The sequence below is a fragment of the Megascapheus bottae genome, chromosome 5, assembly GCF_031878675.1.
Source record: "Megascapheus bottae isolate mThoBot1 chromosome 5, mThoBot2.hap1, whole genome shotgun sequence".
NCBI lineage: Eukaryota > Metazoa > Chordata > Mammalia > Rodentia > Geomyidae > Megascapheus > Megascapheus bottae.
The window spans coordinates 64,895,076-64,967,164 of record NC_143513.1 but is presented as its reverse complement, the minus strand read 5'-3'; the positions used below and the strand labels follow the sequence as shown (position 1 = coordinate 64,967,164).

The 72,089-nt window shown below is 35.3% G+C and overlaps 1 protein-coding gene and 1 non-coding gene across 8 annotated transcripts; both read left to right on the top strand.

Moving 5' to 3' along the window:
- Positions 1-12,970: 12,970 nt before the first annotated feature.
- Pot1 (protection of telomeres 1) lies at positions 12,971-71,359 on the top strand. 7 transcript variants are annotated; one of them, XM_090333239.1, is made up of 20 exons: positions 13,007-13,039; positions 13,986-14,081; positions 18,068-18,155; positions 21,799-21,911; positions 27,010-27,122; positions 27,567-27,614; positions 30,997-31,111; positions 43,220-43,350; positions 44,755-45,045; positions 46,447-46,602; positions 48,523-48,692; positions 49,663-49,751; positions 54,936-54,992; positions 57,167-57,323; positions 59,201-59,406; positions 62,239-62,374; positions 63,104-63,192; positions 66,877-66,968; positions 67,854-67,959; positions 70,101-71,358. In XM_090333239.1, the coding sequence occupies exons 6-20, from the start codon at positions 27,606-27,608 to the stop codon at positions 70,211-70,213; spliced, it is 1,917 nt and encodes a 638-aa protein (XP_090189365.1). In that variant the 5' UTR covers positions 13,007-13,039; positions 13,986-14,081; positions 18,068-18,155; positions 21,799-21,911; positions 27,010-27,122; positions 27,567-27,605; the 3' UTR covers positions 70,214-71,358. The 7 variants fall into 7 exon arrangements, with proteins under 7 accessions (XP_090189367.1, XP_090189368.1, XP_090189363.1 ...); XM_090333238.1 differs by having other exon boundaries at positions 13,022-13,061; XM_090333240.1 differs by lacking the exons at positions 13,007-13,039; positions 13,986-14,081 and adding exons at positions 13,041-13,061; positions 15,883-15,955.
- LOC150063524 (signal recognition particle RNA) lies at positions 20,275-20,564 on the top strand. Its single transcript, XR_016535748.1, has one exon.
- Positions 71,360-72,089: the final 730 nt, after the last annotated feature.

Here is a 72,089-nt window from a genome sequence, read left to right as displayed (position 1 = left end):
GCATCACTGGGAAAATGTCATTAAAAAAACTCCTCTGATACATTAATGATTTTGGTGAGCCACATGACAGTTCCACTTCTGATTTTTGAAAATGTCTATACTCTTTTTCATAATAGCTTTACCAATTAGCACCTCACCAAAAATAGAAGAGTTCTGCTATATTTGTTTTCAATTTTGCAGTGTCTGATCCTAAGATAAAAAATTCTATTTGTATTTTCTCATTTTCGTTCTCAAAAGAGGGAAGTGGTTTTCTCTCTTATGTATGTTTCTATGTTGTAAATATTTATCATTTTGCCACCACCAGGGCTTGAATTCAAGATCTCACACTTGGCTGTCTTGCTCAAGGCTAGTGTTTGACATTTTGTTGCTTATTTTATAACTGATGTCAGTCACATGAACTTTTCAACCTCATCTGACTTTGAACTATAATCATCTTCTTGAATGGTTAGGAGGAGAGATGTGACCACTCACTCTCAGCCCATGGTTTTTTTTGTTGATGTTGGTGTGTTTGTTTGCTTGTTTTTGTCAGTCATGGGGCTTCAACTATGGGCCTGGGAGCTATCCCTTAGCAATTCATCTCAAGGCTAGCACTCTACCACTTGAGCCACAGTGATGCTTCCAGTTTTCTGGTGGTTAATTGGAGATAGGAGTCTCATAGACTTTAGTGCTAGGGCTGGCTTGGAACTGCAATCCTCAGATCTCAGCCTCCTGAGTAGCTAGGATTAGAGGTGAGCCACAGGTGCCTGGCTTTATGTTTCATTTTTAAGAGTAGATGTTTCATGCATTGCACCTCATTATATATATATATACATATATATAACTTCTCATGCTTTCTGATAAATTCATATTTCTATCACATTGGAGCCAATGAGTAATTCATATATCTCTCAAAAGCTTCTATTTTATTTCCCCATTACATTTTACGATCATAAATTAAACAGAAAATTACTTAATAGTTTAATATTCTAAATCTGAAATAGACTCATTAATTCCTTTCACTATTTCCTAAATATTTTGTTACTCTCAAAATGTTCCTTATATTCCTTTTGAAGGCTTTCTTCATTGCTCTCTAAAATCTTGAAATTAGTTTCTTGTCAAATCTTCGGTTAATAAAAAAAAAAGTTACCTTTCCCAATGTTTTGCTCGCGTCTCATAATTTTGATTGATGATTTCTGTTTGCCCTGTTGTGTATTAGGTTGTGACAGCAGAGCCAGCCTCAGGAGGAGGAGGACATGGGAGCAAAAAGCTGGTAAATTATGCCAGAATTTTTTGTTTTCTATAATTATGTCTAGCTTCAGTGATCCAAGCACTTACCATCACTACTTTTCTCCGAGGGCACATGCAGCTGATGCCCAGGCAAAGAAAAGGCTCTGTCCCATTATGTCATGTGCACTCTTCCAAATAATCCTTGCTCTGGGGGCTTCCCTAACTGATTGTGTGCATTGGCTCTGGCCTTCAAGCATGCCTTGGCCCCTTTCCACATCTGTCTCTGTGGTCCACCTGTGCATGTCTTTGGGGCTGTGATTTATATGAACTTCTTTCTTGTTCTCTGCTTTTTTCCCCCTCAAATTATATGCTTAGCTAATAAAAATTCCAGTTTTCCAGCTATACTTTAGATCTATTATTTTATTGGTCATTTCACTGGTTATTTGATTTGGAAAATGTTTATATATTTGGGTCAGGAATCTTTATCCAATATTCTTGCTCAGAATGTTCCATGACTTCTGGTTTGAAACCTATTATTTTTCTCTGACCTACATTAAATATTTCTAAGAAGGCAATGCATGATTTATGTGCATTTGAGTCTTCTAGGTGATCAGGACTTGTTTCAGTGACATTTTATATTTTATTGTTATTGTAAAGGTGAGGTACAGAGAGATTACAGTTACAAAAGTCAGGTAATGAGTACTATTTTTTTTTTGATGGGGCTTGAAATCTGGGCCTGGGTGTTATCTTTGAACTTTCAACTTCAGGCTAATGCGCCACCACTTGAGTCACAGTGCTACTTCCAGTATACTTCTTGAACAGAGTCACCTCTTCCCTTCTTTTCTCTCAGCTTATTTTCCCTCCAGGTTCCCCTCCCCTACAAGTTCTAATAGTTCATTTTCAACACAATGTCTAGTGATTATCACTGCTGCATTTGACACCCATTGTCTCACCATTTCTGAGCTCCTCCTTACCCTCCCCCAAACAGATAAACTTACATGAAGGATAAAAATAAAAAGTAAAAAAGAGCAACAAAGGAGGGCAACAACAACAAAAATTAAAAACTCTCTTGCTTCCATTTCTTGGATTTCAATAAACATATGATCATATGCATATAGCTACTGAACATCTATGATTCTCTCCTAAGAATGCCTTCATTTAGTCTCACTCTGTGAATGTCTACAGTCTTGTATAATTTATCATGCCCAAATGTACTTTTTTATTACCATCCAGTATGCTTATTTATGGATTCACAGGCACATTCTAGACACAACAAATGAGTAAAGCTATGCAATCTATGTTTCTTTGGGTCTGGGTGACTTGGCTTGATATCATTTTTCCAAGACTTTCCATTTCCTTATGAATAGTGCAATATCATTCTTCCTGATGGAATCATAAAATTTCATTAAGTCTTTATGCCATTCATCTACTGGGGGGCCATCTGGGTTTATTTCATATCTTGGCAATGGTAAACAATGCAACAATGAACATGGTGTGCTCGGGCTCCTAGGTGTGGGGAAATTCCTAAGTAAAGATCCAGAATCATAACAAAAAATACAACTGGATAAATAGGATTGCACCAAACTGAACAGGTTCTGCATGGCAAAGGACATACATAGCAAGATAAATAGAAAGCCCATAGAATGGGAGATTTTTTATTAGCAGACAAGGGCCTCATATTTAAAATATACTGAGAGGTCAAAAGATTAACTCCCTCCCCTAAATAACTCCTCCAAGAAACAACAACCCAATTAATAAATGAGTTAAAGACCTGAAGAGAGATCTCTCAGAAGAAGAAAGAATGGTCAATAGACACATGAAGAAATGTTCAACATCTCTGGCCATAATATATATATATATATATATATATATAAAACAACATTGAGATTTTACCTCACCCCAGTTAGAGCGTCATTATCAAGAAAACTAACAGTAATAGATGCTGGCAGGGAGTGGCTAAAAGGGAACTCTACGATGCTGTTGGTGGAGATAGATACTTGTTCAACCACGGTGGAAAGCCATATGGAGGTTCCTCAAACTAACCTAGTGCTTTCCTGTTTCCCAGCAATCCCATTCCTAGACATTTATCCACTAGATCACAAAAAAGACCTCATTAAGGCTGACATTTTATTTTATTTTTATTTTTATTGCCAGCCTTGGGCTAGAGCTCAGGGCCTGAGCACTGTCCTTGGACTTTGTCAAGGCTAGAGCTCTCCCACTTGAGCCTCAGCACCACTTCCAGCTTTTTTCTATGTATGTAGTACCAAGGAATCGAACTGAGTCTTCATGCATGCTAGGCAAGCACTCTACCTCTAGGCCAAACTGCCGGCCCCGTGACATTTATTTTTGCCCCAGGACTGGCAAAAAAATGAATGAATGTGTTTCTGCTAAATGTTCATCACTTCCCTCTGCTCCCTAATAATAGAGGAGCCAGCTATTACTGTGTACACAAACTATGTCGCCCCTAAATTATTGTAACTACAAGATACACTGATTATTTTTTTTCTGCATGTACCTGCACTAACCTCCCCTGTATATACCTCTCTCTATATCCCTTTCTCTCTCTTTCTTCCTCCTTCTCCCCCATCCCCACCTTCTCATTTTTTCAGCTCTGTTATGCCATTGTGCTGTTCCAGGTTGCGGGTAACAACATAATCTCCATCATATGAAGACCTGAGTTATGTATGATATAATGTTTTATGTCTAATGAACCTAAGTGAAATGTTCGATAACTTGAGAATTACATTATGTAAAGACTTTTAAATACTTACTTGTCCTACTTTAAATATATATATTTAGAGCCTACATCACAAATATTGAGCTACATTATCTCTCTTCCAAAGTACTTCTAACCATCTGTAAGGTTTGTGTTTGTCTTTAATTGAGAAGTAATACATCAGTGAGAAATTTTTACAGGAAACCATAGAGCTATTTGAACATAATTATGCAATTGAAATTTGAATGAACTTAAATAATTCACTTATGAAATAACTCCAGCTGTATTTGTAGTAGTCCACCATTTTAGCCTTTGAATCTTGGGAACTAATGAAGTCATAACTTTCTACATTCCTAAAGATAGTGACCTCATATAAAAATTTTGGGAAGAATCTTTTAATTTGACTGTTTTGTCTTTTATACACAGAACTCATCATTTAGCAAGTTTTCTGGAAGTTACAGTAGATTTCATCAAGAATAATAAATGTAGTTACCAAAGGGCTTTTGAGAAGCTAGAATCACATTAATAATTTATCATAGGTCCTAGTAGGTCCTAGAAAGTGGGTTTTTAAAAATTGCTTTGTCTAGGGTTATTTATTTATGCTCAAAAACCAAACAGTTTGAGTGAGGTTTGAATTACCTTTGGGTTGTTTTCTATTTTAATACTTCTTAAGGGATTAGTGTTTTATTTCCTGTTCTTGGGCTCTGAAGGTACGTCATTACCATATGCTATTGTTTTACTAGTTATACTTTTTCACTATTCAGATGTTATAGCTTTACTTTTCAGAGGAAATAGACATATATCGAACTTTTGGAAGACACTGACCAAATATATGAAGAAGCATTTCTCTGAGGGAGGGTTGATGGCTACATCACTAATGGTTTTATTTTGAGTTTGGTTGGTCTCGTTTTGGTCATGGTATTCCTGCCAGTAGTAAATAGTGCACTTTTTTCATTAGCTACTAGGAATGGGGAAGCTTGACTTCCCCTGACATCACTACAGATATCTACAGAAAGGAGAAGATACTCCATCCTAAAAGGGCCAACAGACATTGCCTCACCTTTCTAGATGTGCAAGGTCACATGCTCATTCCTAAATCTGTAACTATGAAAACAGCATTGGAATATTCTTCTGGCAGATAGATGGCTTGATACAAATGACATCTGGTAGAAATGCAATGGGAAAAAAGCATTTTTTGCATATTTTATCATCTTTAAGTAATTATACAAAGGAGTTGCCATTCACCAAAGCTGTTTATGCATACAGTATATCTTTGTATACACTATAATTATTGTAATGGTGATGTACAAAGTTGCAGTTATGGTAAGTTGCCATTACATAATAAAGGTAAGTACATTTCTATTTGAACAATGTTAATCCTTCCCTTGCTCTTTTCCTAGTTTTAGCCTCCTGTTCCCACTCAGGAGTTTCAGGGTTCATTTTGAACATTGTGTCTCAGGAATATCACTGCTGCATTTGTTCACATTTTGTTCCACCCTTTCTGTGCCCCACCTTACACCCCTCCAATGACAGAAAAATGAACAAAAAAGACAAAAAGAAAAGAAAAGAAAACAGCAACAAAGAAAAAAATCTCCTTTCCATCCCATTTGCTGGAGTTTATTTTAACCAGTATTATTTCATATGATCAGAAACACATAGACATTGAGTCTTTGTGTTGTCTCCCAGGAATTCCCTCCTTTGGTCTCATTGTATGTGATAGAACCTGTATAATTTTTCATATCCCTGTGTTTTTTACATCGTATTACAAATGTCATGTTTAACAAACAAGTATTCAAGAAGGGAATCTCTATATACAATCACTGGCACTTAAAAACATCATCCAGTGTTTTGCTTCTGCAAACAAATATTCTAGCTACCACAAATGAGGGAATCCATGCAACTTGTGCTTTTATGGGTTTGGCTTAAGGTATGTATCCAATAAAGGACAAACAAGGCCACTCTAAAGCTACCAGCACAACCATGTTTCATTGCAACTTATTTATCATAGCCAAGATATGGAATCAGCCCAGATACCCTTCAATAGATGGATGGATCAAGAAAATGTGGTTTATCTACATGATGGAATTCTACTTCTTCCTCAGAAAGAATGACATTGCACCATTCATAAAGAAATGGAAAAACAAGGGAAAAGCATAATAATTTAAATATAGTGTATTTTGATCAGTGTAATCTCTTTCAACATTCTCACCCATCCGTCCTAACCCATACATTCTTTTACTTGTTTTAATTTCAGGTTATATACTGATTTTTTCCCACAAATTAACAAAACAATATAAATGTTGAAAGAAGCACTTCTAATGTAAGTAAAATAAAGGAGAATGATCAAATTACTTTTATTATTTGCACATTGAGTATGAAATTATTAGCATATTTGTTTGATTAATGAGATAATTCTTGATGGCTAGATACAAACAATAATAGAATCAATCATTTTATCTTTTCATCATTTTCTTTCAGACAAATAGACTTAGTCTCTGTTGAGTAAACATGCCTCTAAATTTGGATTTTTTTTACCCCATCTTAATATTGAAATTAGTACAAATGACAAAGTGATTGCTCTTATCCATCTATTATGTTTATTTTACTGTACTAAATGCTGACACCAAACTATAGGCTGAATATATCCTAATTACCCTGACATTTCTAAAGTTACTAAATGGCAATAATTTCTGTTCTTCTCTAACTATGAGAAAGATATCTGCAAATAATATTTGACTGTTGAGGATCAAATAATTGAAGGAGAATATTGCTATTTAATTCTTTAATTTAAACAGGGTCCATAACCACATCATTCTATCAGTACACAATCTTTGATGAGCAAGTGTTAGGAAGGAACAATTTACATTTGCCTTCATAAACTCTCATTGTTATTGCACATAGATATGAAAGGAATAAACCATCCTCAACTTTCATTAAAATTACTACATATTTTCTTTTCCATTTCCTATCAAAATATTACAACATAATGAACAGAGGTAGATGCAATTTAAACTAATAGGTAAACGTTCTGAAAAAGTTACAAAATGCCATTTTGTGTTTTAAAATGCATTTGGAACCTAACACAAATAGTTTCCAATTACTTCAAGTAATTGTTGTAACCTTTAAAAACATGAAAGCTAGCAATCATATTTCCATTATCCCAAAGAATTCATTATAAAGGTTCTAAAATTGTGCCAATTCTGATCACTTAAAAAATAGGAGAAAAGAAAAGAAAGCCTTGAGGCTAACTTTTAGAGTGGGACAAATTTTTTTATTAACAAATGGTGCTTTTCAATTTTTTTTACAAAGTAAAAAAAAGTTGAATACATTCATGATCTTCTAGGACTTTAATGATGTAAAATATATGCTATGCAGATGAAGAAGCCACTAAATTCAAGATATCACACCTACTTCCTACAGTTTTTAGAAGTTGGGAAGATCCTCTGAATAACAGGCCTTTGATATTTGTTAATTTGTGCCAAATGTTTTCCTTCTGACTTTTTCTCACTTTCCTTCTTTGTGTGTTGTTTCAATTATGCATGCATTAAAATGGTCATAAACCACGCTTCTCATTGATTTTTCTCAAAAACATCATTTGTTTCCAGTAGCTTTGCTAATGGTCCCTTTTTCTAGTGTGTGATTTGGAATATGGCATAGGAAGCAAAGTTTGGACTTATTTTTGGTAATCATGGGAAATCCTCCTGACTTCTGTCTGGTTACCTTTCAATTTCCCATCTTTCTTTTTATGCCATGTCTTCACAGAGAAATCTACATGGCTAGTCATTCTTTCAAACACATGTTTCTTTACATACACACACATGTAGTTCCTTAGGCAATTCATTTTCTGAATAAACATACAGAAGAATTTTCATGAATGCAATTCTTTTTCCCTCCATATGCAACATTGGTGTAATTTAACAGTATCTCTATTGGGACATATGTTTCAAATTCTGTGCCTCTTACTCAATGAGTTGTGTGTCTGATTTCTGGAATGCTTCAAAGACAATAAAATGGGCCATTCCTTGCATCGATGATGAAATTTTTGAGTGCTTTTTTTTTCTGCCAACAATACTTTGCTCTACAAATTTACGTCCACTGTTGTGATGACTTGGTTTTCAGGTCTTTGTTTACTATTTTGTTGTTTGCCTTTCCTTTACTGCATGTTTTCCTGGTTAGCATTCCATGTAGAAAATAATTTTCATTGGATTTACCTATATCCACTCTAACTTATTTCCCAACCAGAGGTAGTGATAAAAATATGAGCCGGGAGTTTAGCCTAGTGATAGAGTGCTTGCCTAGCATTCACGAAGACCCTAGTTCCATTCCTTGGTACCACACACATAGGAAAAAAAAAGCCAGAAATGGTGCTGTGGCTCAAGTGGTAAAGAGCTAGCCTTGAGAAAGCCCAAGGACATGCCTAGGCCCTGAGTTCAAGGCCCAGAACTGGCAAAAAACAAAACAAAGAATATAAGAGAAGGACCTTACATGATGAAAATGAACTCTCTGTGACTAGTAAAGAAGAAAGGAGAATCCTCAACTCTAAATAGTATTGGATACGAATATTTAAGCAGAAATACCACGATATGAATTATGTGAGCTGCCATAAGACTGTAGGTCCAGCTACTCAGATGTTGAGGAAAGAGAAATTTGAGTCCTGAATAAATTACATAGAATCTTGGAGAGGGAAGACACTGAGAGGAACAGACACAGACACAGTAACAGAAAGGCAGTGATAGAGAAAGAGAGAAAGAAGAAGCAGGATGAAGAAAAGGAAGAAAAGAAACATTTAAGAGATTACTTAGCTGTATTGAACCTTTATTACTATATGGTTTTAATCACTCTAAAAGTTTTTCTCATAATTCATAGTTCAGAAAATGGTCCATAATTTATTTATATGATGATATATTCATGTTTGGTAGGTAGCTTCCCTACTTTCTTGTCATAAGTAGATTATCTGTTTTCCATAGTTACCCATAACTTCATACCAGTACTTACTCAAAAATCAATGTCTTTCTTTTTACCTAGTCTCCTAAAGCATTTCAGGTATTTATACATTAGAGATAATGAAATATATTGCCAACAGGATCTGTGGATCATTGGAAAGAAAATTATTATATCATTAGGCATAATATCTTACTGCTCATTTCTCATGTATTTATTGACTCAAGTGAACAGCCTGAGTCAGTCACCTGCATTGGTGAAGTTGGATTCTACTATAAGGAGTCAATTTCACACAATGTTAACAGCTTGATAGATCTCTGGGGGAAAAAAGAAAATGTAGGAAAAAAATTGGATGTGTGCATAATTAAAACCCCAAAAGCTTATTTGGGTTATCTGAGAAGGTTTATCTTTGAAAGTGTGTGTATGACTCTAAGCTTTACACAACCAGCAAGGAAGACAATTTATCTGGACCATGTAAACATGAAGTAGTTCAATAAGAGGCATAGTAGAGGAGTTTGATCCTATGTAGCCTTTTAGACAATTCAAAGGACGTTGATGTTTCCCCCCTATGTCATATGGCACAGAGTCCTTTGTGCCGTGATGAGCAAAAAAGTGAGTGTTGCATCAAGCCCACTGGTTGAGAATGGAACATGGGCTATGGATGTGAAGGAGAATGGAAAATGAAGACCCAAGGGATTGTCAGGGATCATATTGCAGAAATGCAATCCAGAGAATATGGTGCCTTGGATCACAGTAGTGTGAGAGAGGTGATATTCGGGGAGCCAATTCTGTGGATAGTTTAGTGGGTGGCCCACTAAATAGGAATTTCTCAGTGCTCTTTATCATGGCCTTATAAGTAGCAAATAATACCAATTTAACAAATTAAAATCAATAAATTGTGGTAGAATTCACAACAAACACAAAACATCTTATTAAAAGCTCAGCAATTATTGTGAAATGTTATCTAGGGTTTCATAGTATTTGTTTTAATTTCTTTGTATGGAATTACCCATGCTTCACCTGTCCTTACTGGTTGTCTGTGACGTTCTTTTACTTCTTTGTATAATGATTACCCTCATCTCCTTCACCTTTTATTTGTACTTGTAAATTTTGAAAGGAAACTTATTAATACACAAATGCCTATCCCTACTTCTATTTCTTTTCTTTTTTTGATTGGTCATGGGCTTAGATTTGGGGCTCTCCCTGAGCTCTTTTGCTCAATGCTAGTGCCCTACCACTTTAAGCCACAACTCTACTTCCTGTTTTTTTCCCCCCAGTGGTTAAACTGGAGATAAGAATCTCATAGACTTTCCTGCCCAAGTTAGTTTTGAATTGTGATCCTCATATCTTATCCTCCTCAATAGCTAGGATTATAGGCATAAGCCATCAGTGCCCAGCTCTCTATCCCAACTTCTTAGGAAAGAATCTGACTTACTCAGCTGAACTAATAGATTGATTGACTGCCTTTCCAGTCATAGTTAGAACACTTTTGCTCTTCTTAGATTAGGCAAGGGTTTGCAATCCTGGACCCATAATGGGACAAGCTGACACATCTTAGCTCTAGGTCTTGAGAACCAGAAGTAAATATCTCTAGAATCTAGAGACAGACTTAAGGATTCACTTGCTCAGATTGGAGGCTTACTGCTCTATTCTTTGACTATCAGGGTCCCAGCACACACCAGCTCATATAATCTTCACCCCTTAGCAGTGGCTAGTGGTAACAGCAGCAGCTTACATCAGCTTGTGTTACAGCTGCCAAGTCTTGGGTATTGGATTCTATGACCCTTGACATCAGTTTTCCGCACATATTAGACCCTTGCCTAGGGTCACTTACCAAAACTCTTCTAGTATTCAGGGTCCAAAATACCCCGCCATTGCTCTTCACAGGCTTCTATCTTTTCTGTATTTCTTCTTCCCTTTCTTTCCTCTGATGCCCCAGTCCTGCACTTTTCCACTCCTGGGTACTTTCTGCAACTCTTCAGTCACTTTCTTGTCACTACAGTTGCCTCTTCTGCCGTTTGCTGCTGCTGCTTCCCTGGTTGTTGTGGTTGCTGCCATCTTCCCTTTAGCAGTTTAGCCAGTTCCATCCACAATAAAGACCATCAACAGGCAAGGGGAAGGGGGGTGAGGAACCCTTGGAAGTCTTTTCTTGTGACTCCTGATGCAACAACAGAGAGAACAGTAGGAGTGTGTCACTTGGCTGATTGGAAAAGTGAGCTGAAGAGCCTGATCTAGGAGCCAAAAAGCTTTCGAGCATGGGTATGGCATGCATACATAGGGCTGGAATTTTTGCCAAAGCACAGCACATCTTTCAGTTCCTCTAATTTCCAGCCTTACATCACAACCAATCACAGGCCTCCAATTTCATTCATCATTTGCTTTCTGCTGGGGCATGCTCTCTGGCCTGTGTGAAAATAGATGCAAGATTCAGAGATAAGAGGTTCACTAATGCTCACCTTGCAATGATGTCTTCCAAGGAAGTTCAGAAGCTTGTTCCTAATGGTTCAATTTTTTCAAAGGAAAACAAAATAAAAAACTAACAGAAAATTAACATTCATTACATAGTACTTATTCCAGTAATGACTTTCAGATATGAGTCTCAGAATTCATATTCCTGAGTGGCTAGGATGATGGGCATGAGTCAGTATTATCTTTCTGTATAAATACCATTTGACTACATTTGTCTGTCTTTGTACTTAGATCTAGCTTTAAAATGAAGGAATTGTGATGCTTCGGAAGGAATTTGATGATTCTGCCTAAAAGTATTGACCTAAATTTTGTTTGAATTAACTAAAAAGAGAGCCATTTAAGTAGAAATAAAGGGACACATAGAGTTAAGAAAAATGATGTTTCCTCAAAAGACAAAACATAAACTCTAATAAAAATGCTCTGAGCTGAGAAAAGAACATCTGGAATGGGGAAGAAGGAAGCATCCATTCTGGTTCTAGTACTGAGATAAGCCTTGGTTTCACTTGTTTTCTAGGAAGGAGCCAGCTCTAAGTCCTCAGGGACATATACAGGTTTTGAAGTGGCAGGCAATTAGATTCACTGACAGACATGGAAAGCTGTCTCTGTGATGTGAAAGAGGTAGACATATACCTAGGAAAAATAGATACGTTTACATTAAAAAATTTACAAAAGATATTCCTTAAATATTGTAATATTCCTTAAAAATATTTTAATGAGCATATAGTTTCGAATTTTATAAAATTTTAGAAAATGAGCCAAAAGACATAATAGAATGGAATTGGAAGCCAGCCCAGCCGAGAAAGACTGCGAGACTCTTACTCCCAATTAATCGCCAGAACACTGGAAATGGTGCTGTGACACAAAGTGATAGAGCACTTTGAATGAAAAGGCCAGAGACAGGGCCCCCCACGACTGACAAAAAAATCAAAAAGCAAAACAAAACAAGAACACTTCTAAATGTTACAGGGGCCATAGTTATATTTCTAACTCCAATGAACACACAGAAAAGAGAATACCTAAGAAAATAGAGTATTCATTGAAGTCTGATGAACTGCTTAGAGCAAAGTACCTTTTGAGAGGAGATTGTTGCGGGAACTGCTCTTACTTGTCAGTCCTGGCTTATGCCCCATATGAACCAGTGGGACCACAACAGGGGAGCCAGGCTGAAAAAGAAAGCTTCCTAATGAACACATAGGTGCTTCACAGATAGCGATTTCTTCCTGAAAAATATATCAAGGAGACATTAGCACAAAGCAGACATAAAAATTGGTGTGTGGTTCCTTTTGCACTGAGGTGGCTTCGTCTACAGAAAGCGATGGAAAATATATTAGACATTAGAAGAGGATTTACTAACAAAGTCATCAACCACCAACATCTGTTATCTTTGTATAAATATTTCCTTATGGAAAGTGCACTTGGGTGCTTAATTCAGAGGGAGGGAACTTACTCTTCTATCCCAAGCCAAGAAATGGAATGGAATCGGAACTCCAGTCCTGGTTTTTCGCTTTGCATCTCAGCGCCCTGGAAGGCTGGAAACTGCAAGGGGCGGGGCCTTGATCCTGAGCCCGCCCCCTTCCGGAGCTAACCAGGAGGGGATTCTAAGCACGCATGCGCTAGAGCTGGCGGGAGAGGGACGGAAGCTGGCGTGCGTGTGACGTCACGCGCGCGCCGGTCCAAACACTTCCTAGTCTTCCTTCCAGCGTGCGGGTGAGTGCGGGGTTTCGTTCAGGTAAGAGGGAAGGTGTCGTTGTGGCACGGCAACCTGGCAGGGGGCCGCCGTGCAGCCTGCGGCTGGCTGCCTCCCGCCGTCCTCCTGCCTGGCCTTGGAGGAGGAGGAGGCTTTCGCTCAGCCCCGGGCCACCCCCTCCCCTCCCCCCCCCCCCCCCCCCCCCCCCCCGCCTCTGGGAACCCAGGAGCTGACACTTCAGAATGAGATGCTGTTTTCCGAGTTAAGGTGGTACCCGCACCAGTGAACTCCAGTTCCCTTGTCAGGTGGTGGTGGTGGTGGAAGGCTACACATAGGCCCTGGAAACACCTGCTTTGGATACAATCTGACTGCAGTATTTTGAAGAGTTCCCCAAAGAAAAACATTTCATCCCCCTCCCCAGTTTCAGTTTTAACTCATAGTGATAAAAATTCATTAGGGAAGTGTTTACACATCTTTAAAACTTAACCGACAGGGGTACTTTTACACACAGAGCTTAAATAGAAAAGAGCCAAGCTTCCATTTCCTTTGGCCTTGCCGCCTACCCCATCCCAACAATGGTAACTGGCTTAATTTTTTTTTTTTTTTTAAAAAGAAAGATGCAAGACAAAGTCAAAGAGGCTTAAAGAAACTTGGTTGTTTCTTTTTTTGGAACAAATATTGGTATTTATATCTGCCTTAGTTGAATTGACTTTGGGCATCACTGTGAAGCAGAACCGATATGCCAGTTGATTATTAAAAGAAGTTAATGGAGTTACTGAAGTTCAGCCACTAAGTAATTTACACAAAGTAGATTTCATTTGCCTACAGCCAGATTGTAATTATAGCCAGGGATATATTCAGGTAAGAAGTCCCTTTAGTGAGAAAGCATTTACCTTTCTCAAAGGAATACTTAGTTCCTTTATGAGAGCTGTTTTAAGAATAGATTTTATCTTTTTTTAATTACAGGTCAGACTGAATAGTTCAATAAATCCCTTTTACTTTGCAACATTCATTTAGTGAACATTTCCAGAGTTCCGTGATTCACTGGGATACATTTCACAGGTACAAAGGTGCATGATTATGGTCACTATACTAAAGATGCCAACATTTTTGTGAAGTCTGACATGTTACAGCATTGTGATTCCTGAGCATGAGGGTCCTTTTGTTTCTGATATGTTGGATCAAGAAAATTGAACTAAATGGCCAGGAGTTTGGCCTAGTGCTACTAGAGTGCTTGCCTAGCATGCACGAAGACTGTGGTTCGATTCTACTATGGTACCACATACAAACACAAAAGCTGGAAGTGGTGCTGTGGCTCACATGGTAGAGCTCTAGCCTTGAGAAAACCCAAGGACAGTGCTCAGGCTCTGAGTTCATGGACCAGGACTGGCAAAAAAAAAAAAAAAAAAGAAAAGAAAAAAATTGAACTAAAATTTCCAGAATTACAGATTGCACTTCACTTTTCTCTGAGGTAGAAGCAGTTATGTGAATGTTGAATTTGGACGCTACCCTTAAAGGTGCGCAGGCCTCTTAACAGATATCAGTAGAAGAAATACATGATTCACTTTGAGTTCAAACTAATCTGCCTCCAATAAAAGAATACATCTTACATAGCAAATTTAGAGGAAACATACTTAGTTTCAAAATAGTGAAATAATCTAGGTAAGCAATGACATTAAACCAGTGGAAAAAGAATGGTGGAAGGGATGTAGATAGAAAAATAATTGAATGTAAAGGTAATAGAGAAGGGAAGTATTCATTGAACTCTTTCCTGAAATTTGCAAATTGTTCACTTTTTATTTGTTGAACTTTGTCCTTTTTAAGTGAATCTGTATTTTTTGTGCATTTCTGACAGCCATATTTTATTGATGATTATTATCTTATTTAAAAAAGATAATTTGGGGCCAGGAGTTTGGCCTAGTGGTTAAAGTGCTTGCCTAGCATGCACGAAGACCCTGGTTCGATTCCTTGGTACCACATATATAGAAAAAGCTGGAAGTGGTGCTGAGGCTCAAGTGGTAGAGTTCTAGCCTTGAGAAAGTTCAAGGACAATGCTCAGGCCCTGAGCTCAAGCCCAGGTCTGGCAAAAAAAAAAAAAAATTTAAAATGATTCCTGTCTCATCAGTAAAATGAGTACTTTCTATTGCTGGCTCGAAGTCTAATATTATTGGGTGTCTTACTGGATCAATTTTTAAACTTTATTTCATGAATAAAATAGATATCTCTGTGGATATTTCCTAAAAATGTATAATAGAACCATTAATCTTAGAGCCAGAATAAACTGTAGAAACCATGTAGATTAGATTAAACACTTCATTAGAAACAAGAATGGCACCAGTCAGGTTAAGCTCACAGCTACTTCCTTCCTTCCTTCCTTCCTTCCTTCCTTCCTTCCTTCCTTCCTTCCTTCCTTCCTTCCTTCCTTCCTTCCCTCCCTCCCTCCCCCCTTCTTCCCCCCTCCCTCCCTCCCTCCCTCCCTCTCTGTCTCTGTCTCTGTCTCTGTCTTTCTTTGTTGTCTGTTGTGGGGCTTGAACTCTGGGCCTGGTAACTGTTCTTGAGCTTTTCAGCTCAAGCCTACTATTCTAGCACTTGAGCCACAGTGCCACTTCCCACATAGATACTTTCATAGACATCGCTTCTGTGGCCTTTGTACAAGACTGTGGTCCTGGGTGAACTTCTGATAATTACAATCATGCAGTCTTACATGAGAATTCTCTTTTTAGAACCTCCAAGTAGTTTTATTATTTATCTTTTGGTTAAGATTGACACAAGTGACTCCATTTTGACTGACAACTTTCACAAAGGTGATATTATAATACTTTAAAATTATTCTAATTTTCAATTACTTTTCTCTCTGCTTCAGGGGAAAGTCTCACTTATCTCTTCTTTAAGTTACCATAAAGGTGTAACAGCTATTTTGAAGATTGGACTTCAAGGTTTGTGTGGGGGTAGACTTGTTTTTTCTTAGCTTTTTACCTGTAATCTACGAATATGCAAATTTACATTTGCATATATGCACATGTGTATCAAACAGTTTTTAATATCCAGTACATTTCCAGTAAAACAAACACATGTACTAAGAAGTTTTCTCTTTCTGACATTGTTCTTTGGTGTCACTGGACTTAAAGCCTTGTAGTTAGTAGGCATGTGTTCTGCCACTTGACTCATTCCCTCAGTCCTTTTCCCCTTAGGCATTTTTCTGATAGTAACCATGATCCTCCTTCATACAACTCTTACACATCTATATTATAGGTACCTGTTTCACACCAGCTTATTTTTTGAGAAGCTTATTGTTAACTGCATAAGCTAACCTTGAACTATGTGATCCTATCAACCTCTACCTCCCATGTAGCTATAATTACGTTCATGAGCCACTGTGCTAAGCAGTAATTATCTTTTCCATCTCTCTCCAGCTTTCTTACATTTCTTCAGTATTAGATTAAATTCATGCATTTTCACACCTAGTCTTATTACTTAATTGCTCTTCCTGTTTCTAGTTTAAGAGATGAGACCTAGATATTCTAATTACTTAACGTTCTTAAAAGTACTTTTAAGGCAGTCTTTCTTAAATAAGTATCCTTATATAGGGAAAAATTCCTTTTTCTTAGTCATCTTCTTGGTAAGGTGGAAGCATTTGAAAATTATAAAGTAGTCTTCATTTAAAGCTTAATTAAGGGCAGATATAGTGGCTTATGCTCTGTGAGAGGAGGTGATTTAAGGACAACCTGGACAGACTTTAGGGAGACCTCATCTTCACCAATAACTAGGCATGATCACCACACATCTCTGGATTCCTAAGGATGTGAGAGCCATTAGTAGGAAAATCATAGTCTGTGTCTATTCCTCCTAGCCCCTATAAGACTTTATCCAAAATATTACTAAAGCATAAAAGGGTTGGGGGCATGGCTCAATTAACAGAGAACTTGCTGAACAAGTATGAAGCCCTGAATTCAAACTCCATTAGCAATAAAAATAAAAACAAATAATGTCTATAATTCATTTGAAGAATGGTCGGCAACATAATAAAAAACAGATCGCTGCAACATTCTGCAACTAACCACCTATGAATCACACACTGATCTTGGGACTGAGGCTGTAGCAGTAACTCAGTAGTGTGTCCTGGCTATGCTGAATGCTTCCTTGCTCTTCACACTTTCATAATATGGACATCCTAACTTGGCATTTCCATATGTGGCTCTTCATGTGCACTTCAGTTAGTTCTACTTTGTTGAACTTGCTTGGTTGATCAGTTTCAGAAATAGAACCTTCAGTCACTAGATCCTGGATGTGTATTTGTGGACAGGCTTAGAGACAAAAAAAGTAATGTGATGCTTTTTTCTTTTTTTTGTGTACTTAGAACTCAGAAATCTTCTATTTAAAGAAGATGCCCATTAGAATGAAGCTTTATTATTGTATAATAGCCTTGTTTATGAACATACGTTTGGGGTGTACTAGAGAATTGATTGTAACCATGGAATTTCTTTGAAGTCTTGTTATTTCATTAAGGTTTTATCTAGACAGTTGGTGTATTCTCTCCTAACATGGATATATCACAGTTTATAAAGGAGCACTGTATAGGTATTGTTGAAGAGTGATCTATTTGCAATTTTAATGCAATAACTGAAGAAATAATAAACAATATATGAGACTTTGATTTGATAAGTGTAGATTGAATTAATTTGATTGTCACTAGAAATGAAGCATTTTTGTGGTGAGCTATTAAGACACTTCTAAATTTAATGACTAGAATTTATTCCCTTTGTTTTGGTTATTAACATGAAATAGCATAGAAGACAGTTATGTTACTGTACTATTTACAATAAAATTTCTATTTTCTTTTTATATCCTATTTGAAACAGTATAGTTTTTATTTTAATATCTAATAGCATTCAGACCATCATTTTTGCAATATTTAAAGTATAATTGCAAGCTGAGAGCTAATTGTAGTTTTAATTTCTCCAGATTACTTTTTGATTTAACTTTTAAAATATAGCTATCATTTTGTTGTGTGTATAAAAGTAATGCATGTTTTTCTATTTTCTCAACAGAGAAAGAAAATTCAGAGAAGTCAGCACTATTTATGTATTAGTTTTTGGAAAATTGGCAGAGAACTACAGCAGAGTTTTCTATAAAGGGGTAAGTATTTTATTTTTCTTTGAAAGAGTTTAGAGTTATTAATCATGGTGTGTTTACCTTATTGTCTTTTTTTTAGATTTGTCTTACCCTTCTAATTATGTTTTTAAAAAGATACCTAAACAGTGACACTTCTGTTGGTTCCATATCTTAATAGTGACACTTTTAAACTTAAAAAAGTCCTGTGATGGGCAAAATTGATTATTGACATAGAAAAAAAATGGTATCTGCTTTTACTTTATCCCAACTTAAAATATTCAGTTGAATGCATAAATTACATATTTTTATTTTATAAGTCAATTCTAATTAAAATTCATAAAAACTACTAGTTTCTGTTCATACTTTCTTACATCAAAACAAATACATTCCTCTGAAATCCTAAACAAAGTAATAACCAAGCAACCCAAGAAAAGGTGTGAATGCTCAGGAAAGCAAAGGTGGTTTAGTGTAAGAAAGCCAATCACTAAAATACATTAATGGAAGATTAATGGAAATCACATAAGCATATTTGCCACAGAAAAAAATATGTGATAAAAATCCACCCTACGCCTTCCATGGATAAGACACTCAGAAAGTATAAATATATAGAACTTTCTCACCATGATGAAGGGTATTTATAAAAATCCTATAGCTCTTGGTATCAGGAATAAGGTAAAGGTGCTTGTTCTACCATTGATAGTGAACATTCATGTCATTGTTGTTGATTTTGTACCTTTAGGAGTGGAAGCAGTGGGTTATGGAAATGGCTCAGTATGGCAAGCCATACTGGAGGCCCTGTGTTGAAACTCTAGTACTGACAAAAAAAGGGGTAAAGTAATGGAGTTAGCAAATTTTGTTGTTAGGTTTTCTTAGCCTAAATAAATGAAATGCACACATGTGCATTACTTAGGAAATACATGATCAAAAATGAGGGCTGGGAGTTTGGCCTACTGATGGGGAGTGCTTGCCTAGCATGCATGAAGATCTGGGTTTGATTTCTCAGTACCACATACATAGAAAAAGCTGGAAGTGGTGCTGTCTCTCAAGTGGTAGAGCTCTAGTTTTGAGAAAGCCCAAAGACAATGCTCAGGCCTTGAGTTCAAGCCCCAAGATTGGCAAAAAAAAAAAACAACAAAAAAAATGTGTGCGATATAGTTCTCTGCAGTAACATCATATGTTTGCGTGGATTAAAGCACCTGCCAGTAGAGTAGGCACTACTCATGTGTGGCATGAGATGTAATGGGTGTGGCTGAGGAAATAAGATTTTAAATTTTATACAACCTGAATTTAAGTAGTAACTAACAAATGGATAGCTAGTTTATACTTGGTTCAACAGATTAACCACTTTTTGGTGGTTCATCTTAGAATTTATTTTTTTCTACATGTGTATTAATTTTTAAATTATGTCAGCATTAGTGTCTAAAGTTGTTTAGCATTAGACTTTTCTTTTATGTAATGTTTCATGAGTATCAAAAATGCGATTTCAATTTATTTTGAATGAGTAAATGACATATGGCAGGAAAATTTCTACTTTGTAAAAAATTACAGTTTCAAATGATATTGTCTATATTGTGTCTCTATTTTCACTTGCATTCATTTAGACTCAGTAAACATTTATTAAGGATTGACATTTTGAAAGACATTAGGTTAGACTCTAGAGTAACTAAATTAATAAGATACAGTGTTTGACCTTATGGAAGCCACTGTCTCTAGCCTAATGGGAAATTAGGCTGAATAATGGTGATTATAATAAGAGAGCTAGGATAGCAGCCTCAGTAAACTGTGAATATGCCTAAAGGGTTTCTGAAAGGATTTAAATCAGTATACTTCCTGTATTTTTCTCAGTACATTTTATTTTTTAATGAAACATTCTATTAATTGTTAAACATTTTACTATGAAAGATTTCAAAAAAAAGTAGAAACAGAATTATATAGAGAATGTTCCATGTCTGTCATACAACTTCACCAGTTTGCGGCTACTTTGTTGCATCTTCACCTCACTTTACTATTTGCCATAATTTGAGGCAAATTGAAGAGACTATATAATTTCAAGTACAAAATTTTATTATGCAAAGTAGATTCCAAAACTATACATATATATGTATATTTATAGTACATAGATTGTATAAAGAATGGTACTGTGGCCGGGCGGGGTGGCGCGCGCCTGTAATCCCAGCTACTCGGAAGGCTGAGCCCGAAGGATGGCTTGAGTCCAGGAGTTCTGGGCTGCAGTGCGCTATGCCGATCCGGTGTCCGCACTAAGTTCGGCATCAATATGGTGACCTCCTGGGAGTGGGGAAACACCAGGTTGTCTAAGGAGGGGTGAACCGGCCCAGGTGGGAAACGGAGCAGGTCAAGAATGGTACTGTGTTACCATTTTGTAATACTATAAAGTATTGAACTTATGCCTGTAAACACATGTCTATGTATCTTTGTTTTTATTTGGACATTCAAGCAGTTTTATTATTACATCTGAAAATAAAACATTAATTCTGTTATTTCATAAAGTATTGTTCATTTTCTTTTCTTTTGTCAGAGTAGAATCTGAGGTGGGGAAATCACTGTGGAGGCTTTCCAGTAATGGAAGACAAATCCACAGTGACTGAAGCGAAAGCATGGTAGAACTGGAGTGGGCATGTGTTTGTAAGCTTTTAGTGGTCAGTGAGCTTGTTTTTCAAAACAATCCAATTGTCCATGAGAATAACTGCTCCCTAAATTCTGAATTTAAATTTTTAATGCCAAATCTTAATTCTTTTTTCTTACATTAAATAAATATTTGAATTGAAACCATTATTTTTTGTGTGAGTACCTTATTAGTTGTGTTAATTTACAGTTGCATATGTATGCCTCATATTCACTGAACACAATGAGATGTGTTGCTAGAAAATGAAACTCTTGCAGCCTATGAGATGAAATATTATTAGAATATTCTGAAATGTTCTCTCACCCATTAAGTATTTTTTAAAAATTCTATGTCTTAGATTATTTAGGGAAACATGGTACAAATTGCTGACAAATACATGTAAATGGAACTAGAAAAATTGAGGGAATGGGTTGAGTTGAGAGAGATGGGGAGAATTGTGAAAGGGGTGATACTGATCGAGATACGAGAATGCATTGTATTCACAAACTGACATGTTGAATTGAAACCCCTATATGCAACTAGATAAATGAAAAACGATTAAAAAATGCATGAGATAAAGGAAAAAACTGGAGACATAGCAAAAAGTAGAAGCACTAAAATGATTAAAACCCACTTCATTCACATTTTTTATTGCTCTTGTTATTAAATAAGCACATAAATATGTGAGTTGTGCAGGTGGTTTTGGCAATATTTGGGATCTGCTGATTTTCCCAAGCCACAATATTTAATTCTTAACTTCTCTTAAGGCATTTTTAAATGTTATCTTGAAATTTCTTGAAATGTTTCTTTCATATATTAACTGATTGGGCTGTAGCAGTCAGTAGGATAGATACCTTGTCTTTTTTTTTCAATGAGCTGTGGCAGTTGTCCAAGTGAATTACATAGATAATTGTAACTAAACTAAGACTGACAAGAATGTCCACAGTTAACATGTAGTCAGTAGGCATATACATATGGATATAACTATTGAAATAACTGAAAGTTTTTTATTCCATGATAACTTTTTTGTGTTTGTTTTTTTAGATTTCCAAGAGCTTCTTGTCATTCCATTCAGGAGCCTTGAAGTGATTTTCCTGTTCCCTTCCCTGAATACTCCAGCAGGGTCAAAAAGACGGAAGGCAGTCCTTGTTATTGTGGTTGGTGTCTGGTCCTCTGTGGTATGGCCCCTGCCGGCTTTGTAAGAACTAGAGTAGACCTCAACAGTTCTTTTCTGTCTAATTGCGAAAGACAGACTATAAATAGCTTAGTAAACATATGCCTTTTCAAGTAAAGGGTGCTCTGGAGAAAATAAAGCGGTTGAAGAGAGTTAAGGTAGATGAGAAGTAGAAACAAGGTATAATTTCATCTGGCATCAAAGATTAATATAGTGACATTTAAGCAGAGACTTGAAGGAGGTGAAGAAGTGATTCTCCAGATATTTGAAACAAAAGTTAGACAGGAGATAGCAAGTAAAAGGCTCTGGGTACATGTTTTCAGCGATAGCCGAGGTTATAGTTCCTAAATCACTGACACAACGAGTCAGTAACATTCAGCACTTTGTTCTCTGGTATTTTGAATGGGGATAAAAGGCTTTTCTCCACAGTTGTCAAAATGTTAGAACATAGTAGGTATGTGTTCCAAGACAGCTTTATTTTTGCCTTCTAATTAGACATAACCCAAAGATAATAAGGGTGGGGCAGAGAGCAACATCTGGAACTTGAGCCCAGCAATCTGGCTTTTGGTCTTGCTTTGCCTACAGTTAATTATTTTACTCTCTGAATACCTCCAGATTGAAATTTAATCAAAGTTCAAGTGGGCATTGGATTAGCTGACAGCTTTGCATAGTGCAGACATACTATATTCAGATAAATTGTTACGGCTTAGAAATAATTTATTGAGTTGTGTCAGTTGTGTAAAACTTCTCTTTACATGCAAAGATTTCTTTCATTTCAAAATAAAACTGTTAAGAGTATCTATTTCATGCACATGAATTTTTAAAATTTTATTGTAAAGGTAAGGTATAGAGGGGTTATGGTTATATAATAAGGTGGTGAGTACATTTTTTTCTAACAGTGTTAGCCCATGCCTCATTTTTTTTTATTTTTTTATTTTTTATTGTAATTAGTAAAAGGGTTACATGATATTTGCCAGATAGAAGGTGCGTTAATTCACATACATTGATACCCTTTCACATGTCTTGGTACCCATTTCCCTCCCCCCCCACACCCTCCACCCGTCTTGGTTTTCCCCCCTTCCCTATCAAATTTCAAATATCCAAATACAAATAAATTCAATATATTAGATAACAAAGTGAGATACTATACCAACATGAGATAACAAGGGACAGCAAAGGAGATGAGAGACAACATAGTACATTAAGGACAACAATCATTCATTATATGGCTTTTGTTTCACTATCCTGAAGGTCCTTTTAATTAGCTTCACATTATATGTCCTTATGTATCAAGATTTTGCTCTATTGCAAATCTCTGCTAGTAGAGCCCAAGGTTTCTACTGATTATGACGAATGAGGGAAACCATTGAGCCTAAGTTCCTTTGAGTCTGGCTTACTTCACTTAATATGATTTTTTCTAAGTCTTTCCATTTCCTAACAAATGGGGCGATGTCATTCTTTCTGACAGCAGCATAGAATTCCATTGTGTACGAATACCACAACTTGTTGATCCACTCATCAACTGAGGGACATCTAGGTTGGTTCCATATCTTTGCTATGGTGAATAGTGCTGCAATGAACATTGTTGTGCTAGTGGGTTTAGTATGTCCTTGTTTCTGGATGGTTGGGTAAATGCCAAGTAGTGGAATTGCTGGGTCATAGGGGAGTTCTATGTTTAGCCTTTTGAGGCACTGCCACACTGCTTTCCATAGTGGTTGGACGAGTTTGCACTCCCACCAACAGTGTAGTAGTGATCCCTCCTGGCCACATCCCCTCCAGCATCTGTTGTCATTCATTTTCCTAATCCTGGCCATTCTAGCTGGAGTGAGGTGGAATCTTAGAGTTGTTTTGATTTGCATTTCTTTTATGACCAGAGATGTTGAGCATTTCTTCATGTGTCTATAGGCCATTTTTGTTTCTTCTTCAGAGAAGACTCTCTTTAAGTCTTTGGCCCATTTTTTAATGGGATGGTTGTTACTTTGGAGGTTAGTTTTGGAGTGATTCAATTTTTTGAGTTGTTGATATATTTTAGATATGAGGCCTTTGTCCGTTGTTTGGTTGGTGAAGATCTTCTCCCACTCTGTAGGCTTCCTGATTAGTTTACTAGCTATGTCCTTTGCCATACAAAAGCTCTGCAGTTTAATGCAGTCCCACTTATCCAGCCTTTCTCTGATTTGTTGTGATTCTTGGTCCTTATTAAGAAAGTTTCGACCTGTGCCAAGGAGGCCTAGTGTATCTCCTATTCCTTCCTGTAGAGTTTTTAGTGTGTCAGCTTTTACCTCCAGGTCTTTGATCCATTTGGAGTTAATTCTAGTGCAAGGTGACAAAGAAGGATCCAACTTTAGTTTTTTCATATATTTCATTTTTTTCATATATTTTTATTGTAATTAATAGAAGGGTTACATTATATTTGCCAGATAGAAGGTGCATTAATTCACATACATTGATACCCTTTCTCATGTCTTGGTCCCCATTTCCCTCCCCCCTACCCCCACCCTCTCATCATGTTTTCCCCCCTTCCCTATCCAATTTCAAATAACCAAATACAAATATATCCAATATAGCAGATAATAAAGTGAAATACTGTAACAATATGAGATAACCAAGGGACAGCACCTGCCCTCCAATTGTCCTCACCCCCCTCTCCCCAAAGTTATAAAGTTCAATTTCAACATAGCGTCTTGTGAATATCACTATTGCTTTGGTTCACCGTTTGGCTTGTCTTACCATTTTGTTATTCTCATTCTCTTCCCCAAATCATATATGTATATACAAGACACCAGGTACCAAAATTAAAAACAGTGACAGCAGGAGATAGAGTAAAGGGGATGGGGGAGGGAGTAAAGAAAAAAAATACTTTACACAGTACATTTAAACAAAAACAAAACCCTCTTGTTTCCATATCTTGGAGTTCATTTTGACTAGCATCGTTTTATGTGGTCGTATGTACGTATCTATAGAGCTATTGTGATTCTCTGCGAGGGCCATCCTAGACATACACTAATTATTGCAAATGAGGGTCTGACTTACTTCACTTAATATGATTTTTTCCAAGTCTTTCCATTTCTTATGAATGAGTCCATGAATGACATCCTTTCTGATGGAAGAATAGAATTCCATTTTGTATATATACCACAGTTTCTTGATCTATTCATCTACTGAGGAGCATCTTAGCTATGGCAAATAATGCTGCATTGAGCATAGTTGTGCTGGTAGCTATAGTGAGGCCTTGTTTGTGGTCATTTAAGTAAATGCCCAGGAGTGGGAATGCAGTATCATAGGGGAGCTCTATGTTTTAGACTTTTTGAGGAACCTCCATATTTCTTTTCAGAGTAGTTAAACAAGTTCACATCCCCATCAACAATTTTGGGCACAGCCCTACCAGCATCTGTTATTATTTGTTTTGATAATTTTCACTCTAAATAGGGTGAGGTGAATTTGCATTTCTTTTATGGCCTGAGATGTTGAACATTTGTCTATTGGCTGTTCATATTTCCTCTCCAGAGAAGTCTCTTTTTAATTCTTTAGCTCACTTATTAATTTCTTTAAGGATTTTTATTGGGGAGTTTAATTTTTTGAGCTGTAGCTCTTTTGAGCTGTAGCGTGGGGCTTGATCTCTGGGCCTGGGTGCTGTCCCTGAGCTTTTCTGCTCAAGGCTACTGCCCTATCCCTTGAAGCACAGTGCCACTTCTGGTTTTCTAGTGATTAATTGGAAATAAGAGTCTCATGGGCATTAGTGCCTGGGTTGGCTTTAAACCACAGTCCTCAGATCTCAGCTTCCTGAGTAGCTAGGATTACAGCCATGCTTCTTGCTAGCTGTAGGTATATTTTTGATATGAAGCCCTTGTCTATTGTGTAGCTAGTGACCATTCTTAATCTGTGAGCTTTCTATTTATCTTGCTAGCTGTGTCCTTTGGCATGCAGAAGCTCTACAGTTTAATGCAATTGCATTTGTCTAGCCTTTCTTTTATTTGTTGTGTTTCTGGATATTTATTTAGGATGTTTTGTCCTGGGCCAAGGAGCCCTAGAATGCACAAGAATTTTATAGATACATTGCCAAAGATAGATTTCACTTTTTTGGAGGGTCTTTACTTTGATTCAGTTATTTTTCCTAATGTTCATATTTAACATGTTGGTTTGTTATTAAATAATAGTATATCTCCAAATATGTCTTTAGTATTTGAGGAAGTTAAATGCTGTAAACTTGCTATACAGTTAATGTTCTAAATTTCTATTATTTCAGCTAGACAATTGAAATCCTAGCTACTCAGGTTGAAATCTGAAGGAATTCAGTCAGTACCAGCAAGGGTAGCCAAATCTTTGAGTCCAATTTCAAAATAACTAGTAAAAAGCCAGACTGGAGGTATGGGTCCAGTAAGGGGGCTCACCTAGTAAGTCTGAGGCCTCATTTTTATTGAACTATAGTTTTAGTCTCCTTGCTGTTGGACAGAGAAGTTCGAAAGACAGTTTTTCCAAAAAGACCTTATATAAAAGCCTTTGTAAAGGAAAAATTCTAGAAAATAAAATAGAAAACCTGTATAGTAGACCAGAATAAGTCTGTACAGTAGCCCAGGCTGTACACTGGAACATACATATATTTGTTAATAAATGTTATTGTGAACTATAAAACATCAGAACTTAAATCTGAGAAGAGAAAACCTGTGAGCCCTTAAAAAAATAATAGTAGCTTTTACTCCAATTACAGTGCTTTCTCAATATGTCTGACTTTTGAGATTAATTTTTCGATTTGATTACTAAGAGATCTATGATCCTATTGTGCTTTTATATGCAGTTCACTTATATGAACTCAAAAGTCCTAATGAGTAGATATTAAGTGGTTTAGTGTTTTCATTATTATGTAGTGTTTCATTAATCTGTGTCTGTATTATGGCAGTAGGTAGTAGATACTAGAGAGAAATAGTAATTAAATTGTGTATTCATTAATCATTAAAGCACTTTAGATTTTATACAATAATTACATTTTCTACAATATCTCCCATTTTAAGTAATATTTTAAATAAGGCTTTATATTATACTTGATAGATATTCAAGGATTCAATAAAATAATTTTTCAAATATAGAACACCATTGCAGTGACTGGATTTATTCTATTTTCATCATCTTTGTCAACAAATAAAGATGCCAAACATTGCGTGTATTTAAAGTGTTTGAAGACTTCAGACCAACAGTTTATGTAAATATATATTTTTTTCTCTGCTTATGTTGTGGTTTTAATGAACTTTATAAAGGCATATGATAGAAGTAGAATTTTTGTAAATCTGCAGTTAATCATCTTTAATTAACCAGCAAAATGCTAGAATGGCTCTAGTGGTAGGTGTCATCTCTGAGTGAAACATGCTTGAGGCCAGTTGCTTTAGTACTAGTACTGTACTGGCACAAAACAAATAAAACATCTTTTCCATTTGCTGCATACTAGGTAATGTCAGTTTAAAATACAAACTAGTATATTTTGGAGCACCATTTTCTGTGTCCTTACCAGTTGAATATTTTAAGTTTAAAAAATTGAAAATTTGAGGATCTTCGTAAGGCCTGTGTCTTATTTTTCACACTGGAGGTAGATTTCATACAAATAAGATCCATTTCTTACTTGGTTTTTCTTTTCCTTTTTAAATTTTAGGTTTATGTTAAGTCTCTAAGAGGTTGTCCCACAGAATCAATGTCTTTGGTAAGATATTTCACTTAATTTAGAATATATATACCTCTGTATGCCCCCATAAATATATATCCACTTTATTTTCTGATCTGCTTTATGGTTAGATTTTAAATTAGTCTGCTTTACAGTCTGCATTTGAAATAGTATCAATTTAATAGGAAAATATAATTCTCACTGTTTTATATGTCTGGTAGTGTTACATTAAGTGTCCATTTGTTAGTATTACATTTACCTAGTAATTTTCATCTGATTACTCTGCTGCTTGGAGAACTCATGTTTTGCTTAAGCTGTGAATGCACAAACAAAAATAAAAATGTTTATACTATCTAAAGCATTGAAATTTGTATTACTTTTAGACTGTAGGCAAGTCATTCCTTTTGCTTTCATTAGCTTGTAATTAAACCAGTTATTATGAGGTGAATTGTATTTTGACAAAGTTTATAGTTTTAAGTAAAGAAATTCTTTCTCATTTCTTAATTAGCCTGTGTTAGTTATAGACAGGGTTTTGATGTAATGCTTCCCGGTATACATGCTGCATACTCCATCAAGCCTTTCCTCTTTATCAGAAGAGTTTCAACAGGTTTCACTGTTCTAATTTCATACACATATATAGACTACTTCAACCCTATCCTTACTCCATACACTCCTTTAATTTTCCTCTTCCTGTTGTTTTTCAACCCCAAATAGAACCTGTTTTAACATAGTCTTAAAAAGTCCCTTCAAGGAGTTAAGCATAAATTATCTCTCTCTCCCTATCTCTCTTTTTCTCTCTCTTTCCTTCATTCCCTCTCTTCTTGAACAAATGGAAGGACAGGCCATTAAAAACAGAGATGAGGGCCAGGAGTTTGGCCTAGTGGTAGAGTGCTTGCTTAGCAGGCACAAAGACCTAGGTTCAATTCCTCAGTACCACATGCACACAACAAAGCCAGAAGTGGTGGTGTGGCTCAAGTGATAGAGCTCTACCCATGAGAAAGGCCAAGGACAGTGGCCAGTCACTGAGCTCAAGCCTGGAACTGGAGGGGACAAAAAAGTTAAAAAAAAAAACTAAAAATCAGAGATGACAAACCTTGTATGAGACTAAAATGAGAAATGTCAATTCATTGAAATACAGTGAAAAATGTAACTTAACTGGCATATAGAAGAGTGGGTGATTTCCAGTGCTAGGCGCAGCAGGTGTTTTGGCCCTGTGTTAGGAACGCCAGTTACTTGGATGATGGTAATGGTGAGCTTCCATGAGCAGTGCTGGTCTTCCTCACTGGTTTCTGTGCTCCAGAGATGCGTGTGCACATACAGTCCTGGGTTCTGTTAGCTGAAGAACATGTCTCTTTTAAATACTATTTTCCTTTCACCACTGATGAGAGCAGCTTTCTTTTAAACCTGATTAGATTTTTTGTTGTTGTTTGGTTCTTTTTGGTTGGTTGTGGGGCTTGAACTCTGGTCCTGGGTGCTGTCCCTGAGCTCTTCAGCTCTACCCGTTGAGCCACAGCACAGACTTTAGTGCCCAGGCTGGCTTTGAACCATGATCCTCAGGTCTCAGCCTCCTGAGTAGCTAGGATTACTGGCATGAGTCACTGCGCCTGATTAGATTTTTAAGACCTACTTTTTTGTGTGTTTGTTTTATGAAGTTAGCCTTCCTAAAAAAGGGAATTCATTTTTAGTTAATTTAAAAATTTTAACATTCAAAATGATGAATAACCTTATTTGAAATTGGACTGTGTGTGGGTTGATGTTGCTGCCACAAAACTGCTATATTTTAAAAATAATTGAATATTCCTAATCCTATGAAGATACATCCTTGCAAACAGCTTTTTTCTACATTTATGCATAGTTGTTTATAACTTCTTTAGGAGTTATGGAAGTACTCATTTGAAGATAGCTATAATAGTTTACTACAAATCTTCATAGTACTATATAGAAAACTTTTTTTAGTATTATTAGAACATTAGCAGCACCAATATTCTTTTTTTCATATATTTTTATTGTAATTAATAGAAGGGTTACATTATATTCACCAGATAGAAGGTGCATTACTTCACATACCTTGATACCCTTTCTCATCTCATGGTCCCCATTTCCCTCCCCCCACCCCACTCCTCATCCCTATTCGATTTCAAATAATCAATCAAGCATATATACAATATATCAGATAACAAGGTGAAATACTGTTATAATATGAGATAACCAAGGGACAGCAAAAGAGATGAGAGATAACATAGTACATTAAGGACAACAATCACTCATTATATGGCTCTTGTTTCTGTATCCTGGAGGTCTTTCATGTAGCCTCATCCTATCTAGGTTTTGTTCTATTGTAAATCTCTGCTAGGAGAGCCCAAGGTTTCTACTGATTATGACAAATGAGGGAAACCATTGGGCCTATGTTCCTTTGAGTCTGACTTACTTCACTTAATAGGATTTTTTTCTAAGTCTTTCCATTTCCTTACAAATGGGGCAATGTTGTTCTTTCTGACAGCAGCATAGAATTCCATTGTGTATAAATACCACATCTTGTTGATCCACTCATCAACTGAGGGACATCTGGGTTGGTTCCATATCTTTGCTTTGGTAAATAGTGCTGCAATGAACAGCATTGTGCTAGTAGATTTAGTATGCCCTTGTTTCTGGATGGTTGGGTAAATGCCAAGTTGTGGAATTGCTGGGTCATTGGGAAGCTCTATGTTTAGTCTTTTGAGGAACCTCCATACAGCAGCACCAATATTCTATTGGCCTTTTTAGGACATCCTGAGATATCTTCTGATACATCAGTCATTTCCTTTTTATAAAACTCTTCTCATATATTTCTAACATTGAAGATATACATATTTTAAAAATATTTTTATTTTGTGATATTTCTTCTATTTATATATTAACCACTAATACTTCAAAATACCGTTCTCTGCTTTCTTATTGCAGAATTACAATGTCCCAACTAAATTATAAGTTACTTATGCATTTATAGGCTAGTGTGCCAGTTAGATCACTTGTAAATGCAAATATTTCTAAAGAAAAGTAGTTAGCTTATATTCTTAACTTATATTCCTTGCCTCGCCTGGGTCTTGCCTCGCCTCACTTGGGTCTTGCCTGGGTCTTCCCTTGCATTGCCTTGCCGTGCCTTGCCTGGGTCATGCATGGGACTTGTATGGGTCTTGCCCTGCCTGGGTCTTGCGTAGATCTGGCCTTGCCTGAGTCTTGCCTGGGTCTTGCCTGAATCTTGCCATTCCTGGGTCTTAATTTGGTCTTGCCTTACTTGCATTACTTTTTTCAGTTTATATGGTAAAACACTTAAAATAAGGTTTAAATACAGTTTTATAGATGATAATTAACATATATTATCAGAATATGATTCTAAAATTGTGGATTCTTAATGATGTAATTACTGTTTTTCATTATTTAGGTTCCAACATCAAGCTATATTTACACACCCCTGAATCAACTTAAGGGTGGTACAATTGTCAATGTCTACGGCGTAGTAAAATTCTTTAAGCCCCCATATTTGAGCAAAGGAACTGGTAAGTAGTAAAATATGGGATATTCTTATACGCTATAATTTCAGTGTTGGTTTCAGAAGCTCAGCTCTTTCTATGTTTTATAACAGAAGCCCAGTTGTGATTTCTAATTGCCAAACAACTATGATACATGTTCTATGGCTATTCAATGGTCTTTAGACTTTGTAGTCTGCTTTTTGACAAGAATACATTTTTAAAGAAGGATGCTAAGAAGCAACAGGAATGCATAAGAACTTATAATAAAATTTGTTGATTAAAGTATATGTATATATAAAGAAATACAGAATATTAAAATTCTGTAATATTTATATATGAAAATTGTGAATGAACAACTTAACTTGCATCTTAAGGAACTTGAAATGTGTACTCACAAAATAAATAGAAGAGAGGAAATGCTAATAATCAAGAGTAGAAATAAAAGGAATAGAGAATAGTAAAACCTTGGGTGGAAAAAAATCAATGAAACTAAAATTGACACATTTTTATTTAGATTAAGAAAAAAATCTTCTGAAAATCAGAAATAAAAGGGCAAATTAACAACTTTTGCTATTGAAACACAATAGATTCTAAGAGAAGGAATGATTTTCTTAAAGACTACCTATCCTGATTCATGAAGAAACAGAAAATATGAATAGACCTAGAACTAATAATGAGATTAACTCACTAATCAAAAACACCCCAAAAGAGAGAAAAGCCCAAGACCAGATGGCTTCACTGAAAAATTCTGCCAAATATTTAAAGAAGAATTAATGCCAGTCCTTCTCAAACTCTTCCAAAAAACTGAAAAGTAGGGAACTCTTCCAAACTCATTTTATGATTCCAGCATTAACCTGGTACCAAAATGAAAGACTACAAAGTTAAAAGCTATACACCAGTATCGTGTGTGAATGTAAATATAAATGTCTTCAATATTACATCAGCAAAGTAAATTCAACTGCATGTTATAACCATTCTATAGGTTGATTATTTTTTCACTATTTATTTGTTTTACTTGACAGAAGCTTTTTACTTTGACCTAGTTCCAGTTACTTCCACTATTATCTAATGTTACTAAGATTTTGATATCATAAAAAAAATTGAACTACAAAATGGTGTAATTACTATAGAAAGAAAATTTAGGTTTCCTAAAAATATAATTACTTTTGATCCATCAGTCCCACTTTTACATATTTATCCAACAGAATGGAAATCAGGATCACAACATAACATAACATTTTTCACCATATATAGCTTATGAAAACATTTTAAATGCCCATAAAGGAAGGGATACATTAAATAAAAGGGGAGGGGAGCATATGCATTCAGTTTAATACTCTTCGGGTTTTAGAAGAAGTAAATCCTGTCATAGGACATCATGAATGAATCTTCATTGCAATATTGGAAATGAAATAAACAAGTCACAAATTTTAGAAATTTGTATTCGGAATCTACAGTGAATAGTCTCAGAAGAAAAAAATTGGTTGGTGCCAGGAGCCAAAGGAGAAAATAGAAGGTATTGTTAAGTGAATATAAACTTCCACTTATTCAATATTAAAAACATTTTAGAGACCTATTATATCTACTGTGCTTATGTAATACATTCTGCTATACTCTTAAAAGAATTAGTGGTAGAAGTCCTATGTAGATAGCAGTAAGACCTTGAATACAGATCTCAATGTTGCCAAAAAATGAAAAACAAAATGTGTTATAAAAGCAAACATCACCCCTCATGTTTCTCTGTGTGCACGTGCATGTGCTTGTGTCCATGTGTGTGTGCCTGTGCCTGTACTGGGACTTACACATTGGGCCTGAGTACTATCCTTTAGCTTTTTGCCAAGGTTGGCACTCCAACACTCAAGACAGTTTAACTTCCAGCTTTTTAGTTTTTATTTGGAGATAACTTGATCAACAAGAAGTGTACTCATTACCTTATTTATATAACTGTAACCCCTCTGTATATGACTTTTACAATAGGACTTTTCTACCCAGCCTGGCTCAGATTTCAACCTCCTCAGTAGTTAGGATTATCAATATGCGCCATCAGCTCCCAGCCAAACCTCTTATCTTTTATAGTCTCCCAACAAGAAGAAATTATATAATTTGAAATCAGTGCTGTGTAATGTTATTCCTGAATAGATTTTTTTTTTTTTTTTGCCAGTCCTGGGCTTGGGCTCAGGGCCTGAGCACTGTCCTTGGACTTTCTCAAAGCTAGAGCTCTACCACTTGAGCCACTTCCAGCTTTTTTCTATGTATGTGGTACCAAGGAATCGAACCTGGGTCTTCATGCATGCTAGGCAAGCACTTTAACCACTAGGCCAAACTCTCGGCCCCCTGAATAGATTTTTTTTAAAAAAAATTTTTTGTGGACCATGGGGCTTGAATTTGGCCTGGGTACTGTCCCTGAACTCTTCAGCTCAAGGCTCTGCCCTATCCCTAGGCCTGGGTGCTGTCCCTGAGCTCTTCAGCTCAAGGCTACCACCTTACCATTGAGCCAAGCCCCATTTCCCATTTTCTAGAGGTTAATTGGTGATAAGAGTCTCAGGTCCTTTTGTGTCCAGGCTGGCTTTTGTGTCCTCAGATCTCAGCCTCCTGAGGAGCTAGGATTACAGGCATGAGCCACTGCAGCCGGCTCCTGAAGTTTTTAAAGTAAAATTTAAAGTACATTATGCATATTTGTCTATGATAATATGAAGCTGTAAACAACAAGCACATTAAAATCCATGAATTTCAGTTTGTTTTAGGCAGAGCATACATGCTTCGCTTCAGTTTAATCTACTACAACAGAATTATATATTGATTATCATATACCTCATATAAATAACTTCATTATTTCTTTTTCTAAAAATTGTATTCTCAGGGTAACATATATAGGAGTTACAGTTATAGTCATCAGTTAGTGGGTACATTACTTCTTGAACATTGATACCTTTTTTCATGTTTGTCTCCCACTTCCTCTCCCTCACCCCCTCCCAACCACCTTGTTTTTCCCCTTCCCTTCCATATTTCAAATAAGCAAATAAATGTATACACAATATACCAGATAACAAAGTCAGATACAGCAACAACATGAGATAAACCATAAGGAAGAAAAAAGAAAAAGAAATAACTTCACATACTACATTAAGAACAACAATCACATAAACCTCTATTTCCATGTCCTGTAGTTCATTTTCCTTATCCTCCTCCTATATGTACATAGCTTTTAAGCTATTGAGATCTTCTGCTAGGAGAGTCCTAGATGTATACTAATTATTACAAATAAGGGAAACCTTGGAGCCTAAGTTTCTTTTTTTCCCAAGTCTTTCCATTTCCTCACAAATGAAGCGATGTCAATCTTCCTGATGGCAGCATAGAATTCCATAGTGTATAATACCACATCTTCTTGATCCAATCATCTACTGAGGGGCATCTGGGTTGATTCCATATCTTAGCTATGGTCAATAATGCAAAGAACATCATTGGGCTAGTAGCTTTAGTATGTCCTTGTTTCTGGACATTCAGGTACATGCCCAGTAGTGGGATTGCTGGATCATAAGGGAGCTCTATGTTTAGTCCTTTGAGGAATCACCATATTGCATTCCAAAGTGGTTAAACAACTTTACATCCCCACCAACAGTGTAGAAGTGTTTCCTTCTTGCTACTTCCATGCCAGCAACTATTGTTAGATTTCTTGATATTGGCCATTCCAACTGGAGTGAGGTGAGATTTGCATTTCTTTTATTGCCTGATATGTGGAGCATTTCTTCATGTGTTTATTCATCTTTCTTATTTCCTCTTCTAACATTATGCATCATTAAGAAAAGAAGATGCCGCCAGTGAAACTATGCTTTCTTTTCTTAAGAAGTTGCTAAAAATGTGTAACTGTGCGTTGTTGAAGAAATTCTCTTTCTGTATGGCATTCCAGGAGCCTGCTAGGATCACAGAAATGTTCTTGGGGAGTCCATGTTAGAGAATCATTGAATTCTAGTTATATATATATGTGAATTTTATTATTGACAAATAAGCTAGACATGTACTTTTGAGTAACTGTGGAATGGAAGGGAATCTTATTTTCATGTCTTCAACATATTTATGAATCTACAAGGTAAAAAGTTACTCTAAAGAACAAGATGAAGACTTTAAATCTTTAGACAAGTATGAAATAGACTCCAAGCCAAATTTGAAGGTGGTAAAAGGATATAGTATATGACAAACCCTCCTTTCTGTTGTTTGAGGAAAGGGAAACATTGAAGTTGAAGCAGATATGTTTTTGTTTAAATATATTATTTCTCAGATACTTTCATTTTTCTTTTTCCCTATCCATATATACCCCCTCTTGATCATACCATCTAGTCACTCACTTTGACTATCAAAGTGTTCCAGAAGCTTAGATGTTCTCTTTGGGGATTAATATAACAGTGTGATCAGAATTACTGTGATCCTCTTCCCATTGTCAGCTTTACATGAGCATGACTGACCTGCCACACAGGTCAGTCTTATTATTTCTTGTTATTGAAATAGATATATGCAGTCCAAATTAAAATGCAAATAATCAGAGGCAAATTAAAGTGATAATACAGAATAATAGCTGTTCTTTTAAAAGAAAACATTGATGAATTTATTTTTTTGAATTACTAGTACTAGCGCCATGCTGTCTTCTGATGTGTTATTAAATCCTGGGTAAAAATGAAAATCCTGGGGAACTATAGTATTTATTATATACATATGTGTACATAGATATTCATATGTATCTTACATTTCTATCAAATGAGTAGTTGAATCCAGTCCCTTGTTAAAAGAAAATTGATGGCTAATAATGAACCATCTGTTTTTGCAATGATAATATGTTTCTTTGTTTTTTCTGAGATGGTAAATGAAAATGAATGCCATCAATCTTATCTGAACACAAAAATTGAAAGTTTAAAAATTAATCTTTCAGACATAGCAAGACTTCTCCATTGTTAACATGATAGTATGATTTTAAAACTATCCATCTTACAGTTTTAGTTACACTTACATTTTTATTTCTATTGACAGAACTCATCCTTCAACAGGAGTAAATGTTGCAAGAGATTCAGGTTCAGGAAAGGACTACCTTCATTCATATTACTATAGAAAAGTACTAGAATGAGTGTATAGGTGTACTACATGGCTGTGTTTTTTCATGTTGCATAAACCAGTAAGTCATGAACATGGCAGCACAGTCTCAACTATATATGCAGTTACCTAACTGGGTCAATAGAGAAAAGTTCCCACTATGCAGTGCACATTTTGATTTTATAGTCTATTATAGTTCATTACCTAGAATCTAAAAATAATGCTTTATAAACGTTAAATTTAATATGGTAGAGGCAGGTACCATTTGACATATTTAATTAACACTTTTCTGGAAGACATCCTTGTCATTCCAGGTTGTGATGACCAGTACATATCATGGTATCTAATTTCTAGATACTTCCTCCACATGATAGCAAACACATTATTTCTCAGGCTTTATGTTAAGTCATGGACGATGAATAATTTTTGTTCTTTTTCAAGTCTCTTTGTCCTGTGTTAAAAAAAATGTACTGTACTTAAGATTCTAACATTTTTAATTGTGATAAGACTTATTATGAAAACTGAGAAAGAATCTCTAAAGATTCTATAATTAAGACACCATTATATCGTCAGTTTGAGTCATCGGGGGTACATAATGGGATCTCTTTTAGAGAGAAAAGGCCGTTGCCTAAGGATTTTAGAAATTTTGTAGCAATGATGTTGCTTGAAAATGTCACTTTTTAGTTCATGCTTTTTGAGTGCACATTTTAAAGCTCCCTTATGACTTCAACAATAGTTTTAGTTCAGACAGGCAATATTTTCTGTTTCTCAACAGCCAAGAGAAATTATTTTGGTGCTGCTGAGTGAGGTGAGACACTTCTCAGATGTTTGGTTGTCTTACCTTAAGAAATGGCACCATCTAGGCCCTTGCTCATTGTCACTTTTTGACCCAAGGATTTGCAAAGAACGTAGCTTCTACTTTTCAGTGAGCTCACACTCTGTTTCATACATTTTCTACCTGGAAAATGGAGTTGCAGAAAAAAAAATAAAATTATCTGTTGCTGCATATTGGTGTTTTACTCTATTGGCAGGAGTTTCTTCTTTACTGAAACTTGAAACTTCTGTTTGACTTTCTGTACACATCATCACTCTGAATTTTTTCTTTGGTCAGTCATGGGACTTGAACTCTGGGCCTGGGCACTGCCCCTGAGCTCTTCAGTTCAAGGCTCCCACACTGCCCTTTGAACCACAGCACCACTTAGCCACTTCCATTTCCTGGTGGTTAAATGGAGTCTCATGACTTTCGTGCCCGGGCTGGGGTTGGCTTTGAACTGCAATCCTCAGATCTGTCTCCTGAGTAGCTAGGATTACAGATGTGAGCTACCACGCCTGGCTTCTCTGACTTTTAAGATCGTTTCCTCTAGCAGATTACTAGCTTAAGGATTTAGACATTAGCCCCTATGTTTTACCAGTTTATAATTGAACAGTTTTTAAATTTTCTAAATTAGTACCATTTCTCATTTTTTTCTTAAAACTGTAGTGCATTCTTTTTATTCACTTTAAGATGTTTTAGTAAGCATGTTTAACATTGCTCTATATCTGTTGTCTATAGGGATTAAGGGACAGACTGAGTTTTGAAAGAAGACTTGTATTTCCTTTAGCGGGGATTACATAAAGCATACAAGGCTGAGGTACTATGCTGTATTTAAAGGAACAAATAAAAGATTCCTGGAGTGAAATGGAGACGTAAATGCCCAGAGAAAAGGCTTCTAAAAGACCTGCAATTTGAGCAGTTTTTAAGAATAAATTGAATCTTGATGGATGAGGAAGAAGAGACCAAGAGTCTATAGTTGAGAAATAGCAGCAAAATTTGTCAGGCTTTATAATAAAAAAGTCAAATTTTCAGTTTCAAAGTCAACTCATAGATAAGTTGGACTGAGTATAATTTGAAACACTGGAATTTCTGCAGTATATTTAAATGTAATTTTGTGCCCTTATAGCAGATTTTTCAGTCCTTGTTATTAAGGATCTGAGATATTTTGGAGAATTAGGCTTTGTTTAAATTCTAGGCAAAAGTAAAAATTAATATATGTATTTAATTAGTGGGTTTACATATTTAATTTAAAATATAATATAGAATTTTTACTTGTAAAAAAAAATAAGATTGTAGCATATAATATGCCCCTGGTTCAATGATTTGCCTATATAGCTTCTACTTTAATAAATCTTTAGTACTCTTATGTACCTGTATATCAGTGAGACAGTGTTGCTTACATACTGACTGTTCTAAAAGAAAAAACAAAACTGTTACATATTTTAAAAAATGAAGCAACAACTTTCATGGAGGAATTTTTGTTTATTATATAATTTATTTGTGCCTGCTTCTTTGACTAAGGACCTAGCTTAGATAACTTCCAGATTTTCCTTATAATGGAGCTGTAAGGTAATTTACACTTAATCATATTGAGGAAATTATGTGAATTGCTGAAGATTGCAGAGCAGAGACTAATTTATCATTTGTTATATTTTCTAGATTCCTATCAGGCTATGCAAAGTATTGCCAAAGAGTTAAATTAGTTAAAATATTTTGTCAGCAATATTAGTATGAAGCATTACAAAATCATTAAGGTCAATATTTTATCAGCAGTTTTATACAAGTATATCATAGAGATTACACTAGTTAGATTATGGAGGAATGCTGATATACCACTTTCTACCTACACTTTCTATATTCCTTGATATCAGCTATTGAAAAAAATAGATTACCTCTAGTTTTTTGTTTCTATTTGAGAAAGAATGTGAAAGAAAGCATAATCAAAGAAATACTTATGTTATGAAATATTTACTGAAAATTGTACATTTGCTGTGTGTTTGGAGGGATCAGTGTTGAGCACTTAACTTCCTTAGAAAGACTGAATCAAATAAAACTTAACAGTAACAAAGGAGAACTTTCTTTGTCCTAAGTTTTAAGTGAGATACCAAATCTTTTGAGCCCTTTTGCTCCACTAGAGTTTTCTTATTTTGTCTTCTTGACATTCTGTTTCATAAATAAGATAAGACAGGTTAATCATTTTCCACCTTCCATCTTCTCAGAAACTTTTTTGTGCTTCCCAAGTAAATTTTTATTTCAGGACCAGATCATGCTAGCTGTAAGATTCTTCTCTAGGATGTTGATGACACTATATTTAAAGGAGATTAATGGAGATTTCAGTGAAAATTCACAATGAAATTCCTGGGTAATCTTTTAAATCTGAATGCCTCATTTTAAATACCAAGTTAGCATGCCAATCTAACTGGCACTATGTCATGGTGTAATTGTTTGGGACATCAGATATAGTTTAGACGGATTGTAAGATCCTTTGTAATTTTGTTTGAAGAAAGGGTGTAAGGAGCAGTAGTGGAATGCTGGCAAGGCTGCTAGTGCTTAGATAGCACTTGAGTGTAGCCCTGAACCATGCAAGGCACTGTTTGATGCATTGCCACATGTAATCACTTATTGAATTATAAGAACCATCCTAGGAGGTGAATACTGTTGTCCTCATTTGACAGATGAGGAAACCAAGGCACAGAGTGCCCAAATGATTTCCACTGTCTACCACAGGCTTCAGAGGAGAAGTTTTACAAGTACCATATATTTGTTATAGGTAATGAGATGCATTGATTTTGTAATGATGTTTGATCAACTAAAATGATCTTTAAATGATGAAAAAACTTAATACTAAACCGGAAGCCTTTTCTTGCTTCAGCTTTAACATTCTTCAGAAATCTGTTATGTTTACTTGTCTGAAAAAATATCTCTGGTGTCTTATACACCATTTATCATTACATCTGATATAGATAATTTATTTTAGTAACACATGGGTAACCTGCCTACGGGTAAGTTATTTAAATTAGAAACTCCCTTAACCATCTTCTTCCAATCCCAAAAGCCTTGTGATTTGATGCTTTGTCATCCTGAACTCTCACAATTAGGGACTGCTCAGTGCCTTAGGAACTGTTTACTTCTCCCAGAAGTGAAACTGTATTAGAAATAATGCATTTGGAGAGTTTTGTTTGTTCCTAAATCTTTTTGATTATCTATGGAAACTTAAGTTGAAGGCTTTGGAATGATAGTAAGCTGGCAGCAGCCTAGATTTGGCTCTGGGTTTTAGTTTACCAATTCCTGATTTACAGCACTCCCGTTTCTTTTTTCCACTAACAGTTCAGTTGATTTTTCTCTAAATGATTTCACAATTACACATAGGTCTTTATCATTCCACTAGAGTTTAACTGTTTTTCAGGCCAAACTCCTTTTTCTTTTTTTTTCTTGATTGGTCTTGGCTCTTGAACTCTGGGCCTGGGCATTGCCCCTGAGCTCTTCGGCTCAAGGCTACCACCCTACCCCTTGAGTCATAGTGCCAGTTCCTTGATTCTATTATTATTATTATTATTATTATTATTATTATTATTTACTGTTATTGTAAAGGTGATGTACAGAGGACAGAAGGGTTGGAGTTACCTAAGTCAAAAAGAGGTGGCTTAGTTTTTGAACACTGTCACCCCTTCCCTCACTTTCTCCTAATTCTCTCCCATACAAGTTAATAGGGTTCATTTTCAGTGAGTGTTCAGTGAGTATCTCCTGCATTCATTCATCATTTCTCTGCTCTGCCTTACCTTCCCAAAGACAGATGAAGAACATATAACATAAAAGGAAAAGAGAAGAAAAACAGCAAAAAAGAGTGGGGGAAGAAAACCTCTGTTTCCATTTCCTGGAGCTCATTTTGATAAATACTCTTCTATAATAGCATATCGCTATTGAGCCTTTGTGATCTTCTCCTAAGAATATCCTCCTTTGGTCTCTATGTAAATGTTTAGAGACCTGTATACATTTTTTTTCTTTTTTAAAAATTGTATTTTATTGTTGGGGTGATGTACAGAGGGGTTACAGTTACATTCATCAGGTAGTGGGTGCATTACTTGAATATTGTTACCCCTTCCCATGTTTTTCTCCCAATTTCCCTCCCCCCCTTCTCCCACTCATCTTCTTTTGCCCTTACCTTCCCATTTTCAAATACACCAAGGACCAAAGTTAAATATAGTAACAACATGAGATAAACCCTGAACCTCCACCATCTTCCCAGAATCTCCTCTAGACCTGTGTAAATTTATCATGTCCAAAAATGTTTTTTTTTCTTTTACCATCTGGTTATGTGTAGATTTATAAGTATATTCTAGTTACCACAAATGAGGGAATCTGTGCAACCTATATTTCTTTGAGTCAGGGTTACTTCCCTTATATAATTTTTTTCGTCTTTCCATTTCGTTATGAATGGCACAATATCATTCTGATGGATGAGTCAAATTCTTTTCTTTTTTTTTTTTGTCAGTCATGGGACTTGAACTCTGGACCTGGGCATTGTCCTTGAGCTCTTCAGCTCATGGCTACCTCCCTACTCCTTAAGCTACAACACCACTTCCAGTTTTCTAGAGGTTAATTGGAGATGAGTCTTATGGTCATTAGTGTGCAAACCAGGATCCTCAGACCTCAAATCAGCACTTGAATGATGTATCTCAAGCTCCAAGAAAAACAAAAACAAACCAAATTCCTTTTTGATTCTTACTCTTGAAAAAAGAAAGATTATAGAAAGAGGCACATTTCATAGCAATGAATTATAACAGAACTTTTTGTGATGATGTCTTTGGTGTCTGTTTATTTAAAATAAATAAATAGATACAATTTTGTTTTAAAGTTCATTATAGTTTAATTCTTCATTAATAAACACTTTCAAGACAAATACATGAAATAATGCATATATATGATATAGTTGAGGCACACTATAATTTTACTTGTTTATTAGCTAACCTGGCCTCATTCACAATGAAAAGAGTATAATTTTATTTCCTCATCTTTTGTGTTTGCAAAAATATGCAGTCTGGTAACATTTGAGTTGAACATGCTAGAGTTTAGATATCTTACCTGCCATTTACTTTTGTATGTATGTATGTATGTATGTATTTATTTTGGGTCATGGGGCTTGAACTGGACCTGGGAGCTGTCCCTGAGCTCACTTCCTATTTTTTAGAGGTTAATTAGAGATAAGAGTCTCAGGTCCTTTTGTGCCATGGCTGGCTTTGAACCTTGATTCTCTGATCTCAGCCTCCTGGTTAGCTAGGATTATAGGCATGAGCCACCACACCTGGCTACCTGCCTTTTTAAGAAATTAAATTATCTTATTTCAAAAGCTAGACCCCAAAACATCTTACTAATATAAATAAGTACTTAAGTAAAGTACTTTGTTACAAGAAAATCAGTTGGGGGAAATTGTATTAACAACTGGTTAACAGATATTGAGGCTTTATTGTATGTTAAACAATTTGTATACCTTGACTTTTTTTTTTGGTCGGTCATAGAGCTTGAACTCTGGACCTGGGCATTGTCCCAGTGCTCTTCAGCTCAAGGCCAGTACTCTACCACTTGAGCCAGAGCATCACTTCCAGTTTTCTGGTGATTAATTTGAGAAAAGAATCTCACAGACTTTTGGGGCCTGGAGTTTGGCCTAGTGGTTAAAGTGCTTGCCTAGCATGCACGAAGACCTGGGTTCGATTCCTTGGTACCACATACATAGAAAAAAGCCAGAAGTGGTGCTGAGGCTCAAGTGGTAGAGCTCTAACCTTAAGAAAGTCCAAGGACAGTGCTCAGGCCCTGAGCTGAAGCCCAGGACTGGCACAAAAAAAAAAAAAGAATCTCACAGACTTTTGTGCCTGGGCTAGCTTTGAAATGTGAGCCTTGGATTTCAGCCTCCTAAGTAGCTAGCATTACAGGTGTGAGCCAGTGGCACCCATCTGCCTTGAATTCTTAAGACACTTGTATACATCATATGTTCATCTGCTTCATAAGCTGCAAATTTTAAAGTAATATAAAAAGTTATTCTCTCTCCAGAATACTTAAGTATATTTTTATTTTACATTTATAAGCATTCTAAAGTTGATTTGGCTAAAAAATTAATTTGTGAACATTTTTTTCTAGGCTTCCTTAAAACAGGAAAAATAACACTTGTGTAAGATTGTGAAATAAGCAAATTTTTATTTTACCAGATGCATTGAAATACTAAGATTAATTGTCTTTATGTTTTCTAGATTATTGTTCAGTTGTAACAATTGTGGATCAGACAAATGTAAAGCTCACTTGCCTGCTCTTTAGCGGAAACTATGAAGCCCTTCCAGTAATTTATAAAATTGGAGACATTGTCCGTTTCCACAGGCTGAAGGTACAGTTCATACTTGCAGAACTTTTGTATTTGTTGGTAGAAACTTTTATATTGTTCAGGAGAGCTAGCTAACAGTAATTATAGTTGCACTGTATTGTATCAGGAGGTAAGAAATGTAAGTAGTATCTAACCTCAAATTTATAATGGGATACTTCTTCATTCAAATTAATAGCCTGTTCTCTTTGCCTAGAAGTGTAATCAATGTTCTCATTAAGACTAGTTCTATTCTTTCTTTTCACTTACAGATCTAAATTGATGATATAAAGGTTTTCCATATGAAATTTGATCAAAGACAGGAACAATAAGCTCATAACTGTTCTGTGGTTAATTTTTTCAGACAGAGGTCTTGCTATGTGTCCTCAACATCTTCAGCCCAAGCAGTACCCCTACTTCAGCCCCCAAGTACCTGAAACTATAATTCTATCATTACTACTGTCATATATTATTTCACCTGTGTTTGTACTTCATTTTGCTTTTATACTGAGATTAGATTCCCTGTTTTTTTGACATTCCCCCAAATTTTGATTTATTCAAGTTTTTTTATTATTAGAGTTATATTAGGAGTTACAGTTACATTTGTAAGGTACTTCTTGAACATTGTTACCCCTTCCCATGTTTTTCTCCCACTTTCCCTCCTAAGTTGTAAAGTTCATTTCCAACATATTGTCTTTTGAATATCACTGCTACACTCGTTTATCCTTTGGCCTTTGTCTTATCATCTTGTTTTATCTCTTCCCTTCCCTGATTCAAATAAACAAATAAATGTATATACAATGCAGATCATATAATGTGACATAACCATATTGCTTACATAGCTTTTGTTTATTTTCATTGCTAAATATGCTATTGTAACAATGCATCATTATATATATTTATATTGTTTTTTAATATTAGGTAGCTTGCAAATTGTAGATGTTAAGAGTGCAAAGAACAATCTATTTATATGCAATTTACTGAATATAAGTGTATGTATACGTACAAATTTCAGTCATTAGGCTTTGTGAGTTACGGTGCTAGAGCCTGAGATATGCTTATGCTCACCTGAGTTTCCAGAATGCTTGTTATTAATTTATACTCCCACCAACCAGTGAAGAGAAGTTCACTTGTTCCACATTCTCCAACTCCTGGTATTTTCTATATTGATGTTTTTATAATGTGTGTTAATATCTCATTGTGCTTTTGGATTGAATTCCCCTGAAAATTTATAAATTTGGGAACCTTTTCAAATTCTAAAACATAGTGTTCAGAAACATAAAATACTGTATTTTGTTCGTGTAAAGAATTAATTACTTTGCTAATTACATTTGAGAAACATTTTAAATCTCAACTTTCTATATTTTGAAGTTTGGGTAACAGTAAATTATTTTGCCTGTATCTGTTTTGTACTGTATCCCACTTTCTTAGATCCAGGTCTATAAAATGGAGCCTCAGGGCATCAACACTTCTGGGTTTGCATCTCTGACATTTGAGGGAACTTTGGGAGCTCCTGTCATACCACGTACTTCCAACAAGTGCTATAGCTTCACAGTGGGGGACCACAAAATGGTAGAAGCATTGCGAGTTTGGGCATCTACACATATTTCCCCTTCTTCAACCTTAGTACAGCTGTGTGATGTTCAGCCAATGCAGTATTTTGACCTGACTTGTCAGCTATTGGGCAAAGCAGAAGTGGATGGAACATCATTTCTTCTCAAGGTACATTTGAAAACAGACTTGTTTCCTTTTTGTTTTGTTTTCACTGTACTTGTGTGTGTGAAAATTTCTGCCTTCCTGTCAAGATCAATTGCTTTATCACTTTACTCACTTTTCTCGATTCACTGATGTTGAGTTTCCCTCATAAGTAGTCCATGGATAGTTTCCAAATGTTTGTTACTCTAATCATCTTTAAATCAGTCAAGAAATTTGAAAAAGTTGAGAATGTGTGCTCTTGTTTCCAAATGTGTTTGACATACCAGCGTAGAATTTATTTCCTTTTCTAGCACGATTTTCTTTTTTTATTTTTTATTGTCAGGGTAATGTATAGAGGGGTTACAGTTAGATTCACCAGGTAGTAGGCAATACCCACGATTTTCATTCTTTTATATTTTTTAAATTTTATTGTCAGAGTGATGAACAGAGGGGTTACAGTAACATACATAGGGCGGCTGAGTACATTTCTTGTTAGACATTGTGACTCCCTCCTTAAAAACTGGCAGAAACATTTCTATCTACACCTTTCTATAATATTTTCCTAATAGAAACCAAGGGAAAAAGTGAACATATAGGATACATTTACAACATAAAGTTAAAAGTATTCTACAAAGTTTCTTGGTAGGCTCTTTTTCCAAAATGGTGATTACTGATTTATTTTTTGTAGTTCTGGGGCTTGAACTACATATGACATGCCAGGCAAGCACTTCTTACCAATAAGCTACATCTCTAATCCTTGAATCATTTATATTGAATTCACCCAATTAAGATTGCTCCTATAAACTTAGTTTATTCTCTTCATAAAATAATATGAATCCATTAAAAAGCATACTTTAGAATAATATTTAAGTCTTCTGATAAAGTACTTAGTAGTACATTAAAAAAAAGTGAAAAAACAGGGCCGGGAGTTTGGCCTGGTGGTAGAGTGCTTGTCTAGCATGCACGAAGACCTGGGTTTGATTCCTTGGTACCACATATATAGAAAAAGCCAGAAGTGGTGCTTAGGCTCAAGTGATAGAGCTGTAGCCTTGAGAAGGCCTGAGGGCAGTGCTCAGGCCCTGAGTTCAAGCCCAAGACTGGCAAAAAAAAAAAAAAGTGAAAAAATAAAAGCAGTTTATATAAAAACACTTTAAAGCATATATTATATATGTGAACAAGTGAAAAATGATAAGGTCAGTGGATTCATACTTGGGGTTCAGCACTGACTTTTCTACATTCTTCATTTTCCTTGTTACCTATAGGTCATATTTAGTCTTTGCACAAGTAGAAAATAAAGCATATCACATTTAAATATTATAGATATTTGAGGGCACTTATTCATTCTAAGTAGTTTTATTAAAAAGTAAAATGGTTTCCTATCTTTTTTCCATAAAGATAGTTAAGTTTGTGGTCTCCTCTTTGTGGCAGGTGTGGGATGGCAAGAAGACACCTTTTCCATCTTGGAGAGTCTTGATACAGGCCCATGCTCTTGAGGGTGACTTAAATCAAATACATCGTCTCCAGACACTGACAATAGACATTTTAGTCTATGATAACCATGTTCAAGTGGCGAAATCCCTGAAGGTGATATCAAATAACAATGTGCACAGTTACTGCTTTTGTGTGTATGTATGTATGTGTGCGTGTGTGTCTGTGTGGGGTTGTGTGTATATGTGTATATGTATTTTTAAAATTTTTGGTCATTTAATATATTTTGGTCCAAATGTTTTTGTGACAAAAAATTAAAGATTAGAAATTAACTTGAAGTTTATTTTCCTTGAATTTTACACTATAAAATGGGTTGTATAAAATATGGAATTGACTTTTTAAAATTAGAAGTCTTTTCTGAATATCATAAATATATGTAATTGTACTGTGATAACAGTAAAGAAAAATACTGCCATTTAAATACTGCTTGAAAGTGATTTTTTTTTTTTTTTTTTTTTTTTTTTTTTTTGCCAGGCCTGGCCTTGAGCTCAGGGCCTGAGCACTGTCCTTGGACTTTCTCAAGCTAGAGCTCTACCACTTGAGCCTCAGCACCACTTCCAGCTTTTTTTTTTCTATGTATGTGGTACCGAGGAATTGAACCCCGGTCTTCGTGCATGCTAGGCACGCATTCTACCACTAGGCCAAACTCCCGGCCCAGAAAGTAATAAATTTTTAAATCTGTTAATCAGTGTCTTAAAATTAGGTGGTGACTTTGTACTAGAGTACAATGTACTAACGTACTTCTAATGTATACTGTAAATGTAGATGTGTATGTACTGTATACTTTGTAGAATTTTCTTACTGTTTGTGGAAAATGTTATACCTCTATATAAAATACCCTTCAGATGTTTAGTTCTTATTAGTAACACAAATTGTGGGAGTATTTTTTCTTTATTTTTGTGTGTCTTATTTGGGACTATCCTTATCAAATAATGGCATCATAAATAATCACAATATTACTAGTATTTGGTAGACACTTTCCATGTGCTTATCACTATTCTATTGGAGAAATGCTGTCACCATTCCATTTTACAGAAGAAAGAGTGAGACATTCAGACATTCAATGAATTCTCTTAAGATTCTAGTTAGCTGGTGCAAATAATGACTGGAGCTGTCCTGTTCCCAGTTATGTTTTATGTATTTCAAGGAAATGAGCTTCTGTATCTTCTAGCGTACTTAAACAAAATGAAAAGAATATTGTAAAAGTTGAAATCTACAATTCCATGCCCTGTTTCTGTTTATACATTGAAAGTCCAAGTGGAGAAAGTATTTCTGCTTCCATATTGTATCACAAATCAACTCTCAAAAATCACTGAGGCTAGGGAACAGGATGATATAATTATACTTTCTTGTCTTTTATAAGTGTGTGTGTGTGTGTGTGTGTGTGTGTGTGTGTGTGTGTGTGTGTATGGGTATGCACAGGCTTACATGGACAAACTCTTAGAGCAAAGTGAAAAATGTCTTTAAAGGGAATAGTGAAATTATAAAATACAATGTAAAAGCTTCTATTTTATAGTCTAAATTGCTTATTAAATAGTCATTCCCAAAACATTTTATATAAATATGAACACACAAACTGACAGTTCAAATTTTGCCTAAAAGCTGGACAATATTTTGAATAGCCAGTTTTATTCTGGTACAGTTTTATTTTTAATAATTGTAAAACATGCCTAGTCATAATCACATATTGAAGTAGACTTTTAGATCTATAAGCTATGGGTTTGTTTCTGTTTTGAAATATTCCATTATTGACAAAACTTTTACAACATTGAATTTTTATAATAGATCATTGGGTACATTTCATAACGCATTCAGCCCAGTTTTTAAAAATACAATACTGCCTCCAGAAGGAATTTCTGATAATAGCAATTTTTTCATCTTCATAGTTTGTCTATAGAAGTAAGTAACATTTCTTTAAATTTTATTTAACAATGAAACATAGTAATAAAGAAGTAATAATCCCTCATGCACTCACCATTTAAACCTATTTGTAAATAATAAATGCTTTGCTTTTAGATTGGAAACTTTCTCAGAATCTATAGCCTCCATACCAAGCTCCAGTCAGTGAATTTGGCGACCCAGCCTTCATCCTTAAGCCTAGAGTTTCACCTCCATGGAGGTACCAGCTATGGCCGGGGAATCAGGATCTTGCCAGAAAGCAACTCTGATGTGGAACAGCTGAAAAAGTAAGCATTTTATGTACCTACATAGAAACTTCAAATAGAGTATTCATTAAACTAACTTCCAGGTAATACTGTTTTTTCTATAAAATACTTTCCCATTGTCTATCCCATGAAATACTCAGACTTGTTCAGTTTGTAGCCTTTCATTGTCTCACTGTTCTACTTGTGTCTTTATAAACTCCAGTTTTTCATTTTTAATGTCTTTGGAGTCTTCAGATAATCTAATACAAACTATAGACCATTTAGACACAAAATATTATCAACAATTTCACTGAACTAAACTTTTTTTATCTTCTTATTTATTTATTGTAATTAATAGAAGGGTTACATTATATTCACCAGATAGAAGGTGCATTACTTCACAAACATTGATACCCTTTCTCATGACATGGTCCCCATTTCCCTCCCCCACTCCCCCTGAACTTTTTTTTTTAACTGTATTTTATTGTCAGGGTAATATATAGAGAGGGGTTACAGTTATATTCATCAAATAGTGGGTGCATTACTTCTCAAACATTGATACCCCTTCCCATATTTTCGTCCCCCTTTCCCTCCCTGCACTCTTCCCAATCATCTTGTTTTTCCCCTTCCCTATTTCAAATAAACAAGTAAACAGATATACAGTATACCAGGTAACAAAGTCAGATACATTAACCACTTGAGATTAACCATGAGAGGAAAAAAGAGAAAAGAAATAACTGTACATAGTTTATTAAGAACAACAGTCACGAAGATAAACCTCTTATAACTATATCCTAGAGTTCATTTTGTTTAGTCTCATCCTATATGGCCATATGTACATAGCTTTTGAGCTATTGTTATCTTCTACTAGGAGAATCCCAGATGTGTACTAATTATTACAAATGAGAGTAACTATGGAGCCTGTGGAACTCCTGAACTTTTACGTTAGAGCTGAACTTATTCTTACTAGGTTTTGTGTTTTGAAATTTGAAATTGTATTCTTTAAATTTAGAGTTTTAGAATCCGCAGATTTGACAGCCTGTCACCATCATTCAGCATCATCTCAACCTGAATGTGAGGACAGCTTTGTAACCCTTTCAAGTAAGAACAATTTTTATTTTAACTTCCTGTGAATTATTGTAGCTTTATTAACATAATTCTCTTTTTTTTTTCTTTTTGGTCTTGAAAGGTAAACACAATTCTTAAGTATTACATAACATTTTATAAATAATGTATAGTGATCACTTGATTTATAGTGAGTGAATATATTTTTTTCTATATTCTTAAAACCTGTGTTAATTTCCAACGTAACTATTCTTGTCTACCTGAATACATGAAAATTCATATCTAAACATTTATTCCTCTAATACACAAGATTTCTTTTCTTTTTCACTTTGCCTTAGTATCTTAGTACATTCTGAGTCCTAGAGTCTACATTATGGTTCTGATCCTTTTTTTTACCAATTAAACTCCTTCCCTACTCTGATACAAAGAACCATTTCATGGTTATTTGCTCTTATTTCTATACCAAATAAGAAATGATTAGGTATTTGGGGTAACCACTTAGTAAATGCCTGCATTCGTTATTATTTAATCATAACAACAGTTTTGTATAGTATATTATTTTCTCCGTTTGGGAAGGAAATAGAGCTTTCAGTGACAGGCACTGTATAATTTTCCTATAATTACTAGCTGTTGACTGAAGCCAAAGCTATCAAATATAAATGCTTAGGCTTTCTGTCTTGAATCTCTCTATTTCCAAGCATTGGGGAAGTAGCATTTTTCTCTCTTGTTAAGGTCCCCATGTATGGTTACTTGCACTAGCAGTGGGGTTTCAATTTTGTTCAATTGATAATCATTTAGTGACAGTATAATTTGTAGTTAGTTTATAAAATCACTTTTCTCTTTTGAAAAATATTATTAATATTACAGAGTAATATTACAAAATAATGCACAATATAATACCAAATTGATTAATTTTCTCTGCCTGTTTACCCCTTTCATGTCCTAATCCTCTGAGGAAATATTAACAGTTTAGTGTGACTCCTTCAATATTGTTACATTTCTGCAGACATCTATGCCCACTAATGGAGTAGACCCAAAAGGCAATCATAATGTTGCTTTCTTTAACAGTATATTGTAGTCTGTTTCTGGTGTGATCTATATGGCTTAAGCTTATTGTTTTCATAATTTTACAGTTTCATAATAGAGCCATTCACCACTTGATAGACATTTAGGTTATTTACCTGTGTTTTGCTCTTTCAAGAGATGTCTCAATAAGCACTAAATGTATGTATTTCTATGCTCTTTTCTAGTAAAACCCATTCCTAAAAGTAGAATTGATGTGTCAACGAGTAGGGACATGTTTTACCATGTTTTAATTGATGCTGTCAGATTATTTACATAGAAGGTTACAGGAATCTCTACCCCCTTTGTCATGTAAGACAATACTCTTCTTTCCTACCCTGGAAGATGGAAGTTAATTATGTAATTTTTTAAAAGATATAGCAGGTAAAAGGTAATATGTTAATTTCTGACTTGAAAGCTTAAAATTTTTATATATTTAAAATAGCTGCTTATATTTTATATATTTAAAATAGCTGCTTATCTGTTTTTCTTTGTGTTCTTACCCATTAGCTGTTGGATTTTGGCCTTTCTGTTAGATTCTTCATCAGTTTATGGGAGACCCTGTCTGGGTTTTTTTGTTTTTGGTTTTTTTGTGTGTATGTATGTCAGTTGTGGGAATAGAACTCTGAGCCTGGATGTTGTCCCTGAGCTCTTCAACTCAAGGCTACCACCCTTACCCCTTGAGCCACAGTGCCACTTCTGATTTTCTGGTGGTTAATTGGTGATAAGAGTCTCACAGACTTTGTGCCTGGGCTGGCTTTGAACTGTGATCCTCAGATCTCCTGAGTAGCTAGGATTCCAGGTGTGAGCAACCACAACCATCTCTATGTGAATTTATACATGCTTTCTTTTATAGTTGTATTTACTACTTTTATTGCTTCTCCATAATTAGTATATCATTTACTTCACATTACATTATATACTGATTAAGTCAAGAGTTGATGAAATTGTACCATGTCAGCTTTCATTGTTCCTTCAAGTTCTCTTTCTTACCTTGGATTCTTATGATACTTAGTGATGATGCTCAAGAGGAAGGACTAGTCATACAGGAGGCTGTGTGTGATCCTCATAAAAATAACATACATCCCATGTTACTGTAAATAATAGAATACAAGCAAAACAACTGCAAAATACACTTTTCTGTGTGTGTATGTGTCAGTCCTGGGGCTAGAATACAGGCCCTGGGCACTGTCTGTTAGCTTTGGCATAAGACTATCTCTAACCAAGATTACATGGATGAGCCACCAATGCTCCTCTTCTTCCAAGGCATACTTTTGTAAGCCTTAAATTGCTCATTTGTAAATTATTACTGCAACTTATACTTCAACTTCGTTTCTGATGTCCTAAATATATTACTTATTGGACCATTGTATTACTTTTTTTAAATATTTTTATTGTAATTAATAAAAGGGTTACATGGTATTTGCCAGATAGAAGATGCATTAATTCACATACATTGATACCCTTTCACATGTCTTGGTCCCCATTACCCTCCACCCCATCTCCCCCATCTTGGTTTTCCCCCCTTCCCTATCCAATTTCAAATAACCAAATACAAATATATCTAATATGTCAGATAACAAAGAGAGATACTGTAACAATATAAGGTAACCAAGGGACAGCAAAAGAGATGAGAGATAACATAGTACAGTAAGGACAATAATCATTCATTATATTGCTTTTGTTTCAATATCCTAGAGGTCCATTCAATTAGTTTCATACTATATGGCCTTATGTATCAAGGTTTTGCTCTATTGCAAATCTCTGCTAGGAGAACCCAAGGTTTCAACTGAGTATGATGAATGAAGGAAACCATTGAGTCTAAGTCCCTTTGAGTCTGGCTTACTTCACTTAATATGATTTTTTTTCTAAATCTTTCCATTTCCTAACAAATGGGGCGATGTCATTCTTTCTGACAGCAGCATAGAATTCCATTGTGTACAAATACCACATCTTGTTGATCCACTTATCAACTGAGGGACATCTAGGTTGATTCCATATCTTTGCTATGGTGAATAATGCTGCAGTGAACATTGTTGTGCTAGTGGATTTAGTATGCCCTAGTTTCTAGATGATTGGGTAAATGCCAGGTAGTCAAATTGCTGGGTCATAGGGAAGCTCTATGTTTAGCCTTTTGAAGCACTGCCATACTGCTTTCCATAGTGGTTGAACGAGTTTGCACTCCCACCAACAGTGTAGTAATGATCCCTCCTGGCCACATCCCCTCCAGCATCTGTTGTTATTAGTTTTCCTGATCCTGGCCATTCTAACTGGAGTGAGGTGGAATCTTAGTGTTGTTTTGATTTGCATTTCTTTTATGACCAGAGATGCTGAGCATTTCTTCATGTGTCTATAGGCCATTTTTGTTTCTTCTTCAGAGAAGACTCTCTTTAAGTCTTTGGCCTATTTTTTAATGGGATGCTTGTTCCCAAGCTCCTTGAGCTGATTCAAAACTTTGGAAGGGTAGCAGGCTATAAAATTAACCCTCAAAAATCAACTGCCTTCCTCTACGCCAACAGTGAGAGGAACGAAGCAACAATCAAGAAAGCAACTCCTTTCACAATAGCCTCAAAGAAAATAAAGTACCTAGGAATTAGCTTAACTAAGAATGTAAAGGACCTTTTTGATGAAAACTTTAAAACCCTGAAAAAGGAAATTAAAGCAGAACTAAGGAAATGGAATAACCTGCCATGCTCCTGGATTGGAAGAATCAACATCGTGAAAATGACCATCTTGCCAAGGGCTATCTACAAATTCAGCACAATACCCATCAATATCCCAGTGTCATTCTTTAAAGAAATAGAAGAGGCAATCCAAAATTTCATATGGAATAATAAAAGACCCCGCGTAGCAAAAAACACTTTTTAGCAGAAAGAACAGCACTGGAAGAATTTCAATACCAAACTTTAGACTCTATTACAGAGCTGTAATTATCAAAACAGCTTGGTACTGGCACAAGAACAGGCCTGAGGACCAATGGAATAGAACTGAGGACCCAGATATTAAACCACAGACCTATGGCCACCAAATCTTTGCCAAGGGAGCCAAAAAAATAGAATGTAAGAAAGATAGCCTCTTCAACAAGTGGTGTTGGCAGAACTGGTTAAGCACCCTGCACTAGAATTAACTCCAAATGGATCAAAAACCTGGAAGTAAAAGCTGACACACTGAAAACTTTACAGGAAGGAATAGGAGATACACTAGACCTCCTTGGCACAGGTGGAAACTTTCTTAATAAGGACCAAGAATCACAACAAATCAGAGAAAGGGTGGGTGAGTGGGACTGCATTAAACTGCAGAGCTTTTGTATGGCAAAGGACATAGCTAGTAAATTAATTAGGAAGCCTACAGAGTGGGAGAAGATCTTCACCAACCATACAACAGACAAAGGCCTCATATCTAAAATATATCAACAGCTCAAAAAATTGAATCACTCCAAAACTAATCTCCAATGTTTATATATACTCTATTTAATCAATTTCTGTACTTCATTCATAATATATCACATATAAGTTTTAACCATACAGAAAGGTTAAAACAATTGGACAGAATATACTCTTGTTCCTACCACCTAAGTTTTTTTTTCCACTGTTATCTCTTCCTCTACCTCCTGTGGATATCTCTGTTCATTTTTTAAATCAGTTCTTAGTACTTTCAAAGTAAATTACAGATATTGGTAAACCTTCTAAACACTTTGTGTTTATAAGTAAGTAGCTTTCAATAATTACTTAAGATTCTTTTTAATTTTGAGGTAAAGTTACACAGTCAATGACTGTGTAAATACAAGCTCTCTATTTAATTGTATTTACTTATATGTCATTCTTTATAGCTAACAAGTATTGTCATGACTACTGTGTTTTGAAATCATGTATAAATTCTCCAGTTGTCTTCCTTTTTAATTTTCTAGATTTTGTGCACTTCCACTGAAGTGATAGAATTGTCTTCTCAATTTTTGTAATAAAGCCTATGCTTTTTAAATTAGAATTATAATGAAATACAGATTAATAGCAATATTGAACCTTTCAAAACATGAAACTTACATATCTCCACATTTTGATTTTCTTCAGTTCCCTCTGGGTGTTCATGGTTTTCAATGTCACATTAAATTTGTAATGGACTTAAATTGATGACATGTTTTCTTTTTTTATTCTGTTGCAGGTTCTGGATCTGTATCACTATATGAGGTAGAAAGATGTCAACAACTGTCTGCTACAAGTAAGCCATGTATCATTTTTGAGATAGGTACAATAAGTACAATAATGTAAATACTGAAGTTTGTTCTTCTGTTTGGCCAACCATTCCCTCCTTTTTTTTCATATAGAAGGTACATTACTTCACAAACATTGATACCCTTTCTCATGCCATGGTCCGCATTCCCCCTCCCCCTTCCACTCATGTTGTTTTCTCCCCTTCCCTATCCAATTTCAAATAACCAATTAAGCATATATCCAATATATCAGATAACAAGCTGAAATACTATAACAATATGAGATAACCAAGGAACAGCAAAAGAGATGAGAGATAATATAGTACATTAAGGACAACAATCACTCATTATATGGCTCTTGTTTCTGGAGGTCCTTTCATTTAGCATTATACTATATGGCCTTAAGTATCTAGGTTTTGCTCTATTGTAAATCTCTGCTAGGAGAGCCCAAGGTTTCTACTGATTATGACAAATGAGGGAAACCATTTCCTTTGAGTCTGGCTTACTTCACTTAATAGGATTTTTTCCTAAATATTTCCATTTCCTTACAAATGGGGCAATGTCATTCTTTCTGACAGCTGCATTAAATTCCATTGTGTACAAATACCACATCTTGTTTATCCACTCATCAACTGAGGAGCATCTGGGTTGGTTCCATATCTTTGCTATGGTAAATAGTTTTTCAATGGGCATTGTTGTGCTTGTGGATTTATTATGTCCTTGTTTCTTAACGATTGGGTAAATGCCAGGTAGTGGAATTGCTGGGTCATAGGGGAGTTCTATGTTTAGTCTTATGAGGAATTGCCATACTGCTTTCCATAGTGCCAACCAGTCCCTTCTAATGCTATATAGTGACAGATATCTATGAGAACAAAATATGAATATTTAGCTTTTATTTCTTTACGTCATCCTTCACTGGTACAAAATTCTGTCAGATATATATCTTTGTTTGAATATATATCTTAAGTCATATATCTGTAAGGTTTATAAAAAACACAATTGCACTAAGCATAGTATTAGCTTAAGGATGTGGTCATGGTTTTAATGAGTATGGTAAAGGGTTTTATAATAATAAAGGTTTTAATAAATTCACTGTATACCATTATGCACATAAAGAATCTCCTTAAGAAACACCCCAAAACCTCTTTAGCAATAATAGTATGTCAGGTACCCTCCTTCTGCTACTTCAGTATGATAACAAAAAATACTCAGCTCAATGAAGATTTGGCTGGATTGAATCTAGGTATAAAAATCTTTTTCCTGGCCATCATGCAATGGCATGAACATGTCAGAAGCAAAATGAAAGTAACTGAGTTAAGCTGAGAGTTTCCAGCAATTTTGTAACTACCCTAGTATAAACTGATTAATCTCCTTAGCTTGATTTTTATAATTAGCTTTCTATGTTTTGCCTGTTTGCCAAGCAATTGCCTGTAGAGCTTTCGTTGACTATTTTTTCCAATGTGGACTAATCCCTTCTGCCATTTCCCAAAAGTCCTCCTCCATCACTCTGTAGGAACCCATATTTCTGCTGCTTTTAGCAATGCGATTCTCTTTATACATAATAGATCAGTAAAGTCTGCTGTTTGAAAATCAGGGAGAAGAGTTTTTCTGATAAATATTATTGAGAAAATATGTTTTGCTATATTCTTTTAAGCAAATGTTAATTACAGTTTAAGCTGTTACCTAACAGATGTCCCAGAGGTCAGTTGTTTGTGTAAATATTTTAAAATATTTCACAGTTAACATTGCAATTTTTATAGTGAAAATTAATTATTATTTTTCCTAAGTTGGCTAGAAAGTCTCTGGTAGCTTCATGTAAAAATTCTTACTGCACATGTTTTTTGGCTTGGTAATGTATAGAGGGGTTACAGTTACATTCATCAGGTAGTGGGTGCATTACTTTTCACACACTGATACCTCTTCTCACTGATACCCTGTTTCCCCTCCACTTTCTCCCAGTCATGTTCTTTTTACCCTCTTACTATGTTTTTATAAGACAAATTCTTCCATGATTCATTGGGTAGATTCATTCTTCTGTATGCTTTGGGTGTGCATGAAATTAGCAGTTTACAAGGCTTAAATTAATTTAGTTTTAAAAATATATAATTAGTTTGGGAAGAGTCATAAATATACTAAGGCGCAGAGATTGATTATTTTGATTTAACCTTGGAATGTTTTATAGTACTTACAGATCATCAGTATTTGGAGAAAACACCTCTTTGTGCCATTTTAAAACAAAAAGCTCCTCAACAATATCGAATCCGAGCAAAATTGAGATCATATAAACCAAAAAGACTTTTTCAGTCTGTTAAACTTCATTGTCCCAAATGTTATTCACTGTAAGTATTTTCAAACCAAAAAAGAATTTTACATGCCACATTATTTGTATTCATGTATGTCTGTTCATGAAAATACAGTTTTAAGTCCAGAGCATGAGTAAATTATGAATTCATATGTAGTATTTTTAAAGAATGATAATAAGGTGAATGATAAGATAAAGTAAAAGTAAAAATCTTAAAGGGTAATACCCCTAGTTCAGTACTATTAAATTAAAATATATGCTATTTTCAGTTATACCCCCTTGTTAATGCTGATAATACAACTGAAAACTAAATTATAAATATATTTGGATAGTCTTATGTCATAAAAATACTCATAAACATCAACCTTTTTAAATTAATCTTATTAAAGAACCCTAAATTGTTTAATTAAATATCATTAAATCATGTTTAGACACTTAAATGTTAAATACTTAATGGCAGTTTCATGTTAAGAAACATTGTTAGAAACTCATCTGTCTAAGAAAAAAAAATATATTGTAAGTGTCATTTAAATTTTCATTACTAAGTATTTCTCAGTACCTGGAAGTATTTTTCCAAACATCAACTAATATGTGACCTTATTAATTGTGTATTTTGCTTGAAAAGTATCAAAGATTATTTGGAAGTCCTGTCCATTTTTTAATGCAAATTATTCGTCTTTCCTCTAAATATATAAAATGTTTCAGAAAATGTAGATAGTTGATGGGTGTATATATTTGTCTAACAGAATCTAAGAAGTCACTATAGTGTGCTACAATGTATAAATATATCCACATCTCCATGTCTTTGTAATTTATATATTATTGTGACTATGTACATAAAGTACATGTTTTCTTTCTACAAAATGTAATTGTAGTATTATAGTTTTGTTCTTCAAGGCTCTTTTTAAAAGCTGTGAGAATCTGGATGCCAGTGGCTCACCCCTGTGATCCTAATTATTCAGGAAGCTGAGATCTGAGGATTGCAATTCAAAGCCAGATGGGGCAGAATCTAATCTCTAATTAACCACTCAAAAATCAGAACTGGACTGTGGCTCAAGTGATAGAGTGCTAGCCTTGAGCACAAAGAGGCTCAAGGATAGTGCCCAGGCCCGGAGTTCAAGCTCCAAAACCAACAACAAAAAAAGTCAGGAAATTTGTCTCCTACCCATTTCACCTTGAAATGGTGTTTGAGATTAGTGTGTGTGTGTGTGTGTGTTTATGTACATATACATATGTGCATATGTATATATGTATAGATTTGATTTTAGATTCTTCTTGAAATATAATCAAATATTAGTTTAAGTTCTTTAAAACAGCTTTTTTAAAAGAAAGGCCAGTTTTCTTTCCAATAAATAAGGAGAGCAAGTCAGAGATTTTAGGGGATGTAATTGCACAGCTAGTTGGTAAATGAAAATGGCAAGAACCTAAACTTTTTGACTCTAAATCCTGTTACTTTTGTGCTGTGATACTTTATATGGCTATTTAAAATTAATAATTATTTCAGGAAATTGAAGTTAATGTTGTTTACAGTAATGTTGTTTACCCTATGTAAGTGAGAGTAACTGGAGTAAAGAAGAAACAGGCTTGGAAGTAGCTCTGTGGCTCAAGTGGTAAAGTGCTAACCTTGAACACAGAGAGGCTCAGGGATAGCACCCAGGCCCTGTGTTCAAGCCCCAGAACCAACAAAACCAAATAAAATAAGAAGAAACAGGCTTAAGTAACAAAGCATTGAAACTGTTAGTGGTTATTATAATTAATGATACAGATTTACTTAGACAAAATTATCAAATATATTGAATAAAATTTCGGATGGTAATTTGTAATTGGATAATTTGCTAAATTGAGGTTTCCTAAATTGAGGTTTTTCAAGATGATACTAAAGTTGTCTTCTCATACAATTATCAATGGTGTTAGGCAAGAAGTTCCACATGAAGACAGCTTAAATACGATTCTACAAGATGCTTCCACTAAAATCCCAGATACCAGACTCCACAATACATTATTATATGACTCAAAAACCTGGAGCACAGAAGACCAAGGAGGGCGAAAAGTAGCTGTGCACTTTGTGAAAAATGATGGTATTCTTCCTCTGTCAAATGATTGTCTCATTTTAATTGAAGGTAGGATATTTGGTATTTTTTTGTTGATTTGTTTTACAATACTACTTATACATCCTTAGGTGTATAAGGGCCAGGAGTTTGGCCTAATGGTACAGTGCTTGCCTAGCATGCACAAAGACCCAGGTTTGATTCCTCAGAACCACTTACATAGGAAAGCTGTAAGTGATGCTGTGGCTCAAGTGGTAGAGCTCTAGCCTTGAGGAAAGCCCAGGACAGTGCTCAGGCCCTGAGTTCAGTCCCCAGGGCTGACCACCCCCCCCAAAAAAAAATTACTGTTCATAATATTTTACAGACAACCTAGTTTAGAGAAAGCAAAAATACTTTTAATATAGATATCCCAAGATAGAATATATTGTCATCTGTATTTAAGTGCACACACATGCATTTTCAAATAATACAGTAAATAATCTTAAACTCACATTTATGTTTGTTCCTCTTGTTGGATTCTGTCTTGTGGTCTTACCAGTTCCAAGATGATGTAGTTGAGTGGCAGCTGGCTGCAAAGCTGATTTCTACTTCAGCAGTTGTATTGGCCTCTGGATGTCACTGTTGTTTCATACAAATAGCATGAAATTCATCTTACTGGAAACTAGAAACCTGACCATATGAAACAAGTAATGAAAGCATGACAAATATTAAAAAGAAATACATTTTGCTATATTTTGCAATTCTCTTTCATTTTGAAATTTTTTGTAGAACATTTTTTACATGTGCCATATAATTTTCTCATGTCAGATTTAATGATTCAATATTTTCCTTGAGGCTTTTTCTTTAGCTGTCTAATTTGCATTAGAGAAATACTTTGCTTAATTTAATCAATATACTTATCTTTATTATAAAGTATTACCATTCTATTGCTGACATTTCTTTCTCATAGAAGTAATACATAGTAATAATATGTGAAAAACACATATATTTGAACAATTAGAATAGTTCCTTTTTTGGGGGGGAGGGGTGGGAGGTCATGTTCTTGAACTCTTTGCCTGGACACGGTCCCTAAGCTCTTCAGCTCGAGGATACCACCCAACCGCTTGAGCCACAGTGCCACTTCCGATTTTCTAGTGATTAATTGGAGATAAAGAGTCTCACTTTCTATATGCTTAATTGGTTATTTTAAGTAGGAGAGGGAAGGGTGGGAATCAAGATGAGCAGGGGGGGAGGGGAGGGAGGGAAAGGAAGGAAGGCAACCATGACATGAGAAAGGATATCAATATTTGTGAAATAATGTACCTTCTATCTGGTGAATATAATGTAACCCTTCTATTAATTACAATAAAAAATATATGGGGGCCAGGAGTTTGGCCTAGTGGTAGAGTGCTTTGCCTAGCATGCACAAAGACCCAGGTTCGATTCTTCGCTACCACATATATAGAAAAAAGCTGGAAGTGGTGCTGAGGCTCAAGTGCTAGAGCTCTAGCCTTGAGGAAATCCAAGGACAGTGCTCAGGAGCTGAGCTCAAGCCCAGGACTGACCAAAAAAAAAATATGGAAAAAATTTCCATTGAAAAAAAAGTCTCATTTTCTTTAGTGCCTGACTGCCTTTGAACCGTGATCCTCAGATCTCAGCCTCCTGAGTAGCTAGGATTACAAGTGTGAGCCATCGTGCCCAGCAATAGTTCCAATTTTTATGAACTGTTTTTTCTTTAAGTGCCAGAATTTACAGATTGCTAGAAACTACTCTAATTAATATCTTTGTGTTTGCTTTTAGCCATTGCAACAAATACTGCTTTCCCATTATGTAGTAAAGTTATCTTAGTGTGTGTGTGTGTGTGTGAAAGAGACTCCTATATATATATGACTCCTATATATATTAATTTACATATATATAGGAGTCTTTTGTTCCTTTACCTTACCAACATATGTTAGCACTTTAAGAAACATAAATATTGCCTGTGATTTTTTTTAGATAAATAGCCAGTATGTTGGATGTATATACTTATAAAGAAATTTATAAAGTTATTCTTCAGGATAGGTTGACATTCTGAAAAGAGAGCTACAGAGACAGGATTTTTTTTTACTTCCATCTATATTTTTTACATTTTTTTGCATATTATATATGTGTATTTCTTATTACTTCATTGATTTGTTTATGAGATTATAAGCTCCTTAAAGATAGGATACATTATCTTTTATTTTTATCTATGTATCCTTAGTATCTAAAAAAGTGCCTAGCATGTACTTGGTTCTCAATAAATATTTCCTGAATAAATAAACATGTTTAGAGTAATAACTTTAGAGGGTTTTCAATTAAAAGTCAATGTGAGTTTATATTAATGTTCTAAGCATAAGAAAAATCTTCATGGCCTTATCTATTACTATGACTTTGTAGACTGAGCATTCAAAGGTATGTTCCATGAAGAATTGATGAGCTGACTTTCGTTAAAATAGGACCTTCAGGGCAGAAACATATACCTTTCAAGAGATCACAGACAGTGCACAGTTTGGAAAAAAATATTTGCAAAAGACATAACATATAGCCAGGAATACCTCTGTTGCAGGATGGCCAAATTGCAGTTGGAAAGTAGCCCAGGCAAAAAGATCACATGACCTAGAATGTGCCTATAATACCAGGGACAGAAGAGGTTTAGGTGGATCACAGTTCAGGGCCAGCCCCTGAAAAGTGAAAAGACACTATCCAAAAAACCAATGAAAGCAGAAAGAACTACTACATTATTCATATGGTAGAGCACCTGCCCTGAAACTCTGAAATTTCTTAGCAGTCACTTCAATGTTTACTTTGCCATGTCTTAATAGGTAACTGAATCTCGCTGGCATTATATTTGTACTACTATTTCTTTTCATCTTTTTTATTTCTTATCACCTTTTTTAATAGGTGGAACACTTGGTGAAATCTTTAAACTCTCCAGCAAGTTTCACAGTGTAATTCCTGTGAGATCTGGCCAGGAAGACCTGGAACTCCTTGACCTCTCAGTACCATTTCTGATACAAGGAAATGTGTACTACTATGGGTATGTTTCCAATTTGGAGAATTTCTGAAATTAAAACCTAAAATTCTATTATTTATTTATTTATTTATTTATTTATTTATTTATTTATTTATTTATTTATTTATTGCCAGTGCTGGGGCTTGAACTTAGTGCCGGGAACTGTCCTTGGGCTTTCTCCAGGCTAGCGTTCTACCACTTGAGCCATAGCACCACTTCTAGCTTTTTCTGTGTTTGTGGTACTAGCAATTGAACCTGGAGCTTCATGCATGCTAGGCAAGCATTCTACCCACTAGGCCACACTCCCAGCCCAAATTCCCAAGTTAGAATGGTCTGACTTCTGACTCTTTGACTTGATATGGTAAGAAAGTGATAGGGGTTCAATTGGAAACTTACTCTAAATTTTTATCTTTTCCATATTGAGTGATAAACAGTATATTACTCTCACATAAGTCAGCGGGGCTGAACTAGACACAGACCCTTGCTCTGTCCTCCTTTCTTGATACTCCCCCTCTGGACTGACATTTTCCTGGTTAATCAGAGATAGGGTCTAGAAGACTGTTTTGCCTGCGCTGGCTCTGAGCCTCTATCCTTTAGATATCACTCTCTGTAATAGCTAAGGGAACAAGTGTGAGCCACCAGTACCCAAGTACAGTAATAACAATAATAACTTATGTGCTGAAGCAACCAAAAAACACTATAATAATGAAATTATATCATCTTCAATATTATGTTTCCTTTTATTAATTTCAGATGTAAAAACTGTTCTTGTTTGCGGACAATACAAAATCTAAATTCCCTTGCCAATAAAACATCATGGATTCCTTATTCTGTGGCTGAAGGTTAGCCAAATTTCAATTTATTGCAATTTTATATGATGTAAGACTTAGCTACTTCAACTTTTTGTAAATGAAACTATTTTAACAAACTGATGTATTTAAAATACTTGCAAAATCACTTCTATATCGTACTTGTAGTAATAATGTATATTTTAATATTCAGTAACTTATTTTCATTGATCATTATACAAATTCTCTTTAAGGTACAGGATACTAGTAACATTATTAAGCAGTATGTTCTCTTAATATTAAGACAGTTCATATTTAGGCATAAGTATTTAGGTAGAATGTCCCACATTTTGCTTACTATAAGACTTAAAGGACATGTGTTTCCTCTCTATAAAATGAACAGGCTTTGTTCACTGACATACTTGTTATCTTTCATTGAACCTTTGGTTCTCTAAGTAAGCACTCTCCTCCTTTCCCTTGATACTTTTCCTATATTCTTTGAAATTTTTTTCCCAGTAACATTTCACTCTGTTAATGTTCTCCCAACAGTTGCATTCAGAACTTGAGATATACTAGTTAGTTGATTTAATAAAAAAATGACTAATTCCCTAACATTGGAAACCCAGCTTCATTCTACTAGACTGAAATGTTATTGTATAAATATTTACTTGTATTCTTCCTTTTATGTGTAGCTGTATGATCCTGCTATTTTATATTTTGTTTGTGGTACAGTGAACTCTCATGTTATTTTCACATGAATAATAGAATAATAGAATCTATAATAGAATTTTCTTGTCTGTGTGGTTCCCTAGAAAGGAATTTAAGTTCATTCTTCTTGATTTTAGTTTAGTTCTAACATTTTAGGACACATTGAAGGCTAATAATTTCTATTTCTAATTTCTATTAGCAGTATTAAATGCTTAAGTTCGAGCTTCTTGTTTACATATCTTCTTAGTACTGATGGAATATAGGTTCTGTACCTAAAAGTTGTGATAGCATTCTGTAAACAATTTTTAGTTTTCTGCATGTAGCTGCCCAGTTTTCCTAACACCAATAATTGAAGAGTCTGTGTTTATTTCACTGTATATCTCTGGCTCTTCTGTCAAACACTGTAGGTATGTGGTTTTATTTCTGGATCTTCTAGTCTGTGCCATTGATCTTCTGGTCTATTTTTGTTCCAGTGCCAAGCTGTTTTTGTTATTATGGCTCTATAGTAGAGTTCGAAGTCTGGTATTGTAATATCACCTGCATTGCTCTTTTTGGCTATAATTGCTTTAGCTATTCTTGCTCTTTTGTTCCATATGAATCTTTGGATTACCCCTTCTATTTCAGTAAAGAATAAAGAACGTCCTTGGGATTTTGGTGGGGATTGCATTGAATTTGTATATCAATTTTGTCAGTATGGCCATTTTCACTATGTTGGTTCTCCATATCCATGAGCATGGGACATCTTTCCATTTCCTGGTATCCTATTTAATTTCTTTCCTTAGGCTTTTATAGTTCTCGTTAAATAATTCCTTTACAGCCTTGGTTAGGTTAATTCCTAAGCATTTTATTCTACTGGGGACTATTGCAAATGGGATCATTTTCGTAATTTCTCCTTCTGTTTGTATATTGTTGGCATACAGAAAAGCTACTGACTTTTGAAGATTGATTTTATATCTTGTCACATTGCCATGATTTATTAATTCTAGGAGTTTGGGAGTGGAATTTAATAGGTCATTAAATCATGTCATCTGTGAATAGGGATAGTTTAATTTCTTCCTTCCCTATGTGGTATTTATTATTTTTTAAAGATATCATTAGTTTGAATAGACAAACATGCCAGAATCTAGGCTTTGCTAATTTAGTAAGAAGAAGAATAAACAATCAGAGATGCTAAATCCCATAAGACTACCAAGGTTCAGATGATCACTCACAAGCATTAACTCACAATGGATCAAAGACCTCAATATCAGACCTGAAACCCTGAAACTGCTACATAATAGAGTAGGAAAGACACTGGAACTCATAGGCACAGGCAAAACCTTCTTGAACAGAGTCCCAACTGCATAGGGGCATAGCTACTAAAGTAGAAAGACAGCCAACCAACTGGGAAAAGATATTTACCAATAATACATCAGACAAATACATAATATCCAATATCTACAGGGAGCTCAAGAAACTAATCCCCCCCAAGCCCAACAAATCAGTCATGAAATGGGGAAGGAAACTAAGAAAGAAAGATCTTTTGAAAGAAGAGGTTAAAATGGCAAAGAAACATGAGAAAATGCTCATCATCCATGATCATAAAGGAAATACAAATAAAAACAACCTTAAGATACCAACTTGCCTCAATTAGAATAGCCAATATTCTGAACTCAGACAATGACAAATGCTGGCAGGGTAGTGGAGAAAGAGGAACCTTACTGCACTGCTGGTGGGTATGTAAACTAGTACAACCACTCTGGCAGGCAGTTTGGAGGTTTCTTAAAGAACTGAAAATAGACCTTCCCTATGATCCCACCGTACCATTCCTGGGCATCTACCCTGAGCATCATAACCCAGGATATGATAAGGACATCTGCACAGCCATGTTCATTGCTGCACTATTCACAATGGCCAACCAATGGAAACCACCCAGATGCCCCACTACAGGTGAATGGATACAAGAAAATATGGTACATAAATTCTACATAGCCACCAGACAAGATAAAATAATGACATTTGCTGGGAAGTGGATGAAACTAGAGCAAATCATGTTGAGTGAGATAAATCAAGACCAAAGGAACAAAGGCGCATGGTCTCCTTGATAAGTGGATACCAAAGAGTACAAGAGCGATGACTCAAGGCCACTGACATGATCTTGTAGATATCAACATAACTACTTAGACATAAAAATCTAAGATGGGATATATACGTCTATAGACATATAGATCAATATGTATCTGTGACATACAAACTCTCAGCTTAATTTTAATTATGTTCTAAAATTTATGTGCCAGTGATTGCGTATAGAGATTCCCTTGAATACTTGTTTGTTAAACATGACATTTGAAATATGATGTAAAAAAATCAATGTTAAGGGGGCCGGGAGTTTGATCTACTGGTACAATGCTTGCCTAGCATGCGCAAAGGCCCAGGTTCGATTCCTCAGTACCACATACATAAAAAAAAAAAAGTAGAAGAAGAAGAAGGAAGAAGGAAGAAGAAGAAGAAGAAGAAGAAAGAAGAGGAGGAGGTGCTAGAGCTCTGGCCTTGAGAAATTCCAAGGACAGTGCTCAGGCACTGAGCTCAAGCCCAGGACTTGCAAAAATCAGTGTTAATAAAATCTTTTAAATTAAAAAATAATGATAAATTAATGATAAATACACTTAAACCACAAAGGGAGAGACACGATATATTAAACCATGTGCTAGTTTCTTTTTTAAACATCCTGATACTTTAATCTTTCATAAGATTGCCATTCAATCGAATTATATTTTATGAGTCAGTTTATGGTTCATATAAATATATATTAGTATCCAAAGAAAACCTGATTATTTATATCATGAGGCATTGCCCCTATATAAAGACAGTAGATGTTCCAATATGAATTTGCTAAGTGAATTTCTTAAGTTGATAATGAAAAAAGTCATGGATGACTTTTCTTGATATATTACATTTCTTTTTTTTTTTTAATTTTCCAGGTAATAATAAAGTTAGCCAATTTTAACATTACCATGATAATTCAGGTTGGTTCTTTGTTTTCTTTATTAGCCCTGGGTGTTGTACCCCTGGAGTATGTGTTTGTTATGACATTTACTCTTGATGATGGAACAGGTGTGTTGGAAGCTTTTCTCATGGATTCTGTAAGTAACAGTTTCCTAAATGTAAAAAGGTCATATTCTTAATATTTTTTGTTATCTGATAATTTATTGTTCATTTAGGATGAGTTTGTTCTACTGGCTTCCCTTTTATGAAATTACTTGGAAGATGCTAAATCTATTTCAGATAAACTTAGCATGTTTCTTACTCTGAATGCTCCTGCACCTGCTGTGAGTTCTATGCCTTAGAAAGTATGCAAAGAGGGGTCGGGAGTTTGGCCTAGTGGTAGAGTGCTTGCCTAGCATGCACAAAGACCCGGGTTCAATTCCTCGGTACCACATACGTAGCAAAAAGCCAGAAGAGGTGCTGTGGCTCAAGTGGTAGAGTGCTAGCCTTGAGAAAATCCAGGGACAGTGTTCAAGCCCTGAGCCGAAGCCCAGGACTGGAAAAAAAAAATATGCAAAGAAAATAAGATGTAGTTTGGTACATAAAATAATGTCAGTACGAAGAAGGGTTCTTCTGAGGCTTTGACTTCCTTTTTGTTATTACTGTGCAGGCATTCATGAATTACGTAGATAATAATACAGTGCATGCCACAGCTCTTTATTTCCAAAAAGGACTTACTGAGGCTTTGTCATGTGTTATCTTTATGATAGGAGTTCATTGAAAGCAGGCAAGGAAAGAAAACTAAATAAATGCATACTGTATGGTATATATCAAGTCAAAGACTTAAGCATGACTTTAGACGTAAGTGTACATCAAAGCTGTTTTAGGGTTCAAAGTAGTAAATTATTTTATATTTCAGACTTGCACTCTGGTGTATGAATCCTTCAATCTTACTTTCACAAAATACGTCATGTTGAAGTACTTTATTATGGTTTTAGAAAGATTAAGTTTACTAATTCCATTTCCTTCATATCTTTTTCAAGGATAAATTTTTCCAGATTTCAGCATCAGAGATCCTAAATGATGATGACCTTCAGAGAAGTTTGGGTATGATTATGAATATGCTTTGTCCTCCAGGGACAAAAATTGGTAGGCAATAATATTTCAGCTGTTCTCATGTCATTTTCTTGAAGTAGCACTTAGCACCTATCTAATCTCTTTACTTTAGAAACTGATTTTTTTTTTTTTTGGCCAGTCCTGGGGCTTGAACTCCTGGCCTGGGCCCTGTCTTAGTCTTTCTCAAAGCTAGTATTCTACTACTGTAGCCACAGTATGTATGTGGTATTGAGGTATCTTACCCAGGTCTTCATGCATGCTAAGCAAGCATTCTACCATTAGGCCAAACTCTGGGCCCTAGAATTTGAAATTTTAACATCCATTTTGTCAAGTAGGCAGCAGTACCTATGATACATACCAATTATGAAGCAGAAATGAATAAAAGGAGTTTGCAGTATCTTGAAATAAATGGAGAGGTAGTTTTGGTCACAAGCACATTTAACATTGATTTTATACATACAAACATTTGTTGACATTATACCAAGAAGAGATGGCATTTTGACAATCATTTTCTCAATTAAACTCCATCTGCCTAGCTTAATTTACTATCTGTAGCTTTACAAATGTTTATATTTTATAAACTTCAATCTTCTTCTTCTTCCTCTTCCTCTTCCTCCTCCTCTTCTTCTCCTCCTCCTCCTCCTCCTCCTCCTCCTCCTCCTCCTCCTCCTCCTTCTTCTTCTTCTTCTTCTTCTTCTTCTTCTTCTCCCTCTCCTTCTCCTTCTCCTTCTATTTATTTATTTATTTATTGTAATGTTTATTCTTTTTCTATTTCTACATATCTTCCTATGAATTTGTACAGATGGCCATATTGCAGTACCAAAATTATAGTTTTTGTTCATCTGTGTCAAAATTTAACAAAACTTAACAAGATTTAACAAAAGTTATCTTGTTTTTAAGTTTTGATTTCAATGTTCTATTTGAATTATTTAGGTAGGTTTTGAGGAATAAAAACTCTCACTGAGCCTGGTAGCTTTTGCCATGTCCTGCCAAATGGTTTTGAAACAAAAGCCATATAACGAATGATTGCTGTCCTTAAGGTGCTATGTTATCTCTCATCTCTTTTGCTCTTCCTTTGTTATCTCATATTGTCACAATATCTCACTTTGTTATCTGATATATTGGATACATTTGTATTTGGTTACTTGAAATTGGACAGGGAAGGGGGGAAAACCAAGAGAGGGGGTTGGGGGGAGGGTAATGGGGACCAAGGCATGTGGAAGGGTATCAGTGTATGTGAATTAATGCACCTTCTATCTGGCAAATATCATGTAACCCTTTTATTAAATACAATAAAAAAATATTAAAAAATAAAAAAATTAAATTAAAAAATAAAAAATAAAAATATTTCCCATAAAGTGAAAGGTATCATAACTTTCCTCACAGGATACTAGTAAGCAAATTGACATTTGTTAAATGTTCTGAATAATGTCTGGTCTGTGAGGATTTATACCTTTCACTTTATGAGGTAAATCCAAATCCCTCTTTCTTACGAGGCATATTATAATACAACCATCCTATTGGGTAATTTGTCATATTCTATCCTATGAGCTAGGTTTTAACAGAGTTACACTACAGAACAGGCTGCACCTTCATTCTCTGCTTCTATCTGATAATGCTGAAAAAAAAATGAGTCACATAGCTGGGTGCTGGTGGCTCACACATAAAAATGTTTAAAAAAAATTCATATTTCTATAGTTCATGTGGGAGAGTATCTTTACTCTTGCCAAAATTGAGGACTCTAACAAAGGCCTTTTAGACTTGAAGAAAAGGAAAAAAAATCTTCTGGAAATACATATATAGGTATATTGTGGGGAAAAAAAAGAAAAAAAAAACAACAATGTTTGGGTGTAGCATCTGTGGTTGCTAGCATTGCTCAGTATACTTGGTACCTGCTGGGATGTCCAGCTGGCATGGCATCGGGCTCAAGCTGATTAAAAGTTCTGGTTCAGTTGTTTTTCAATCATTTAGGAGAAAGAAAGAAAACAAAAAGCAAGAAATCAATAAGTAGTCATCAATGGGTAGCATATAAATTATTGATGAGGTCATTTAGTACCTTTGCTGTCAAGTATTTAATCACTTTTGCATTCTGGGGGAAAGAATTCAAATCTGTGGAGTTATTTGTAAAACTAAAGGCTTTACTGGCTAAATAGCATTTTCTTTTCTATTTGTAGATGCATATCCATGGTTAGAATGCTTTATCAAGTCATATAACGTCATAAATGGAAAGGAGCAGCAAATTTACTATCAAATTTTTGATACCACAGTTGCAGAAGATCTTATCTAATATTGCCATTGAGTTTAGTAACTGTAAAATATTGTAATTTTTGAAGGTGGCACTATTTTGTGTGAAATTCCTGTAAAACAAAGAATAATGTCAGATGTTTGTAAAAGATCAATCACATTTTCATGACTCTTCTAGATTTTTTTTAAACAACTAGACATTGTGTTACATAAATAGTGCTTTCTTACAAATATGTGAAAAATATTTTGGCAGCTCAATATGTCCAGCATGTTAATGTCCAGACACATAAAAGAAAAATGCATTAGATTAATAAAGACTGTGCTGTGTGTTCACTTGCTTTCTTCAGTCATCTCAGGAAAGCTGTTTGTCACTGTTGACAAAACATTCTTTGGACTTTTCCATGTCTCCATCTATGTCTTCTGCTGTCTCTGATTGGACTTCTTTCCGGGCCTTGAGTTTTATGTCAGCAATGTTTATGTAAATGTGTAAAAGGCATTAGTAAATAGCCTTACCTTGAAACTCTCAGCCCTTATTGGTAAATAGAGCCTGCTTATTTTGTTTATATAAAGAGGGATCTGATTAAGCAAGTTCTGCTTAAAAAAGCAACTGTCTGATGCAAAAAGATAAATTATTTAAGTAGATACACTGAATTGTTGGTATTGTTTGTTCATTTGGTTGGTTATCAGGCAGTTGTTGGTATTGTTTTAAGGTAAATCTGTTTCTTTTGACCTGCTTTAATTGTATTCTGTGCATTATAATAAAGTGATTAGGCTTAGGATATTAGTAACTTATCTTCACTAATTGTTTTCTATAAGATGTATCTATATTGCAGATCTTGGCTAATTAACTGAGATATAACTCAGAATAGTCTGCTTTTTACTTGACAGTGTTTGTCCAATTTAAAATCATGTATGTTCAGTTGTATACAAACATCCTTATGTTGTATATGTATATAAATTTGTATATTGATAAAACTGAGAAGCTAAGCACAGGTGGCTCATGCCTATAATCCTGACTACTCACAAGGCTGAGATCTGAGACTCCCAGTTCAAAGACAGCCTAGGCAAGAAAGTATATAAATGGTGCTGTTACTCAAAAGGTAGGGCTGTAGCTTTGAGCTGAACAGCTCAGGGCCAATTCCCAGGCCCAGAGTTCAAGTCCTACAACTGACGGAAGAGAGAGAGAGAGAGAGAGAGAGAGAGAGAGAGAGAGAGAGAGAGAGAGAGAGAGAGAGAGAGAGAGAGAGAGAGAGAGAGAGAGAGAGAGAGAGAGAGTATGAAACTTTTATCTCCAACTGACGGAAAAGAGAGAGAGAGAGAGAGTGTATGAAACTTTTATCTCCAACTGACGGAAAAGAGAGAGAGAGAGAGAGAGAGAGTGAGTGTATGAAACTTTTATCTCCAATTAAGTACCAAAAAAGCTGGAAGTGGAGCTGTGGCTCAAGTGGTAGAGTGCTTGAGCATAAAGGCTCAGGTACTGCACCCAGGTTCTGAGTTCAAGCCTCAGAACCATTACAAATAAAAACAAACAAACAAAAAAACCTGAGAAAAAAAGAACTTCCCAGTTTATTAGAGAAGAATAATTAAATACCTGCTTTTCCTTGTTTCTTTTATTTGCCATACATTGACTGACATAGTGAGAGTTAAGGCAGACAGTGTAGATACAATGATTGGAAGCTCTAATTTAGAGAGCCCTGGGCATTCAGGGTTCTAACTAGGGTAGACCCTGTATCTTACCTAATTGTTCCTCTCAGGACCCAGCAGGACCCTGCTCATTGCTCAAATTCATCCAATCATGAATTCATGACTAACTGTGCCTCTCAACCTGGCTTTGAGAACCACACCCCTCCAGCAGAATCATGGCACAATATGCTTAACTACCTTATAAAGGAAGCCAACTGCATTCACAGCATGGTTTC

What these genes read in the sequence shown, in the direction of transcription:
- Pot1 (XM_090333241.1), top strand. An exon ending in TGTCCCAAATGTTATTCACT is followed by an intron (nt 57,324 to 59,200) that starts GTAAGTATTTTC and finishes CAATGGTGTTAG; the next exon opens with GCAAGAAGTTCCACATGAAG. An exon ending in AAGCTTTTCTCATGGATTCT is followed by an intron (nt 66,969 to 67,853) that starts GTAAGTAACAGT and finishes ATCTTTTTCAAG; the next exon opens with GATAAATTTTTCCAGATTTC.